The 72,089-nt window shown below is 47.8% G+C and overlaps 2 protein-coding genes and 1 long non-coding RNA gene across 3 annotated transcripts; 1 reads left to right on the top strand and 2 right to left on the bottom strand.

Moving 5' to 3' along the window:
* Positions 1-11,964: 11,964 nt before the first annotated feature.
* LOC139256314 (histone H3-like) lies at positions 11,965-12,423 on the bottom strand. The gene has a single exon (XM_070874193.1). It carries the CDS (start codon positions 12,421-12,423, stop codon positions 11,965-11,967), a length of 459 nt encoding a protein of 152 aa, XP_070730294.1.
* A 16,625-nt stretch (positions 12,424-29,048) lies between these two features.
* Positions 29,049-30,650, bottom strand: LOC139256309 (zinc finger protein 229-like). Its single transcript, XM_070874187.1, has one exon. The coding sequence runs from the start codon at positions 30,574-30,576 to the stop codon at positions 29,119-29,121; it is 1,458 nt and encodes a 485-aa protein (XP_070730288.1). The 5' UTR covers positions 30,577-30,650; the 3' UTR covers positions 29,049-29,118.
* An 18,042-nt stretch (positions 30,651-48,692) lies between these two features.
* Positions 48,693-67,836, top strand: LOC139256312 (uncharacterized). Its single transcript, XR_011592161.1, has 3 exons — positions 48,693-49,228; positions 54,933-55,098; positions 66,913-67,836. It is a non-coding gene; the product is annotated as an uncharacterized lncRNA (long non-coding RNA).
* The last annotated feature ends 4,253 nt before the right edge of the window (positions 67,837-72,089 follow it).

Here is a 72,089-nt window from a genome sequence, read left to right as displayed (position 1 = left end):
TCTTTTCCCAGTTCTGGTCTCACTCCCGCCTGTGCGGAGGATCGATCCGTGGTTTGTGATTCTCAACTTTTACAGTTTGAGCTGGAATGTGTCCCGTTACAGAATCAGTGGAGATTGATTGCCATCCATTACAGTTTGAAAGTGAACGCGAATTTAATCCTGATTATAACAGCCTGGAATTTGTAAGGGAAATATGGAATAAAATAAAAGGAAATAAAACCTATTTGTAAATCTTTGGCTAATGGTGAATTTATTAACATAATCCGCACTTTAAAAAATTATTGGTGGGGTTTTTGAAATTAAAAATTGTTCGAGGTGTGACTGTTGAGGACAGGAATTTCCGCCCTCGTTTCATTGGTGGTCTCAACAGACAATGGGTAAGGCGAGAGATTAACATTCAGCGGTGATTTCAGTAAAGAATGATCATGACTGGAAAAGGTAAAGGAGGCAAAGGACTGGCTAAAGGTGGAGCCAAGCGACACCGTAAAGTGCTCCGTGATAACATCCAGGGCATCACCAAACCAGCCATCCGCCGCCTGGCTTCCCGTGGCGGTGTCAAGCGGATCTCGGGCCTGATCTACGAGGAGACCCGCGGGGTGCTGAAGGTTTTCCTGGAGAATGTGATCAGGGATGCGGTCACCTACACTGAGCACGCCAATCGCAAGACGGTCACTGCCATGGATGTGGTGTACGCTCTGAAACGGCAGGGCCGCACACTCTATGGATTCGGCGGCTGAATAACGTGACCCTTTCCCCCAAGCACAACACAAAGGCTCTTCTCAGAGCCACCCACCGCCTCACAGAGAGAGCAGCGACCTGGGGAACGGGGGCGAGATAGTTGATTTACATTTTGTTCTGTATAGATATGTTTTTTGCCAAGATCTATGTCATGGCGTTAGGTGTTTTAAATCAGCATATACATAATGGACGGAATGTCCTTTTAGTGTTCGAATCATAGACATTTACGGGGCATTCCAGATGAAGGTAATACTGAAACACCTAATGTAGTTAGAACATAATAAATAGGAGCAGGTGTAGGCCATATGACAGTGCCGGGAAGCCACTTGGGACCTTGTCCATAATTTAATACAAATACAGGATCATTGATTTCAATCTCACGTGACACATTTGTGCCATCATGGTATGCACTTTGTTGAAGCCGCCTGCTCTCTACCTGTTCCTGTAGATCAGGATGAACTGACGAGAGCCTTGTCTTAAGTGCTCTTTTCATGAGCAGTTCAGCAGGTGGAATCCCAGTGAGTGAGTGTGGTCTCGTGCAGTAGGTAAGTAGGACTCGGGATAGGTGAGTTGGCAGTGAGCCTTCAGTTACCCTCTTCAAATCTTGCTTGATGGTTTGCACTGCTTCTCTACCTGACCATTGGACGCTGGTTTAAACGGGGCAAATGTGACATGTTTGATCCCGTTACGGGTAATGAATTCTTTGAACTCAGCGCTGGTAAAACATGGCCCGTTTTCGCGCACCAGGACATCAGGTAGGCCGTGTGTGGCAAACATGGCCCGCAGGCTTTCAGTAGTGGCAGTGAACGTGCTAGCCAACATTATCTCACATTCAATCCACTTGGAATACGCGTCTACAACCACAAGGAACATTTTACCCAAGAACGGGCCTGCATAGTCGATGTGTACCCTACACCACGGTTTGGAGGGCCAAGACCATAAACTTAGCAGCGCCTCCCTGGGTGCATTGCTTAACTGCGAGCATGTATTACATCTGTGAATACAGGACTCTAAGTCCGCATCAATACCGGGCCACCACACATCGGATCTGGCTATCATTACGATGCCGAGGTGGGTACTATGGAGGTCATTGATGAAGGTATCTCTGTCCTTCTTGGGGACCACTACTCATTTGTCCCTGCCTGTATAGACATTTCATCTTTGCACTGCTGGAATGGCTTTATCTCTTCCTGCATTTCAACTGGGGCACTGGACCAGCTCCCATGAAGCACAAAGCTTTTGACTAGAGATAATAAGGGGTCCTTGCTTGTCCAGGTTTTGATCTGCTGGGCAGTGACGGGTGATTGCTCACTCTCAAATGCTTTCATAACCATGGCTAGATCTGTGGGCTGCGCCATTTCCACCCCCGTGGTGGGCAATGGCAGCCTACTGAAACCATCGGCGCAGTTTTCTGTGTCTGGCCTGTGGCGGATGGCTTAGTTGTATGCGGACAACGTGAGCGCCCATCTCTGGATGCGGGCTGATGTGTCAGTATTTATCCCTTTACTCTCGGAGAATAAGGATATAAGTGGCTTATGGTCAGTTTCCAATTCGAATTTTAGCCCAAACAGATATTGATTCATTTTCTTTACCTCATTGACACACCCTAACGCTTCTTTCTCAATCAAGCTGTAGGCTCTCTCAGCCTTAGACAGACTCCTGGATGCATAAGCAACCAGTTGCAGTTTCCCGAAATCATTAGCTTGTTGCAATATATGCCCGACACCATATGACGACGCATCACATGCTAGTACCAAACGCTTACATGGATCATACAACACAAGCAATTTGTTTGAGCATAACAATTTTCTCGCTTTTACAAAGGCATTTTCTTAGCTTTTACCCCAAACCCATTTGTCCCCTTTTCATAGTAAGACATGCAGTGGTTCTAACAGTGCTGAGACCCGGTAAGAAGTTACAAAAGTAGTTCAGGAGTCCCAGAAACGACCACAGCTCTATCACGTTCTGTGGCCTCGGTGCATTATCGATTGCCTCCGTCTTCGCATTGGTGGGCCTGATGCCATCGGCCGCAATCCTCCTTCCCAGGAACTCGACTTCAGGTGCCAGGAAAACACACTTCGACCATTTTAACCTGAGCCCCACGCGGTTGAGTCGACTGAGAAGCTCCTCCAGGTTCTGCAGATGCTCGACTGTGTTCCACCCGGTGACCAAGATGTCGTCCTGGAAGACCACGGTGTGTGGGACCAACTTCAGTAAACTTTCCATGTTTCTCTGGAATATCGCCACCGCTGATTGGATTCCAAACGGGCATCTGTTATAAACAAAAAGACCTTTGTGTGTGTTGATGCAGGTGAGGGCGTTTGATGATTCCTTCAGTTCCTGCGTCATGTAGGCTGAAGTCAGATCCAGCTTTGTGAACGTCTTTCCTCCTGCCAGCGTTGCAAAAAGGTCATCGGCCTTTGGTAGTGGGTATTGGTCCTGCAGGGAGAAACGATTGTTAGTTACTTTGTAGTCGCCTCAGATTTTGACTGTGCCATCTCCCTTGAGGACTGAGACGATAGGACTGGCCCATTCATTAAACTCGATCGGTGAAATGATGCCCTCTCCTTGCAGCTGATCTAGCTTGATCTCTACCCTTACTCTCATCATGTACGGTACTGCTATCGCCTTGTGGTGGATGGATCATGCCCCCGGAATTAGATGGATCTGCACTTTTGCTCCTTGGAATTTCCTGATGCCTGATTCGAACAGCAAAGGAAATTTGTTTAAGACCAGAGCACACGAAGTGTCATCAGCGGGCGATAGCGCTCAGACGTCATCCCAGTTCCAGTGTATCTTTCCCAGCCAGCTCCTGCCGAGCAGCGTGGGACCATCGCTCGGTACCACCCAGAGTGGTAGTTTGTGCACCGCTCCATCGTAGGAGACCTTTATGGTAGCACTGCCGATTACAGGGATCAGTTCTTTCGTGTAAGTTCTTAGTTTCTTATGAACTGGAGTTAAGACTGGCCTTGAGGCCTTGTTGCACCACAACATTTCGAAAGTATTTTTGCCCATGATGGACTGGCTTGCACCTGTGTCCAGCTCCATTAACACCGGGTGTCCATTTAATTCAACATTCAGCATTATCGGGAGACAATTCGTGGTGAATGTCTGCACTCCATGTACCTCTGTCTCCTCGATCTGAGGCTCTGGTTCGTCGTGATCCTCTGTGGATCTGTCCTCTTCTGCAACATGGTGGTTTTAGGTTTAATATTCTTTGCAGCTCACCTGCACAGTCGTTGGAGGTGTCCCATTGTTCCACAACCCTTGCAAATGTACTCTTTGAATCGGCATGAATGGAAACAATGATCACCCCCGCAGCGTCAACAAGGTGTTAATGGCCTTGCATTCATCACCCTTGATGGCAGACTCTGAGACATCTGCAGGTATGTGTGACCTGCCCTTTGCATTATGATTCAAAAACAACATCACTTTGTTCACAGTACTTGTAGCAGCACTTGTGTGCTGAGAGATTTGCTTCATATTGTCACTGGTGGCAATGAATGCCTGGGCTATCGCTATGGCCTTACTCAAGGTTGGGGTCTCTACAGTCAAAAGTTTGCGAAGTATGGTTTCGTGGCCAATGCCAAGTACGAAAAAGTCTCTGAGCATGTGCTCCAAATGTTCTTCAAATTCGCGATATCCTGTAAGGCATCTTAGCTTGGCGACATAACTCGCCACTTACTGACCGTCAGACCTTTTGTAGGTGCAGAACCGGTACCTCGCCATCAGAATGCTTTCCTTCGGGTTCAAATGCTCTCAGACAAGTGTGCACAAATCATGGTATGATTTCTCTGTGGGTTTTGCTGGAGTGAGCAGTTTCTTCATGAGGACATACGTTGGTGCCCCACAGACAGTGAGGAGGATCGCCCTTCATTTGGCAATGTTTTCTTCCCCATCTAACTCATTGGCCACAAAGTATTGGTCGAGTCGTTCCACAAAAGTTTCCCAATCATCTCCCTCCGAGAATTTCTCCAGGATGCACACTGTTCTCTACATATTTGGGTTCGCTATCTGTATCTCATTGCCAGTTGTAGTAGATGGAGAACGAGTCAGACTGAACACTGAGCTCAAAGTAAAGTGTGACCGTAGTCTTTTGTTGCAAATCTCCAGAGTGCCTCTCCAACCTGTGAAGCCTCCTTAAATATCTGTGCTCCCTTGGGACTCCAGGGGATGAGCCCTTTGGTGGGTGTACAGAGTAAATACAAGTATACATAAATAACAGTAAAGAGTTGGGGTCCCAGCACTGATCCCTGCGGCACCCCACTGGTTACTGATTGCCAACCTGAGAATGAACCATTTATCCCGACTCTCTGGTTTCTGTTCGTTAACCAATCCCCTATCCATGCTAATATATTACCCCCAACCCTGTGAACTTTTGTCTTGTGCAGTAACCTTTTAGGTGGCGCCTTGTCAAATGCCTTCTGGAAGTCCAAATACACTACATCCACTGGTTCCTCTTTATCCACCCTGTTCATTACATCCTCAAAGAATTCCAGCAAATTTGTCAAACATGACTTCCCCTTCATAAATCCATGCTGTTACATTCATGTTGCAGCAGTGACAGATAAGAAAGGTGTTGAATTAATCGATGGGTGGAAGCTAGCATCAGGGCGGAAGGACAGTGAGGGGCTCTTGCCTTCACAGAAGGACTCCCATGTCCTGATCAGAAGTGACCCTCAGGCAATCTCGGTTACAAACCGGTCAATGACTCGAACATGTAGAAATGTAGATCGACAAACACAGCTGTTCAGATTATTGAATATATACAGGAAAAAACGTGAGTGAGCCTTCCTCATAAGTCCGGCCATCATTAACCATTTTTGCCTGAGAGCAGAATAGAAACATAAAGAACAGATTATAAATCGGGAGGGGATGTCATTGATGACCTTATTCAAGAATTTGAGAATTTGGCGAGCAATAAATCTGATTGGATGTTTAAAGATACCAATCAGAGAGATACAGAACAATGGAAATTGACAACGCGGCCAATGAACCAATCACAGTCATTGCCTTCACCCATCCCTCATTAGCTGTGGGCGGAGTGTGGGGCTGCCTATATAATGCGAGCCCGGAGCAGAATTTCCTTCATATCTGTACCTGACTGAACAAGACGATGCCTGAGGAAAAGAAACCAGCTTCGAAAAAGGGTGCCAAGAAAGTAATCAAGAAAACATCACCGAAGGGTGGTAAGAAGCGCCGAAAGTCGAGGAAGGAGAGTTACTCCATTTACATCTACAAAGTGATGAAGCAGGTTCACCCCGACACCGGCATCTCCTCCAAGGCCATGGGCATCATGAACTCGTTTGTGAACGATATTTTCGAGCGCATCGCGGGTGAGGCTTCCCGCCTGGCCCATTACAACAAGCGTCGCACCATCAGCTCCCGGGAGATCCAGACCGCCGTGCGCCTGCTGCTGCCCGGGGAGCTGGCCAAGCACGCCGTATCGGAAGGGACAAAGGCGGTGACCAAGTACACCAGCTCCAAGTAAAACTCCACGCTGTCCTGACGGAACAAAATCCCAAACACAACGGCTCTTTTAAGAGCCACCCACAACATCATTGAAAGAGCTGCACAAACACATCACCCTTTAGACTGAATTTACTGTAATTATTTCCCGAACAATTGTGTTTGAGAACCTTTACAATTCCAGCTGTAGATTTAGTTTTGAATTCTCATAAGCAGCTTCACTGATGGATTCGACCTTGGCGTCGCTGGAATTTCCCGCAGTGAGTAAACTACAAACACGGTCCCTGGTCGCTTTCCCTTTGCTCTCAGACCCGTTCATTCACAGAGCCTGCCGACGAATTTATTTTGGGAGGGCGGAGAAACTCCGATTTCAGTCACACGTTTTCACTCAAGCCCTTTTCACGTTTTGTTTTTATTTCGTTGCGGCTCAGTCCGTTTATTAACCCGAGACTCCCCGCAGTGTAACAACCCAGAATGGGAGTTCTTAGAGACGAAAACAGGGCAGTTTGAACACTCTGTCCCTCTTCTATTTTTACAGAATGACTCTCAGTTCAAGTCTCACTCCTACAGCAGCTCCTATGAAAAAAAGTTCACTTTTACAACGATGGAGCTGGAATGTGTCCCGTTACAGAATCAGTGGGGACTGAGTCCCGCCCGTTACAGACAGTTTGAACCTGAAGCCGAATTTAATACTGATTGTAAGAGGCTGAAATTTGCAAGGGAAACATTGAATCAGACAAAAGGAAACAAAAAGTGTTTTGAAGTATTTGACTAACGCTTAAGTTACTAACATAATTATTGGCGGGATTTTTGAATTTAAAAAATCGTTCGGTTCTGACTTTGAGAACCAATAATTTTCGCCCTACTTTCATTGGTGGACTAAAGAGGCTGTGATTGGTCATCGGAAACGACCAATGAAATTCACCACAGAGTGACCAATCACAAGTTCGCTCCCTGCATCGCTCCAGAATGTATAAGAAGGGCAGATGTAGGAGGAGTTTCTCATTCTTTCTCTGAGCTTGTGGATTGTGGAAATGTCTGGAAGAGGAAAAACCAGCGGTAAAGCTCGGGCCAAGGCCAAGTCTCGCTCCTCCCGGGCCGGACTGCAGTTTCCTGTGGGCCGTGTTCACAGGCTCCTGCGTAAGGGGAACTACGCTGAGCGTGTGGGTGCCGGAGCCCCGGTCTACATGGCTGCTGTGCTCGAGTATCTGACCGCTGAAATCCTGGAGCTGGCTGGCAACGCGGCCCGTGACAACAAGAAGACCCGCATCATCCCCAGACACCTGCAGCTGGCCATCCGCAACGACGAGGAGCTCAACAAGCTGCTGGGAAAGGTGACCATCGCTCAGGGCGGGGTGCTGCCTAATATCCAGGCTGTGCTGCTGCCCAAGAAAACCACCACTTCGTCCAAGACCAAGTAAAGCGGACAAGATTTAAACTAATAACCCAAAGGCTCTTTTCAGAGCCACTCACAGTATCTGAAAGGGCATCTTACTGTCTTAATGGAGACCTTGAGTTCAGGTACCAATAAATTGGCCTATTTCAGACCTGTATGCGGGAATTTTCAGTTCCTGGTATCTGCATTATGGTTTTCTGCTCACACAAACTGTTTTGTTAGTAGCTAATAATTAAACTACAGTTGTCAGAGACTCAAAAATTGTATAAATACCGCAACTGGTTCCCTAAATATTATTTAGTCTATCAATGAAAACTGTATGAAGAGAATCGGCGGTTATTAAAAGGGCCTAGTTTAATTCTGGTCTGGTGTCAGAGTTTGATGCTGGTTCTGTTCCCGGGATCTCCGGGCTGTTTATTTTTCTCCTTAGCCGGTCAGTTTAGGCCTACACTGAGCAGCCAAGTGCAAGACGGTCACTGCCATGGATGTGGTGTACACTCTGAAACGGCAGGGTCGCACTTTCTATGGATTCAACGCGACCCTCTTCCCCCAAGCACAAAGCAAAGGCTCTTCGAAGTGCCACCCACCGCCTCACAGGGAGTGGAGATGGGGGGAGGAGGGAGGTATAGTTGATTTACATTTTGTTCTGTTTCGATAGATATTTTTCGCCAAGGTCTCTATGTTTTAAATCAGCAAATGCACGATGGACGGAATGTCCTTTGTTTCAGAATTATAGACATCTATCATCGAAGCTTACAGCACGGAAGGAGGCCACTTCGGCCCATCGTGTCCGTGCCGGCCAACAAAAGGCTATCCAGCCGAATCCCACTTTCCAGCTCTAGGTCCGTAACCCTGCAGGTTACGGCACTTCAAGTGCACGTCCAAGTAGTTGTAAATATGGTAAGGTTTTCTGCCTCTACCACCCTTTCAGGCAGTGAGTTCCAGACCCCCACCACCCTCTGAGTGAAGAAATTTCCCCTCTAAACCTTTTGCCAATTACTTTAAATTTATGTCCCCTGTGCTAAGGGAAATAGGCGGTTTACGGCACAGAAGGTACGACATATTCCAGGTGAAGGTAACACTGAAACAACTAATATAGTTACAGCAGTGACAGATAAGAAAGGTGTTGAATTAAATGGTGGGAGGAAGGCAGCATCAGGGCGGATGGACAGTGAGGGTCTTTTGCCCTCACAGAAGGACTTCCAAGTCCTGACCAGAAGTGACCCTCAGGCAATCTCGGTTACAAACCGGTCAATGTCTGTCGAACATGTAGACATCTAGATCGATAAAGAACAGAATATGGCTCGGGAGGGGATGTAACTGATGACCTCATTTAAGAATTTGAGATTGTGGCGAGCAGTAAATCTGATTGGTCTCTTTAAACATCCAATCGGAGAATTACAGAACAATGGCAATTGACAACGCAGCGAATGAACCAATCACAATCGTTGCCTTCACCCATCCCTCATTAGCATAGGGCTGTGGGCGGAGTGTGGGGCTGCCGATATAATGTGAGCTCCGAGCTGAGTTTATGTCATGTCTGGGTTGGATTGAACAAGACGATGCCTGAAGAGAAGAAATCCGTTACTGCCAAGAAAGGCGCCAAGAAAGTGATCAAGAAAACGGCACCGAAGGGCGGCAAGAAGCGCAGAAAGTCGAGGAAGGAGAGTTACTCCATCTACATCTACAAAGTGATGAAGCAGGTTCACCCCGACACCGGCATCTCCTCCAAGGCCATGGGCATCATGAACTCGTTTGTGAACGATATTTTCGAGCGCATCGCGGGTGAGGCTTCCCGCCTGGCCCATTACAACAAGCGCTGCACCATCAGCTCCCGGGAGATTCAGACCGCCGTGCGCCTGCTGTTGCCTGGGGAGCTGGCCAAGCACGCTGTGTCGGAAGGGACAAAGGCGGTCACCAAGTACACCAGCTCCAAGTAAAGCTCCACGCTGTTCTGACGGAACAAACCCCAAACACAACGGCTCTTTTAAGAGCCACCCACAACTTCTCTGAAAGAGCTGCACAAACGCGTCATCCTTTAACCTCAATTTACTGCAGTTATTTCCTGAGTAAGTGTTTTTGACAACATTTAAAGATCCAGGGTAGATTTAGATACGAATTTTCAGATAATCGGTTTTACTGTCCGGTTCAGCCTTAGCTTCGTTGATGAATTTCCCTCCCATTAAACTATAAACACTCCCTGGTCGCCTGCCGACGAATTATGGTCTTGTTTTAAGGGGGGAGACTCAGACTTTATTCACCTCATTCTCTCAAGCCCTTTTCAATAAAAAAAATTCTAGTTAGTCAACCCGCTTATTACCCGGGGCCTGCGTGTGCAACAACCCAGAATAGGAGTTCTTACAGAGACCAGAACGGGGCAGTTTGAACACTCTGTCCCTCTTCTCTTTTCACAGAAGGACTTCCAGTTCTAGTCTCACTCCCGCCTGTGCGGAGGATCGATCCATGATCTGTGATTCCCAAATTGTACAAAGATTGAGCTGGAATGTGTCCCGTTACAGAATGTTTGAAAGTGAACCATAATTTAATCCTGATTGTAACATCCTGGAATTTGGAAGACAATATGGAATAAAAAGTGTTTGGAAATCTTTGGCTAATGATGAATTTATTAACATAATCCGCATTGTAAAAATTATTGGCGGGGTTTTTGAAATTGAAGATTCGTTGGATGTCGAACAATAATTTTCGCCGCCTTTTCATTGGCGGGCTAAACAGATGGTGATTGGTCATCGGAAAAGACCAATGAAATGTACCGCAGAGCGACCAATCACAAGTTCACTCCCTGCATCCGTCCAGAATGTATAAGAAGAGCAGATGAGGGAGGAGTTTCGCATTCTTTCTCTGAACCTGTGGATTGTCTGGAAGAGGAAAAACCGACGGTAAAGCTCGGGCCAAGGCCAAGTCTCGTTCCTCCCGGGCCGGACTGCAGTTCCCTGTGGGCCGTGTTCATAGACTCCTGTGAAATGGGAACTATGCTGAGCGTGTGGGTGCCGGAGTCCCGGTCTTACATGGCTGCTGTGCTCGAGTATCTGACCGCTGAAATCCTGGAGCTGGCCGGCAACGCGGCCCGCGACAACAAGAAGATCCGCAACATCCCCAGGCACCTGCAGCTGGCCATCCGCAACGACGAGGAGCTCAATAAGCTGCTGGGAAAGGTGACCATTGCTCAAGGCGGGGTGCTGCCTAATATTCAGGCTGTGTTGCTGCCCAAGAAAACCACCACTTCGTCCAAGACCAAGTAAAGCGGACAAGATTTAATTTAATAACCAAAGGCTCTTTTCAGAGACATTCACAGTATCTGTAGAAGGGCTGCTTACTGACTTAATGGAGTGAGAGCCCTTGAATTCATGTACCGATAGATTGGCTTATTTCAGACATGTAAACGTAGAAAATAGGTGCAGGAGTAGACCATTCGGCCCTTAGAGCCTGCACCACCATTCAATAAGATCATGGCTGATCTTTCACCTCAGTACCCCTTTCTCTCCATACCCCTTGATCTCCTTTAGCCATAAGGGCCACATCTAACTCCCTCTTGAATATATCCAACGAACTGGCATCAACAACTCTCTGCGGTAGGGAATTCCACAGGTTCACAACTCTGAGTGAAGAAGTTTCTCCTCATCTCAGTCCTAAATGGCTTACCCCTTATCCGTATGCGGGAGTTTTCAGTTACGGTTCTCTACTCACACATACACTCTTCCAGTTAACAGCGAATAACTGAACTACAGTTGTCACTCAACAATTGTATGAATACCGCCACCGGTTCCTTAAATATTATTTAATGTGTCTGAAAACTAGAGAGTCGGCGATGATGAATTAATATAGTAATGAAAGGGCCTAGTTTAATTCTTGTCTGGTTTGAGATAGTTTGAATGCTGTTTTTGTTCTCGGGAGCTCCGGCCGTTCCGGCTGTGTATTTCTCTGCTAAGCCAGTCAGTTTACACCGCACTGCATCAGCGAGCGATATACACATACAGGACCCGGATCCATTGCAGTGCTTCCCAGATCTGCCTGCCCCCATTCTCCGGCAACACCGAATGGGGAAATCTGTGCTCTGCCCCGGGGAACTCGAGGTCAGAGTGACGCAAAGCCGATGTCAGTTTCTGAAAATATTAAAGGGCTCATTAGTTTATATTAGTCAAAGCTCATGTGAACCGAGCTGGTATATGAACACACGATCAGTAATCAATACCACACCCTCTGCCCGTCCCTACAATGGGTTAATGAACAACACGAAGCTCTGGTTACAGGAGATCGCAGCTCTTTCCTTTGTTGATTTGGTGGCTCTGAAAAGAGTTGTTGTTTCACTTGGTGCTGAAGCTCCGAGCCGAGGCAGAGGGAGTCTAGGCGCACTCCCCGCGGATGCGGCGGGCCAGCTGGATGTCTTTGGGCATGATGGTGACTCGCTTGGCGTGGATGGCGCACAGGTTGGTGTCCTCAAAGAGCCCCACCAGGTAAGCCTCGCTGGCCTCCTGCAGGGCCATGACGGCCGAGCTCTGGAAGCGCAGGTTGGTCTTGACGTCCTGAGCGATCTCCCGCACCAGGCGCTGGAAGGGCAGTTTGCAGATCAGCAGCTCGGTGGATTTCTGGTAGCGGCGGATCTCCCTCAAAGCCACGGTGCCGGGTCGGTAGCGATGAGGCTTCTTCACTCCGCCCGTGGCTGGAGCACTCTTCCAGGCCGCTTTGGTCGCCAGCTGTTTACGAGGTAACCTGTGGGACGCCCACATCCCATGAACGAATGCAAAAGAGGAAAGAGCAAAGGCCTTGACCATCATTTTCCAGTCCTCTTTGGATCTGGGCATGGTGCCGGAGGATTGGAGGACTGCTAATGTAGTACCCTTGTTTAAGAAGGGAGAAAGGGATCGGCCGAATAATTACAGGCCTGTCAGCCTAACCTGCATTTGGAAAGGCAAGGATTAATTAGGGTCAGTCAGCAAGGATTTGTTAAGGGAAGGTCGTTTCTGACTAACCTGATTGAATTTTTTGAGGAGGTAACCGAGACGGTCGATGAGGGTTGTGTGTACAATGTAGTATATATGAACTTCAGCAAGGTTTTTGATAAGGTTCCACATGATGGACTGATCATGAAGGTTAAAGCCCATGGGATCCAGGGCAAAGTGGCAAATTGATTCCAAAATTGGCTTGGAGTAAGAAGTAAAGGGTAATGATTGATGGATGTTTTTGTAACTGGAAGAATATTTCCAGTGTGATTCTGCAGGGCTCAGTACTGGGTCCTTTTCTTTTCGTGGTATATATCAACGATTTAGATTTGAATATAGGGAGTATGATTCAGAAGTTTGCAGACGAGACTAAAATTGGCTGTGTGGTTGATAATGAAGAGAAACGTAATGGGCTGCAGGAGGATATCAATCTACTGGTCAGGTGGGCAAAGCAGTGGCAAATGGAATTTAATTCAGAGAAGTGTGAGGTAATGCACTTTGGGAGGGCTAATACGGATAGGGCATACACATTAAGCGATAGGCCACTTAATAGTGTAGATGAACAAAGGGACCTTGGAGTGCTTGTACACAGATCCCTGAAAGTGGCAGGCCAGGAGGATAAGGTGGTTAAGAAGGCATATCGAATGCTTGCCTTTATTGGCTGAGGCATTGAATAAAAGAGCAGGGAGGTTATGCTTAAATTGTATAATACTTTGGTTAGGCCACAGCTCGAGTATTGCTTGCAGTTCTGGTCGACGTATTATAGAAGGACGTCATTGCACTAGAGAGGGTGCAGAGGAGATTTACTAGGATGCTGCCTGGAATGGAGAATCTTAGTTATGAGGACAGATTGGATAGGCTGGGTTTGTTCTCATTGGAACAGACGGTTGAGAGGAGACCTCATTGAGATGTACAAAATATTGAGGGGCCTGGACATAGTGGATAATAAGGGTCTATTTCCATTGGTGGAGGGGTCTATTGCGAGGGGGCATAGTTTTAAGGTGGTTAGTGGAAGTTTTAGAGGGGATTTGTTGTGGGGGGGGGGGTTGGTTTCTTAACGCAGAGGGTTGTGGGGATCTGGAACTCACTGCCTGGAAGAGTGGTGGATGCAGAAACCCTCACTACTTTTAAGAGATGGATGGATGGGCACTTAAAGTGCCGTAACCTGCACAGTTACAGACCTAGAGCTGTAATTGGGATTAGACTGGATGACCTTTTGGTGGATGGAGCAGATATAATGGTGAGTGCTGCAGGGAATAAAATACAACCAGGATGATCTCCTGGACTATTTTCGATCACCTGGATGGGTCGGAGAGGAATTTTCCCATATTTTGTCTCTCTAAATTGGCCTGGGTTTTTACCTGGTTTTTGCCTCTTCCAGGAGATCAGATGGGTCTGGTTGGGGTGGCGTGTAGAATGTTTCAGTATAAGGGGTGTCACAGTTGTGGTGAGGCAGACTGGTTGGGCTGGGTGCTCTTTGCCTTTCCGTCATTGTTCATAGGTTTATATTTAGCCATTAGGGCTGCTGACCAAGGGCCGTGTGGCTCTTTGGTGGCCGGCGCGAACATAATGGGCTGAAATGGCCTCCTACTGCGATGTAAATTTCTATGTTTCTATGTTTCTAAATACATGGTATGTGACACCTTCTGCACAAAATAAAGTTCACGGGATTGGGGAAATATATTAGCATGGATAGAGGTTTGGCTAACTAACAGAGAACAGAGAGTCGGGATAAATGGTTTGTTCTCTGTTTGGCAATTAGTAACTACTGGGATGCTGCAAGGATCAGTGCTGGGACCATTAATACAATCTATATTCATGACTTGGAAGAAGGGACCGAGTGTAATGTAACCACGTTTGCTGATGATACAAACATGGGAGGAAAAGCAATGTGTGAGGACGACACAAGAAATCTGCAAAAGGACATAGACAGGCTAAGTGAATGGGCGAAAATCTGGCAGATGGAGTATAATGTTGGAAAGTGTGAGGTCATGTACTTTGGCAGAAAAAAAATCAAAGAGCAAATTATTATTTAAATGGAGGAAGATTGCAAAGTGCTTCAGTACAGCGGGACCAGGGCGTACTTGTACATGAAACACAAAAGGATAGAATGCAAGTACAGCAAGTGATCAGGAAGGCCAATGGTACCTTGGCTGTTATTGCAAAGGGGATGGAGTATAAAAGCAGGGAAGTTTTGCTACAGTTATAAAGGGTATTGGTGAGGCCATACCTGGAATACTGCGTGAAGTTTTGGTTTCCATACTTACGAAAGGATATATTTGCTTTGGAGGCAGTTCAGAGGTGGCTCACTAGGTTGATTCCAGAAATGAGGGGGTTGACTTATGAGGAAAGGTTGAGTAGGTTGGGCCTCTACTCATTGGAATTCAGAAGAATGAGAGGTGATCTTATCAAAACATTTAAGATTATGAGGGCGTTTTACAAGGTGGATGCAGAGAGAATGTTTCCACTGATGGGGGAGACTAGAACTAGAGGGCATGATCTTAGAATAAGGGATCGCCCTTTCAAAACAGACAAAGATCAATTTATTTTCTCAGAGGGTTGTAAATCTGTGGAATTCGCTGCTTTGGAGAGCTGTGGAAGCTGGGACATTGAATAAATTTAAGATAGAAATAGATAGTTTCTTAAATGATAAGGGAATAAGGGGTTATGGCGAGCAAGCGGGGAAGTGGAGCTGAGTCCATGATCGGATCAGCCAAGATTGGAGGGGGAGAGAGAGGTGGAGGGGTGAGAGGGGGAGGGGGTTGAGAGGGGGAGGGGGTTGAGATGGGAATGGGGGTTGAGAGGGGGAGGAGGTTGAGAGGGGGAGGGGGAGATTGTATTGAATGGTGGAGCAGGCTCGAGGGACCATATGGCCTACTCCTGCCCCTATTTCTTCTGTTCTTATGACAGAGAGACAGAGAGGGAGAGACAGAGAGGGAGAGATTTTGAGAGAGAGTGCAAGATATACTCTCTCGCTCTCCCCCCTCTCTCACCCTCCCCCTCTCCCCTCTCCTTCCCTCTCCCCCTCTCCTGTCCACCTCCCTCTCTCTCCCCCCTCTCTCTCTCCCTCCCACACTCTCAGCACCTTACCCGCACTCACCCTACCTCCCTCTCCCCTCTCCCCACCTCCCTCTCCCCTCTCCCCCTCTCCCTCTCCCCCTCCCCTCTTCACCCTCCCTATTCACCCTCGCCCCTTCCCCTCCTCCCGCCCCCTCTCTCTCCCCCTCCTCACCCCCTCCCTCCCCCTCTCTCTCCCCCCCTCACCCTCTCCCCCTCCTCTCTCTCCCTCTCCCCCCCGCCGCTTGCACATGGTTACCCCCCTCCCCCGTCCTCCTCCCCTCCACAGGCCCCCTCCACCCCCCGTACATACCCACCCCCCACCCGAACATGGTTACCTTTCCTCCACTGTACACGATTATCCCCCTCCCTCCCTCCCGGTGGGCCTGTTAGATCAGCATCAGGGGCAGCGGAGGACGATGAAGATGAGGGAGGCCAGCGATTGTATTTCCTGTACTGGGTCTGCACAGAGTCAGTAACCTCTCCCAGCCCCATTCCCCCTCACACATGCTCACACCCAGCATTGTATTTCAACAGCACCATTCACAGCCTCAGGACCCCTGCAAGTCCCTCACAGCACATTCCCATGTGGTAGCTGTTGTAATGTGGGAAACGCCGCAGCTAATTCATGCACAGCAAGCTCCCACACACAGCAAAGTGATAAGTATTGGCCCCAGGACGGTGGTCGTGGGTGTTATGTATTTAACCCCTTGCAATCTGCATTACACTACCACCAGAGGGCCCACCTGTTGGAGTCCCAAGGGATCCCAGCATCCCTTAGGACTCCAACAGGTATATAAGCAGGTCACCCATGAGGTACCTACACTCTGAAGTCTCATTAATGGAGCTAAGGTCACACTTGCTCATTGTACACAGTACTCAGTTTCATCCTTTATTATGAGCTATCAATTGGCGATGAGGTAACGAACAACCGCGCAAAAATGCAAAGAACTGTTGGTATCCTGGAGAAGTTCTTAGAAGGGAATGATTGGGAGGCCTTCGTGGAGAGACTTGACCAATACTTCGTGGCCAATGAGTTGGAAGAGGATGAGAACGCTGCCACATGAAGGGCGATCCTCCTAACTGTCTGTGGGGCAACAACCTATGACCTCATGAAGAATCTCCTAGCTCCGGCAAAACCAACAGCTAAATTTTATGAGTTATTGTGTACGCTGGTCCAGGAGCAAATAAATCGTAAGGAAAGTGTTCTTATGGCGAGATATCAATTCTACACATGTCAACGGTCAGAGTGCCAGTAATTGGCGAGCTATGTCGCCGAACTAAGGCGCCTCACAGGATATTGTGAATTGAGGGATTCCTAGAACAAATGCTTAGAGACTTTTTTGTACTGGGCATTGGCCATGAGCTAATCCTTCGCAAACTATTGACTGTTGAAACTCCGAATCTAAGTAAAGCCATAACAATAGCCCAGGCACTTATGTCTACCAGCGACAACACCAAACAGATTTCGCAGAGTAAAGACGTTTCGACCAGTACTGTGCACAAAGTAATGCTGTTTTCGAGCAGAAATATACATGGCAGAACGTACACGCCGGCTGTTGCTGCCCGACCTCAGATGACCCAGAGTTTACCATCAATGGTTAATGCGAGGCAGTTAACACCTTGTTGGTGCTGTGGAGATGATCATTGGCCCCATCAATGGCACTTCAAACACTATGCATGCAATGGTTGCAGAACAATGGGACACCTCCAGTGAATGTGCAGGTGAACTGCAAACCCTGCAAACCACCACGTTGCAGAGGAAGATCGATCCGCTGTGGATCAGGCTGAATTGGAAACTCATACCGAGGAGGCAGAAGTGTACGGGGTGCACACATTCACCACGAAATATCCACCAATAATGTTGAAAGTTGAACTGAACGGAATTCCAGTATCTATGGAACTGGACACGGGTGCGAGTCAGTCGATAATGAGTAAAAAGGCTATCGACAGGCAGTGGGGCAAAAAGACACACAGGCCCAAGCTCGGCCCCATTCACACCAAACTAAGGACTTACACCAAGCAAATAATCCCTGTAATTGGCAGTGCAGAAGTCAAAGTCTCCTATGATGGAGCAGAACACGAACTCCTACTGTGGATTGTGCCAGGGGATGGCCCCACAATGTTTGGCAGAAGCTAGCTGGGAAAATTCCGCTGGAACTGGGAAGACATCCGAGCGCTTTCGTCCGTCAACGACGCCTCATGTGCCCAGGTTTTGAGCAGGTTCCCATCGTTGTTCAAGCCAGGCATTGGAAGCTTCTCAGGGGTGAAAGTGCAAATCCATTTCATCCCCGGTACACGACCCATCCACCACAAGGCATGGGCAGTACCATATATGATGCATAAGAAAGTGGAAATTGAGCTGGACAGGCTGCAGCGAGAAGGCATCATCGTGCCAGTGGAATTCACTGAGTGGGCTAATCTGATTGTCCCAGTACTTAAAGAAGACAGCACGGTCAGAATTTGTGGGGAATATAAAGTAACGATTAACCGGTTTTCGCTACAGGACCAGTACCCGCTACCCAAGGCATCCAACCTATTTGTGACTCTGGCTGGAGGAAAGACATTCACCAAGCTGGACCTGACCTCGGCCTACATGACACAGGAGCTGGAGAAGTCTTCGAAAGGCCTCAACTGCATGAACAAAGGTCTGTTCATCTATAACAGATACCCGTTCAGGATTCGGTCGGCTGCGTCAATCTTCCAATGGAACATGGAGAGCCTGCTAAAGTCAGTTCCTCACACTGTGGTTTTCCAGGACAATATCCTGGTTACAGGTCAGGACACCATCGAGCACTTGAAGAATCTGGAAGAGGTTCTTAGTCAGTTGGGACTCAGGTTGAAATGCTCGATATATTTTCCTGGCACAGGAGGTTGAGTTCCTGGGAAGAAGAATTGCAGCAGATGGCATCAGACCCACCGATGCCAAGACGGAGGCCATCAAGAACGCGCTGAGATCACAGAATGTGATGGAGCTGCGATCGTTCCTGGGACTCCTTAACTATTTCAGTAATTTCCTGCCTGGGTTAAGCACCCTGCTAGAACCCCTACATGTGCTACTGCGCAAGGGAGACGACTGGGTATGGGGGAATTCACAAGAGGCTGCCTTTCCGAAAGCCAGAAATCTGTTGTGTTGAAACAAACTGCTTGTCCTGTATAACCCTTGTAAAAGATTAGTGCTAGCTTGTGATGTGTCGTCATACGGGGTCGGGTGTGTGTTACAACAGGCTAACGAATCGGGGATTTTGCAACCGGTCGCTTATGCATCCAGGAGGTTTTCCAAGGCCGAAAGGGCCTACAGCATGATTGAAAAAGCGTGCGTTTACTGGGTAAAGAAAATGGACCAGTACTTATTTGGCCTCAAGTTTGAACTTGAAACTGACCACAAGCCACTCATATCACTGTTCTCTGAGAGTAAAGGGATTAACACCAATGCCTCTGCCCGCATCCAAAGATGGGCGCTCACGCTGTCAGCATACAACTAAGTAATCCACCACAGACCGGGCACACAGAACTGCGCTGATGCTCTCAGTCGGCTGTCATTGCCCACCACCGGTGGAAATGGCACAGCCAGCGGACTTGCTCACGGTAATGGATGCATTCGAAAATGAAAAGTCCCCCATTACAGCCCGCTGGATCAGGACCTGGACCAGCCACGATCCTTTACTGTCCTTGGTAAAAAAAACTATCCTCCAGGAAGCTGGTCCGGTGCCCAGCGGAGATGCAGGAGGCGATTAAGCCATTCCACAGGCACAAAGACGAAATGTCCCTGCAGGCGGACTGTCTGTTGTGAGACAATCGTGTGGTCTTGCCCAAGAAAGGCAGAGATATGTTCATTTGTGAACTGCACAGCACACACCCAGGCATTGTAATGATGAAAGCCATAGACAGATCCCATCTGTGGTGGCCCGGCATTGACTCAGATTTAGAGTCATGCGTGCGCCAGTGCAATACTTGCTCTCAGCTGAGCAATGCACCCAGAGAGGCAGCGCTAAGTTTGTGGTCGTGGCCCTCCAAACCGTGGTTGAGGATCCATGTGGGCTACGCGGGCCCATTTCTAGGCAAAATGTTTTTGGTTGTCGTGGATGCTTACTCAAAATGGATTTAATGTGCAATAATGTCTGTAAGCACATCCACGGCCACTATTGAAAGCCTACGAGCCATGTTTGCCATGCCCAGCTTTCCTGATGTCCTGATCAGCGACAATGGATCGTGTTTCACCAGTTCTGAATTCAAGGAATTCATGACCTGCAATGGGATCAAGCACGTCACATCTGCCCCATTCAAGCCCACATCCAACAGCCAGGCAAAGTGGGTAGTTCAGACCATCACGCAAAGCCTGAAATGCGTGTCGAAAGGCTCCCTGCAGTTCTGCCTATCCCGAGTGCTGCTCAGCTACCGCACCAGACCCCACTCACTCACCGGCGTTCCCCCAGCCAAGCTGCTCATGAAAAGCGTGCTCAAAACAAGGCTCTCTCTTGTCCACCCTGATCTCTATGATCACGTGGAGGGCAGGCGGCATCAACAAAGTATGTACCATGACCGCACAAATTTGTCATGCGATATTGAGATCAATGATCCTGTGTTTGTACTCAAATATGGACAGGGTCCCAGATGGCTTGCTGGCACGGTCATAGCCAAGGAGGGGAGTAGGGTGTTCCAGGTCAAATTGGCCAATGGACTAACATGCAGAAAACATTTGGACCAAATCAAATTACAGTTCACCAACAGCTACGAACAACCCAAAGAAGACACCACCAACTTTGACCCTCCAACACACACACAAGTGGCAACTGACATCATGGTTGACCATGAAGCTGAACTCACCATCCCCAACAGCCCAGTGAAGAACTAACCACCTCATCCACATTCGCATTTGTACCGAGACAATCGACAAGGGAGTGAAAAGCCCCAGATCATCTCACCTTGTAAATAAGTGTACTATTGACTTCACGGGGGAGTGATGTTATGTATTTAACCCCTTGTAACCTGTATTACACTACTACCAGAGGGCCTACCTGTTGGAGTCCCAAGGGATCCCAGCATCTCTTGGGAGCACAGTATATAAGCAGGCCACCCACACGGTACCTGCACTCTGGAATCTTATTAAAGGAGCTAAGGTCACACTTGCTCATTGTACACAGTATTCAGTTTATTACGAACGTATCAGAGGGAGTGCAACGAGTTCAGAAGAATGAGAGGGGACCTCATAGAAACATTTAAAATTCTGACGGGGTTAGACAGGTTAGATGCAGGAAGAATGTTCCCAATGTTGGGGAAGTCCAGAACCAGAGGTCACAGTCTAAGGATAAGGGGTAAGCCATTTAGGACCGAGATGCGGAGGAACTTCTTCACCCAGAGAGTGGTGACCCTGTGGAATTCTCTACCACAGAAAGTTGTTGAGGCCAATTCACTAAATATATTCAAAAAGGAGTTAGATGAGGTCCTTACTACTAGGAGAATCAAGGGGTATGGCAAGAAAGCAGGAATGGGGTACTGAAGTTGAATGTTCAGCCATGAACTCATTGAATGGCGGTGCAGGCTAGAAGGGCCGAATGGCCTACTCCTGCACCTATTTTCTATGTTTCTATGTTTCTATGAAGGTTCACCAGACTGATTCCTGGGATTGGGGGGTTGTCCTATGAGAGATTGAGTAGACCAGGCCTATATTCTCTAGCGTTTAGAAGAATGAGAGGTGAGAGGCGACACCCACATCGCATGAAGGAATTTAAAAAAGTGATGAGTGAGGTGTTTAAATTTGATTAAGGACACCAGCCAAATTATTAGAGACACTCCCAGTCCTTCAGGACCTGTGCCCAGGGGAGAAGCTGATGGGTTAATCTGATCATCTTTGGGTTAAATGTTGTGTTCATTGAGCTAAGCACCTCGTGCCAGCATCAACCACTTTCCAGTCGGGAACTGCACGGGCTAGATACAGAGTGAATCCATCGGTCGCTCCCCGACACAGATACTGAGGGACAGGGAGTGTCCGGGACACTGACATTTCTCACTCAATAAGGTATAAATTGATCCTGTACCTCTCCCCATTAATCCTGGGTTCCAGACGGGCCAAATCCTGTTCCTGTTTCCCTTCCTGTAACAGCACTGAGCTCAACCCAGCCCAAGAAAGATTGGATCAACTGGGCTTGTATTCACTGGAGTTCAGAAGAATGAGAGGGGATCTCATAGAAACGTTTAAAATTCTGACGAGTTTAGACAGGTTAGATGCAGGAAGAATGTTCCCAATGTTGGGGAAGTCCAGAACCAGGGGTCACAGTCTAAAGATAAGGAGTAAGCCATTTAGGACCGAGATGAGGAGAAACTTCTTCACCCAGAGAGTGGTGAACCTGTGGAATTCTCTACCACAGAAAGTTGTTGAGGCCAATTCACTAAATTTATTCAAAAAGGAGTTAGATGTAGTCCTTACTACTAGGGGGATCAAGGGATATGGCGAGAAAGCAGGAATGGAGTACTGAAGTTGCATGTTCAGCCATGAACTCATTGAATGGCGGTGCAGGCTCGAAGTGCCGAATGGCGTACTCCTGCACCTATTTTCTATGTTTCTATGTTTCTATAATGAGCAAGGCTCAGGGAGGGTGGTTGCTAGGCACTGCAGTGATGTCATAAAGCAGGGCCATTCAGCCCAGCGGGTCCTCTCCATGTCCCTTTAAAGGTGGAGAGGTGGGACATCCTGTCTCAACACACATCCCCCTGTTCATACTGAGAATCCCTGGGGAAGGCCAAGGCCCAGAGTGTAGAACACAACCAAGGGGGAAAGAGGAGGAGAGAAGGGGAGGTAAATAACGGAGTAGGGACTGAGGGCCACCAAGCTTCAGTTTTAGAGCCTGTAGACTTCAGGAGAGGAAGAGTTAGTTCTGCAGTTTCAGGATCCAGGGAGAGAACAAGGAGCAGATGGGAAGACTGGTGTGGGTTCCAGCACAGTGAGGATGTAGGGGGAGGGAGATTGTGTAGGGCCGTGTATTAGGGGTGTAGGAGGGACAAGAGAGGAAAGGTCAGAGGAGCAATTGCTGCAGCACAACCAATAGTGAGAGAGAGAAGGTGGGGTCTGAGTGGGCCCTGGACAGGCCGGTAAACTGTTTGTTTGCTGTGACCAGCTTTCCTTATGTCACAAATAGCCTCCTGTAGCCCAGTGACACAAACAGCCTGTTAAACGCCACCAATGTCCTTTGGTCTGGCGAGGTCTCCCTTTGTGAAACATCAGCTTCTCATTCTGACTTACTCACAGAGAGAAATGAGCTTCAGAACTGCCGACACTGTCCCTTTGAAGATCAATTGCCCATTGAGTTTGATTAAATTGATGTTAAACTAAAAATACTGCTTTGCCCTGTGACAATAACAGATTATCAGAATATTTCCCATAGGTTAAAAAACAATATTACAGGGACTCACTGCCCTGGATAGTTGGACTGGACCTGTGATATAATAGAAATGTATTTCCTGTCAGACTTGGACACCTGGTAGATCCATCTTTAAAAAAGTTGTGAGAACTCAGTTCTCAGATGTATTCCACACAATTTGTAACAAGTGTGCAATCAGTTTGGCTTATTGTCGAGAAATCAAGGACCTGACACACTGTGTGTGTGGGACACAAACCTGATTTATTGGACATTGATACAGATTAAACTCCAGCCCAGTTATTGGGGTTATTAACATCAGTTTTACCAAACCCCAACTGCCTGAATGAACATGGTTCAGTCCTGGATATGATTAACAGCAGAATCCAATCCCTGTACTCACTTGTGAACTTGCTGGTGCCTCAGCAGGTTGGATAAATTAGTGAGTCCCTTTGCACACTCGGGGTAGGTGAACAGCACCTCCGCAGTGTGAATTCGCTGGTGTGTCAGCAGAACCTTTGTGCTTTTAAAGCTCTTCTCACTGTCAGAACATTTCAAAGATCTATTATCAGTGTGAACAAGCTGGTGTGTCCAGAGGTTGCATGACGGAGTGAATCTCATCCCATACATGCAGCAGGAGAATGGCCTCTTCCCAGTGTGAACTCACTTGTGGGTCAGCAGTTTAGATGAACGAGTGACTCCCTTCCCACATACGGAGCAGGTGAACAACCTTTACCTGATGTGAACTCACTGGTGTTTCAGTAGGTTGGACGAGTGAGCAAATGTCTTTGCACAGTGACAGCACCTAAATGATCCCTCGTCAGTGAACATTTGTTGGTATTTCAGCAGGTTTGATGATTCTTTGAAAGTCTTCAGACAGCAAGAGCAACTGAACGGCTTCCCCGGTGTGACTGCGTTGATGAGTGTCCAGCTGGGAGGGGGAATTGAATCTCTTCCCACAGTCCCCACATTTACACAGTTTCTCCATGGTGTGTGTCCTTGTGACTCTCCATAGTTGGACGATCAGTTGAAGCCTCGTTCACGCACACAACATGTGTACGGTTTCTCCCCGCTGTGAATGGTGCGATGTTTTTTCAGGTTGTGTAACTGGTAAAAGCCCTTTCCACAGTCGGTGCACTGGAATACTCTCACTCGAGTTGGTGCTTTTCCAGTCACACTGATGTTTGAATGTTTGAAATCTTTGCCCACACACAGAACAGACAAACATTTGCCCTTCCACACTCAGAGCCCGATGATATTGGGGCTCTGATGAATGCAGTGATTGTGTCTGACCTGGGTGTGATGTGGACTGGGACTTTGCTCTGTAAATGCTGCTCCCCTTCTCTCACAGCCTGGAATACCAGTTGAAAAAAGCCCTCACTGAGTCCCTCATCGAAACTCTCAACAATTCGAGTGTGTGAGGGGCGGGGCTTGTGGCCCCCCCAGTGGGCGGGGCTGAGCCAGGGTGGGAGGGGCTTGGGCCCCCAGTGGGCGGCGCTGAGCCAGGGTGGGAGGGGCTTGGGCCCCCAGTGGGCGGGGCTGAGCCCAGGTGGGAGGGGCTAGGGCCCCCAGTGGGCGGGGCTGAGCCCAGGTGGAAGGGGCTTGGGCCCCAAGTGGGTGGGGCTTGGGCTCCCCAGTGGGCGGGGCTGAGCCCGGGTGGGAGGGGCTTGTGGTTCCCCACAGTGGGCGGGGCTGAGCCTGGGTGGGAGGGGCTTGGGCTCCCCAGTGGGTGGGGCTTCAGGGTCTCTGTTCCTCACTGGGTCCCAGTGCCTGGGAGATGCAGCGTCCTGGACAAGAGCTTTATCATCACCTTTACAATCAGAGAGTGGTTACAACATGGAAGGAGGCCATTTGGTCCATCGAGCCCGTGCCGGCTCTGGTTAGCTGGTCCCACTCCCCCACCCTTTCCCGTAGCCCCACAAACTTCTCTCCTTCTTGTACTTTCCCAACTCCCTTTTGGAAGCTTTGATTGAGTTTGCCTCTATCTCCCTTTCCGGCAGTGCATTCCAGATCCTGACCACTCGCTGCGTAAAAAGGGCTTTTCTGACGTCGCCCTTGGTTCTTCTGCCCATCACCTTAAATCTGTGTCATCTGCTTCTTGACCCATCCGCCAATGGGAACAGGTTCTATCAACTCTGTCCAGACTCCTCATGATTTTAAAAACCAACAAATCTCCTCTCAATCTCTGCTCTCAGGAGAACAATCCCAGCTTCTCCAGTCTATCCAAGTAACTGAAGTCCCTCATCCCTGGAATCAATCTTGTAAATTTTTTCTGCACCCTCTCCAAGGCCTCCACATACTTTCGAAAATGCGGTGCCCAGAATTGGACACAATACTCCAGTTGCAGATAGTGCAGATGACACGAAGCTGGGTGGCAGTGCGAGCTGTGAGGAGGATGTTAAGAGGCTGCAGGCGGACTTGGACAGGTTAGGTAAATGGGCAAATGCATGGCAGATGCAGTATAATGTGGATAAATGTGAGGTTATCCACTTTGGTGGCAAAAACATGAAGGCAGATTATTATCTGAATGGTGACAGATTATGAAAAGGGAAGGTGCAAAGAGACCTGGGTTTCATGGTACATCAGTCATTGAAGATAGGCATGCAGGTACAGCAGGCAGTAAAGAAAGCAAATGGCATGCTGGCCTTCATAGCGAGGAGATTTGAGTATAAGAGCAGAGAAGTCTTATTGCAGTTGTACAAGGCCTTGGTGAGACCACACCTTGAGTATTGTGTGCAGTTTTGGTCTCCTAATCTGAGGAAGGACGTGCTTGCTATTGAGGGAGTACAGCGAAGGTTCACCAGACCGATCACGGGACGGCAGGACTGACATACAAGGAAAGACTGGATCGGCTAGGCTTATACTCACTGGAATTTAGAAGAATGAGAAGGGATATCTTAGAAATTTATAAAATTCTGACGGGACTGGACATGTTAGATGCAGGTAGAATGTTCCTGATGTTGGGGAAGTCCAGAACCAGAGGTTATGGTCTAAAGATAAGGGGTAAGCCATGTAGGACCGAGATGAGGAGAAACTTTTTCACCCAGAGAGTTGAGAACCTGTGGAATTCTCTACCACAGAAAGTTGTTCAGTCCAGTTCATTAGATTATATTCAAAAGGGAGTTAGATGTGGCCTTTATGGCTAAAGGGATCAGGGGGTATGGAGAGAAGGCAGGGGTGGAGCACTGAGGTTGCATGATCAGCCATGATCATATTGAATGGTGGTGCAGGCTCGAAGGGCCGAATGGCCTGCTCCTGCACCTATTTTCTGTGTTTCTATGTTTGAGGCCGAACCTGTATTTTATAGAGGTCCATCATAATATCCATGTTTTGTAATCTATGCCTCTATGATGCCCAGGATCCTGTAAGCATTTTTAAACTGCTTTCTCAACCTGCCTTGTCCCCTTCAACGATTTGTGCACATAGACCCCTAGGTCTCTCTGTTCATGTACCCCCTTTAAAAATGTACCCTTTAGTTTATATTGCCGCTCCTCGTTCTTCCTACAAAAATGTATCACTTCAAACCTTTGTGTTAAATTTCATCTGCCACGTGTCTGTCCAATTCACCAACCTGTCTGTGTCCTCCTGAAGTCTATCACCATCCCCTCACCATTCACTGTACTGTGTCCACCCATTTCACCAACATGTCTGTGTCCTCCTGTAGTCTATCACCATCCCCTCACCATTCACTGTACTGTGTCCACCCATTTCACCAACCTGTCTGTGTCCTCCTGAAGTCTATCACCATCCTCTTCACCATTCACTGTACTGTGTCCACCCATTTCACCAACATGTCTGTGTCCTCCAGAAGTCTATCACCATCCCCTCACCATTCATTATACTTCCAAGTTTTGATCCATCTACAGATTTGGAAATTGTGCCCTGTACACCCAGGTCTGTGTCATTAATATTGATCAGGAAAAGCAGTGGCCCCAGTACCGAGCCCTGGGGAACACCACCGTGTACCTTCCTACAGTCTGAAAAACAACCTTTCCCCACAATGCTCTGTTTCCTCTCACTTAACCAACTGAGTATCCATGCTGCCACTGTCCCTTTTATTCCATGGGCTTCGATTTTGCTGGTATTGGTAACACGCCTGGGATCATAGCAAGGGGATTTGAGTACAGGGGCAGGGAGGTGTTACTGCAGTTGTACAGGGCCTTGGTGAGGCCACACCTGGAGTACTGTGTACAGTTTTGGTCTCCTAACTTGAGGAAGGACATTCTTGTTATTGAGAGAGTGCAGCGAAGGTTCACCAGACTGATTCCCGGGATGGCGGGAATGACATATGAAGAAAGACTGGATCAACTGGACTTGTATTCACTGGAGTTCAGAAGAATGAGAGGGGATCTCATAGAAACGTTTAAAATTCTGACTGGTTTAGAGAGGTTAGATGCAGGAAGAACGTTCCCAATGTTGGGGAAGTCCAGAACCAGGGGTCACGGTCTAAGGATAAGGGGAAAGCCATTTAGGACCGAGATGAGGAGAAACTTCTTCACCCAGAGAGTGATGAACCTGTGGAAATCTCTACCACAGAAAGTTGTTGAGGTCAATTCACTAAATATATTCAAAAAGGAGTTAGATGTAGTCCTTACTACTAGGGTGATCAAGGGGTATGGCGAGAAAGCAGGAATGGGGTACTGAAGTTGCATGTTCAGCCATGAACTCATTGAATGGCGGTGCAGGCTCGAAGGGCCGAATGGCCTACTCCTGCACCTATTTTCTATGTTTCTATGACTAAACACAAAACCCAGTCTGTTGATCACTTTCAGCTACTGGACTTAGCTTGTGCCCCAGAGCATCTCTTCCACCTTCAATGTGTGAATAGAGCATCATGCCTGCAAAGCTGGTTTAAGTTTATATCCACGCAGCAAATATATTTAAGAAAAGTCTGTTGGCCGATGAGAAACTGTTCAGGTGCCAGCGTGCTGCTGGTTTGCCTGGCATTTTGCCTGTAATGGGAAATAACTGAACATTTCTCCCAGTGTAACTTTTGCTGTAATGAAATGTGTTTTTAATAAGCCTCACGTCCTTGCTCATGTCTGCTGCAATTGTGTAGAAAGGGAATGTGTGAAGTGATGGTGTTTGTATGGAGATGTGAAACAAGGAAACAGTATCTGTGTGTGACAGTGACGCAGCCTTGTGGTCACAGGGAGAACCAGGCACCGATATCCTTGTGGTTATGGTTTGAGCAGGTCAGTTCACCAATGCTCGAGCTAAGGGGTGCCAGGGATCGGCAGCAGCAGCAGTAAATACAATCTAAATGTAAATTCTGATGTAGTTTATCTTCATTTATTCCTATTTTAATAGCTTTTGCTGAATGTGGCCCATGCCAAGTGTCAGGATATTGGATCAGGCCCACCATAGAAAATGAGTTTGACACCCCTGAGGTAGACAATGTCAACCGGATTCCCCCATCCACCAACCTAACAACTTCTTTACAAACTCAAGCTAGTTTGTAAGACATGACCTTTTTTACTGGAATCCGTGTTCAGTATCTCCAATGGCTTCTTCCCTTACCCCATGATCGAAAACAGCATCTCTCGGGATCCCTTCACGTATCTTCCCGGTGATCGAGGTCACATTGATGGGCCTTCAGTTCCCGAGCTCTGATTTGTGCCTAATTTGCAAAATGGAAACTACGTGTGCTGCCTTCCATCTCAGGGAACAACCCATGACTCTACTGAGCTGTTGGAGATATGGGCTGACAGAGCACCCGTCCCATCTCTTTAAACACCCTTGGGTGGATAACATCCGCACCTTACACCCGTCAAGATTAACCCGCACGGTGACTTTGCTGTCAGTGAAGAGAGATGAAAAAGACCAAAGTGCCGTTTGCCCCTCTCAGTGTGGCCCTGAAGGACTGTGTCCAGGCTGAAGTCCTCTCCCCATACAATCCTCCCCCAGATTGTCCTCTCTGAGCTCCAGCCAGGTGATGCTAAATACTCGGGCGGGAAAGTCAAAAATCTACAGAAATGTTTTGAAAGCAACTCTAATTTATTTATATATATCCTAAATATCAAATTCCAATCCAGTTACAGGAGTTATTAATTTCAGCGGAAACAAACCCCAACTTTCAGAATAAACACGATTCAGCCGGGATGTGATTAACAGCAGCAATAACAGCAGAATCCCACCCCTGCAGTCACTTGTGAGCTCGCTTGTGTGTCAGCAGATGGGATAATCGAGTGAATCCCTCCCCACACTCTGAGCAGGTGAATGGCCTCTCCACAGTGTGAACTCGCTGGTGTGAGAGTAGGCTGGATGTCTCAGTGAATTCCTTCCCACAATCGGAGCAGGTGCACAGCCTCTCCCCAGTGTGAACTCGCTGGTGTTTCAGCAGGTTGGATGACTGAGTGAATCCCTTCCCACACTCAGAGCAGGTGAACGGCCTCTCCCCAGTATGACCTCGCTGGTGTATCAGCAGGTTGGATGACTCAGTGAATCCCTTCCCACACTCAGGGCAGGTGAACGGCCTCGCCCCAGTGTGAACTCGCTGGTGTGTCAGCAGGTGGGATGATGTAGTGAATCCCTTCCCACACTCAGAGCAGGTGAACGGCCTCGCCCCAGTGTGAACTCGCTGGTGTGTCAGCAGGTGGGATGATGTAGTGAATCCCTTCCCACACTCAGAGCAGGTGAATGGCCTCTCCCCAGTGTGAACTCGCTGGTGTGTCAGCAGGTGGGATGATGCAGTGAATCTCTTCCCACACTCAGAGCAGGTGAACGGCCTCTCTCCAGTGTGAACTCGCTGATGTGTCAGCAGGTGGGATGATGCAGTGAATCCCTTCCCACACTCAGAGCAGGTGAACGGCCTCTCCCCAGTGTGAACTCGCTGGTGTTCCAGCAGGCTGGATGACCGAGTGAATCCCTTCCCGCAGTCGGAACAGGTGAACGGCCTCTCCCCAGTGTGAACTCGCTGGTGTATCAGCAGGTTGGATGACTGAGTGAATCTCTTCCCACATTCAGAGCAGGTGAACGGCCTCTCCCCAGTGTGAACTCGCTGGTGTCTCAGCAGGTCGGATGATGTAGTGAATCCCTTCTCGCAGTCGGAGCAGGTGAACGGCCTCTCCCCAGTGTGAACTCGCTGGTGTATCAGCAGGTTGGATGACTGAGTGAATCTCTTCCCACATTCAGAGCAGGTGAATGGCCTCTCCCCAGTGTGAACTCGCTGGTGTCTCAGCAGGTTGGATGATGTATTGAATCCCTTCTCGCAGTCGGAGCAGCTGAACGGCCTCTCCCCAGTGTGAACGCGCTGGTGTTCCAGCAGGCTGGATGACCGAGTGAATCCCTTCCCGCAGTCGGAGCAGGTGAACGGCCTCTCCCCAGTGTGAACTCGCTGGTGTCTCAGCAGGTCGGATGATGTAGTGAATCCCTTCCTGCAGTCGGAGCAGCTGAACGGCCTCTCCCCAGTGTGACCCCGCCGATGTGTTTCCAGCTGGGACGGGCATTTGAAACGTTTCCCACAATCCGCACATTTACACAGTTTCTCCCCAGTGTGACTGCACTTGTGTCTCTCCAGGTTGGATGATCGACTGAAGCCTTGTTCACACACAGAGCACGTGCATCCTTTCTCCCCGCTGTGAACAGTGCTTTTTGCTTCCATGGTCAAAGGCCGATGATATTCAGGTCCCGACGATTCGAGTGGCCGTCAGATCTTAATGTGATGTTTGGTTTGAGCCTCCGTTCGACAAATCCTCCCCGTTTAATACCCTGTAAAATGAATTTCAAACAGGAAAAAGGTTGGGTGAGAGAAAACCCACAAAAACACTAAGGCAGGTTGTGAAATTGAGCTGAATGAACCTGGCTATTTGTGCGGCCATCAGCAGAAAAAAAGTGACCATGACAGCTGTCGGATTGTCATAAAAACCCAACTGGTCACTGATGTACTTCAGGGACGGGAACCCACCACCTGGTCTGGGCCTACACAAGACTCTGGCCTCGATGGGTAGAGGGAGAGGTGGGTGGGGTGAAGGGGAGGGACTTTATACATCTGCAACTCGACCAGAACTTTGACAGAACCTCCCAAACCCACAATCTCTCCCACTTAGATAGACCAAGGCACCAGGTGCTTGGGAAATCCATCACCTCCAAGTTCCCCTCCAAGTCTCCCACCATCCTGACTTGGGCATATATCACCGTTCCTACATTGTCACTAGGTGAAAATCCTGGAACTCCTCACCTAACAGCATTGTGGGAGGACCGTCACCACACGGACTGCAGCGGTTCGAGAAGAAGGCGCACCATCACCTTGTCAAGGGGCAAATGGAAATTGGAAATATATTCTGGCCTTACTAGCGACACCCACATCCCAAGAATAGATTAAAACAAATCTGTACATTGAAAGCCTCTACAGATGTACTTGTTCCTAAACCAATACTCTTCCACATTGTGCGGAACCTAGTGTCTGTTTCGCAACCTAATCTCCCCTAGAATCCAACGCCGTTGACAGTCTCTCATCGGAAATTGTTGGGTACCCGACTGGGCTCAGAGGTACTGGGGATTAAACCCAGCAGCTTCTAACCCCCCTCCCCCGCCCTCACCCCTCCCTCTCCACTCCAGCTCAAACTGATGCAACAAACAGACCCACACAGGAGGCCAGGGAGCGACTTCTGCATCCAGCGCCCACCCTGATACAGAGCGGCTCTGGATTGGTCGCTCTGTGTTTCCAGTATCGATGCACTTAAGATCAGCAAATGAGGGAGAAGGGAAGAGGCTTATTCTAATAGAGTTAGAACCATAGAATCAGATAATGGTTACAGCATGGAAGTAGACCATTTGGCCCATCGAGCTCGTGCCAGCTCTCTGCAAGAGCACCTCAGCCAGTTCCACTCCCCCGCTCTTACCCCACAGCCCTGCAACTGTTTTTCTTTCAGGCACTTATCCAACTCCCTTTTGAAAGCCGTGATTGAGTCTGCCTCCACCACCCTTTCAGGCCGTGCATTCCAGATATTAACCACTCACTATGCAAAAAGGTTTTTTCTTGTGTCGCCTTTGGTTCTTTTGCCCATCACCTTAAATCTGTGTCCTCTGGTCCTCAACCATTCAATAAGATCATGGCTGATCCGATCATGGCCTCAGTTCCACTTCCCTGCCCACTCCACATAAACCTTTACTCCCATATCGCTCAAAAATCTGTCTATCTCCACCTTAAATATATTCAATGACCCAGCCTCCACAGCTCTCCGGGGCAGAGAATTCCACAGATTTACAACACTCAAGAGAAGAAATTCCCCCTCATCTAAGTTTTAAATGGGCAACCCCTTATTCTGAAACTATGCCCCCTGGTTCAAGATTCCCCTATGAGTGGAAACATCCTCTCTGCATCTACCTTGTCAAGCCCCCTCAGTATCTTTTATGTTTCAATAAGATCACTTCTCATTCTTCTGAACTCCAATGTGTATAGGCCCAAACTACTCAACCTTTCTTCATAGGTCAACCACCTCAACTCAGGAATCAACCTAGTGAACCTTCTCTGAACTGCCTCCAATGAAAGTATATCCTTCCTTAAACACTGAGACCAAAACTGAATGCAGTACTCCAGGTGTGGCCTCATCAATACCCTGTACAGTTGTAGCAGGACTTCTCTGCTTTTATACTCTAACCCCCTTGCAACCCCAGCTTCTTCAGTCTGTCCAGGTAACTGAAGTCCCTCATCCCTGGAATCATTCTCGTAAATCTTTTCTGCATCCTCTCTAAGGCCTTCACATTATTCCTAAAGTGTGTTGCCCACAATTGGGCACAATACTCCAGTTGAGGCCGAACCAGTGCTTTGTACAAGTTCATCATAATATCCACACTTTCGTACTCTATACTTCTATTTATAAACAGAGATACTGTCTAATGTAATATAAACAGGGACAGGGTCTGGTGTAATATAAACAGGGACAGGGTCTAATGTAATATAAACAGGGACAGAGTCTAGTGGAATATAAACAAAACAGGGTCTAGTGTAATATAAACAGAGACAGGGTCAAATGTAATATAAACCGAGACAAGGTCTTGTGTAATTATAAACAGTGACAGGGTCTAGTGTAATATTTAAAATTATTCCCGGTGACATGAGCTAATGAGTACAGAAATAGGAAGATAGAGCAGATGACTGCGTGACTGGAGAGATGGTGCAGGAGGGAGGGCTTTAGATTCCTGACGCATTGGGACCGCTTCTAGGGGAGGTGGGACATGTCCAAACCGGACGAGTTGCATCTCAACAGAGCCAGGACTAACATCCTCGCGGGGGCATTTGCTAGTGCTGTTGGGGAGGGATGAAACCAGCTTGGCAGGGGGATGGGCACCTGAAAATCGATTCATTAGGGAGGGAAGTAAAGCTGGAATTAGAAAGCAAAAATGTAGAAAGTGAGTTTGAAGGACAGAGGAAAAAAGCAGGAAAAAAGGGTAAAAAAACAAATTTAAAAGCTCTCTGTCTAAATGCACATAACATTCATAACAAAATAGATGAGTTGACGGCACAAATAGATACAAATGGGTATGATCTGATAGCCGTTACAGAGATGTGGTTGCAAGGTGACCAGGATTGGGAACTGAATATTCAGGGGTATTTGACAATTCGGAAGAACAGACAGAAAGGAAAAGGAGGTGGGGTAGCTCTGTTAATAAAGGATGGGATCAGTGCGTTAGTGAGAAATGATATTTGCTCAGAGGATCAAGATATTGAATCAGTTTGGGTGGAGATAAGGAATAATAAAGGGAAAAAGTCACTGGTGGGTGTAGTCTATAGGCCCCCTAACAGTAGCTACACTGTTGGACGGAGTATAAATCAAGAAATAAAGGAGGCTTGCAATAAAGGAACGGCAATAATTATGGGTGATTTAAAACTTCATGTTGATTGGACAAGGCAAATTGGTCAGGGTAGTCTTGAGGAGGTGTTCATAGAGTGTATCCGGGATAGTTTCCTTGAACAGTACATTGCTGAACCTACTTTCCTGCACCAAGATGGCCGCCGTTAGCCTGGGTTTGCGAGCGGGAGAAAGCCCCGAAGATGCAACCGCCGATATTGCGGTTATTATTCCGGGATGGCGGCGGGCACCGGTTGTTTATGAAGCCTCCTCAGCTCCCCGCTGATCCATTGCTCCCCTCCAACCCGCTGAAAATGACAATTCTGAGCAGCCAATGCGAAACGTGTCTCTTCCGCCATTACACGAATAGCGCATGCTCCAAACCCAGCCTCGATCCGCGCCTGCGCACTGACTTCCTGTGTCTCGGTGCGGCACATTCTCCCCGCGGGGCATGCTGGCCAAAAGCGCCGCCATTGCCAGTCTGAATTTGTGACTGGAGCAGGATTTACTGTGATTGCATTGGACACTGAACCATGTTCATTCTGGCAGTTATTGCTTGTTTTTGATGATCTTAATAACCCCTATATATGAGCTAGGGATTAATATTGTGTATAAATATGAAATAAATCAGCGTTGTTTCAAACAGTGTGTCGAATATTTGAAGCAAAAGAGAGAAAAAAGAAAAGTAAAAGTGGAGGGCAGAGAAACCCAAGGCAAAAATCAAAAAAGGCCACATTGCAGCATAATTCTAAAGGGGCAAAGTGTGTTAAAAAGACAAGCCTGAAGGCTCTGCGCCTCAATGCAAGGAGTATTCGTAATAAAGTGGACTAATTAACTGCGAAGGCAGCAATGAACGAATATGATATAATTGGCATCACAGAGTCATGGCTCCAGGGTGACCAAAGCTGGGAACTCAACATCCAGGGATATTCAGCATTCAGGAAGGATAGACAGAAAGGAAATGGAGGTGGGGTAGCGTTGCTGGTTGAAGAGGAAATTAACGCAATAGTAAGGAAGGACATTAGTTTGGATGATGTCGAATCTGTATGGGTGAAGCTGCGGAATACCAAAGGGCAGAACATGCTAGTGGGAGTTGTGAACAGACCACCAAACAGTAGGAGTGAGGTCGGGGACAGCATCAAACAAGAAATTAGGGATGCATGCAATAAAGGTACAGCAGTTATCATGGGCGACTTTAATCTACATATAGATTGGACTAACCAAACTGGTAGCAATACGGTGGAGGAGGATTTCCTGGAGTGTATTACAGATGGTTTTCTCGACCAATATATTGAGGAACCAACTAAAGGGCTGGACTTCCTCGACTGGGTGATGTGTAATGAGAAAGGATTAATTAGCAATCCTGTTGTGCGAGGACCCTTGGGGAAGGGTGACCATAATATGGTAGAATTCTTTATCAAGATGGAGAGTGACACAGTTAATTCAGAGACGAGGGTCCTGAACTTAAGAAAAGGTAACTTCGATGGTATGAGACGTAAATTGGCTAGAATAGACTGGCTAATGATACTTAAAGGGTTGACGGTGGATAGGCAATGGCAAACATTTAAAGATCATATGGATGAACTTCAACAATTGTACATCCCTGTCTGGTGTAAAAATAAAACGGAGAAGGTGGCTCAACCGTGGCTAACAAGGGAAATTAAGGATAGTGTTAAATCCAAGAAAGAGACATATAAATTGGCCAGAAAAAGAAACAAACCTGAGGACTGGGAGAACTTTAGAATCCAGCAGAGGAGGACAAAGTGTTAAATTAGGAGGGGGAAAATAGAGTAGAAGTGGAAACTTGCTGGGAACATAAACACTGACTGCAAAAGCTTCTATAGATATGTGAGGAGAAAAAGATTAGTGAAGACAAACGTAGGTTCCCTAGCAGTCAGCTTCAGGTGAATTTATAATGGGGAACAAAGAAATGGCAGACCAATTGAACAAATACTTTGGTTCTGTCTTCACGAAGGAAAACACAAATAACCTTCCGGAAATACCAGCTGACAGAGGATCTAGTGAGAAGGAAGAACTGAAGGAAATCTTTATTAGGTGGGCAATTATGTTAGGGAAATTGATAGGTTTGAAGGCCGATAAATCCCTGGGGCCTGATAGTCTGCATACCAGAGTAATTAAGGAAGTGCACTAGAAATAGTGGATGCATTGGTGATCATTTTCCAACAGTCTATCGACACTGGATCAGTTCCTATGGACTGGAGGGTAGCTAATGTAACACCACGTTAAAAAAAAAAAGAATGGGGAGAGAAACAGGGAATTATAGACCGGTTAGCCTGACATCAGTAGTGGGGAAAATGTTGTAATCAATTATTAAAGAAATAATAGCAGCGCATTTGGAAAGCAGGGACAGGATTGGTCCAAGTCAGCATGGATTTATGAAAGGGAAATCATGCTTGAGAAATCTTCTAGAATTTTTTGAGGATGTAACTCGTAGAGTGGACAAGGGAGAACCAGTGGATGTGGTGTATTTGGACTTTCAAAAGGCTTTTGACAAGGTCCCACACAAGACATTTGTGTGCAAAATTAAATCACATGGTATTGGGGGTAATGTACTGACGTGGATAGAGAACTAGTTGGCAGACAGGAAGCAGAGAGTCGGGATTAATGGGTCCTTTCCAGAATGGCAGGCAGTGACTAGTGGGGTGCTGCAAGGCTCATTGCTGGGATCCCAGGGGACATAATCTAAGGATAAGGGGTAAGCCATTTAGGACTGAGCTGAGGAGAAACTTCTTCATTCAGAGAGTTGTTAACCTGTGGAATTATTTGCCGCAGAGAGTTGTTGATGCTAGTTCATTGGATATAGTCAAGAAGGAGTTAGATATGGCCCTTGCGGCTAAAGGGATCAAGGGGTATGGAGAGAAAGCAGGAAAGGGGTACTGAGGTGAAGGATCACCCATGATCTTATTGAATGGTGGTGCAGGCTCAAAGGACCGAATGGACTACTCCTGCATCTATTTTCTATGTTTCCATATTTCTCCGTGATCAGAGGAGAGTAGTTGATTTTCTGTTACCGACTGTTCAATTTTAGTGCTTTTTCTTACTCTAACTTATATCACTTCTCACCTAGTTCGCCTTCTATCATATCAAACCTCAAACTTGTTCCGTTTGAGTACATGACTTGTGGTTGTAGTGGACTTAACTGCAGTGCCTCACTGTAAACTCAGCGGAAATCCTTTGAACCAACCCTTTATTGGACTGTCTTGCATAATATTTGAAATCCGTTACTTTCTGTATCAGTTAACCTATTTTTGGAACCAATTTCATTTTAAAAACTCGTCCACACATTTTGCACGTGATAGCCTGTGAAATATTTTAATATTTGTAATTGTCATTGTCACAAACTCCGTTCCTGAGCCACCGACTCCATCTTCTGTCTGATGCTCAACCAGACTATTCGCAACCTTGGTGTCATACTTGACCCCGAAATTAGTTTTTGACCACATATCCTATGCGCAGCATAACTAAGATTGCTTAATCCACCTCTGAAACATCGCCCGTCTACACTCTTGCCTCAGGTCATCCACGCCTTTGTCACCTCTGGACATGACGATTCTAACGCACTCCTCCCACATTCTACCCGACATAAACTAGAGTTGATCCAAAACTCGGCAGCCCATGCCCTAACTCGCAACAAGTCAAGCTCACCCATCACCCCTGTGCTCGCTGACCTGCATTGCCTTCTGGTTAAGCAGTCAGTGGGTGTGGTCTAGTCATGGGTGGAGATTTCTCTGTATCTGACCCGTGTTGTACATGTCCTGGGAGTACTTGAGGCAGAGTAGAGGAAGATATACTCTGTGTCTAACCTGTACTGTACCTGCCTGGGGAGTGTTTGATGGGACTGTGTAGACGGAGCTTTACTCTGTATCTAACCCATGCTGTACGTGCCCTGGGAGTATTTGGGATATTGTAGACTGTGATTTACTCTATCAACCCTGGTGTTGTTTGGGATAGGATGGAGTGAGATTTACTCTGTATCTAAGCCGTGCAGTACCAGTAGCCATGAAATCAGTAGTAGAGAAAATGCTGGAATCTATTATTAAACACGTGGTAACAGGGCACTTCGGAAGTAATAACAGGATTGGGCAGAATCAACACGGATTTATGAAGGGGAAATTGTACTTGACAAATCCGATAGTGTTTTTTTGAGGTTGTTGTTGGTGTTTCGGGCAGCGGGTAAAGCCCCTTTGGAATTTTGCATTCCTTACTGCCACTTTTGATCGGCTCACGCTTTTCCCACAGACAAGAGACAAACATTTATCTTTCCACATTCAAAGGCCGATGATATTCATGTTGCGGTGGATTGAGTGACTGTCAGATCTTGGTGATGTTTGGTGTGAGTTTCCCATCTACAAATCTTCCCTTTCTAATCCCCTGTAAAAGGAGTTTACAAAAATCATCACTGAGGACAGGATAGAAATTCAGAACAGTCAATTCTAGTTCCTATGGTACACACATTCCTCTCTGGTGTCCCCACAGCTGTAAATCCCTATCACACACATTATCCCTACTCCCCATGCTAAAATCCAAACCCATTACATCATCTCCAACATTTTTTTCTTCTTGATGGGGGAGATAGGGAGAATAAAGGGAAATCCAAACCAGATAGTCCGTACATCCGGGTCCCGAGACCAGTTTCCACCAGTTTGACGGAGCGCGCTCGAAGGACACGTGTCATGGGACAACGGCCTGATTGACGGGAGCTTCCGACCAATGGGGAGCGAGTGGAGCGGCCTGGAGCAGCGAGCCAGCGGGTCCTCCAACCAACAATCGGGCAGCCCGAGGGGCGGGACTTGAGCCGCAGCGCACGACTTTGTGCAGTCCCTTGTTCAGCGCCTGGGGCCAGGGAAGGCTGGGGGCCTTTATTGCCCTTAGTGGACACAAGGCTCTGGGGCTCACAACCCACTGGCTCACATTTTAATATAGACATTTTAAATTCATCAATAAAAGGGACAGGGTCTCTAATTAAGAACATAACATAAGAAATAGGAGCAGGAGTCGGCCACCTGGCCCCTCGAGCTTGCTCCGCCATTCAATAAGATCATGGCTGATCTGATCATGGACTCAGCTCCACTTCCCTGCCCACTCCCCATAATCTTTTACTCCCTTATCACTCAAAAATCTGTCTATCTCCACCTTAAATATATTCAATGACCTCGTCTCCACAGCTCTCTGGGATGGAGAATTCCACAGATTTACAACCATCAGAAGAAATTCCTTCTAATCTCAGTTTTAAATGGGTGGCCCCTTATTCGAAGACTATGTCCCCCAATTTTAGTTTCCCCTATGAATGGAAATATCCTCTCTGCATCCACCTTGTCGAGCCCCCTTCATATCATATGTTTCGATAAGATCACCTCTCATTCTTCTAAACTCCAATGGGTATAGGCCCAACCTACCTTCATAAATCAACCCTCTCATCTCCAGAATCAACCTAGTGAGCCTTCACTGAACAGCCTCCAATGTAAGTATAATCCTTAAATACGAAGCCCAAAACTGTACGCAGTACTCCAGGTGTGGCCTCACCAATACCCTGTACAGTTGTAGCAGGACTTCTCTGCTTTTCTACTCTATCCCCCTTGCAATAAAGACCAACATTCCATTTGCCTGCCTGATCACTTGCTGTACCTGCATACTAACTTTGCGTTTCATGCACAAGGACCCCAGGTCCCTCTGTACTGCAGCACTCTACAATTTAAATGGAGAAAAATTGCAATGACCTTTTCTATTTTTTCTGCCAAAGTGGACAACCTCACATTGTATCACATTGTATTCCACCTGCCAAATGTTTGCCCACTCACTCAGCCTGTCTATATCTCTTTGCAGATTTCATGTGTCTCCTCTCCTCACAATTTGCTCTCCCATCCTTTTTGTATCATCAGCAAATTGGCTACATTACATTCGGTCCCTTCATCCAAGTCATTAATATAGATTGTAAATAGTTGAGGCCCCAGCACCGATCCCTGCAGCACCCCACGAGTTACCATTTGCCAACCGGAAAATAATCCATTTATTTCGACTCTCTGTTTTCTGTTCGTTAGCCAATCCTCAATCCATGATAACCCCGGGAACTTCTATCTTGTGCAGTAACCTTTTACGTGGCACGTTATCAAATGCCTTCTGGAAATCCAAATACACTGGTTCCCCCTTATCCACCCTGCTCGTTACATCCTCAAAGAACACCAGCACATTTGTCAAACATGATTTCCCCTTCATAAACCCATGCTGACTCTGCTTGATTGAATTATGCTTTTCCAAATGTCCTGCTACTGCTTGCTTAATAATGGACTCCCAACATTTTCCGAACGACAGATGTTAGGCTAACTGGTCTATATTTCCTGCTTTTTGTCTGCCTCCTTTTTTAAATAGGGCGTTACATTTGTGGTTTTCCAATCCGTTGGGACCTCCCCAGAATCCAGGGAATTTTGGTAGATTACAACCAATGCCGCCACTATCTCTGCAGCCACTTCTTTTAGGACCCTACAATGCAAGCCATCAGGTCCAAGAGACTTGTCCGCCTTTAGTCCCATTATTTTACCGAGTACTACTACTTTAGTGATAGTTCCTCCCTCCCAGTGCGAAAGTGGTGAAGGGAGTGAATGATGAAGGTGGTGGGTGGGGTGCCAATCAAGCGGCTGCTTTATCCTGAATGGTGTCGAGCATCTTGAGTGGTGCTGCAGCTGCACTCATCCAGGTACGTGGAGAGTATTCCATCACATTTCTGACTTGTACCTTGTAGATGGTGGAAATGATTTGGGGCATCAGGTGATTGAAAGTGATTTGACCAATTGAGGGTAAAGAAAGAAGCATACATTAAGTAGATAAACAACAGGGTAGGGCATGATAAGGGAGAATACAAAGGAGATCAGGAGAGAAGTAAAAAAAAAAATTAGGAAGGCAAAGAGGAAATATGAAGTGAAATTATCAAGGAACATAAAACAAAATTAAATATTTTACAGGAAGGTAATAGAAAAGGAAGGTTGGGTGAGAATAGGGCCACTAAAGGATAGACAGGCAAGGCCACAAGTAACGATAGCGAGATGGCAGAAATATTAAATCATTATTTTGCTTCGGTATTTAGATAGAACAAGTGGACATGACATGAGTAATGAGAAATGCATTTAAAATAAAGAAAGGGATACATTAAATAAACTAATCAAACTCAGGATAAAACCCCTGGCATCCACGTATTTTAAAAGAATCTAAGGAAGAGATATCAGAGACATTACTGCACATATTTAATAATTCTTCAGAAAAAGGTGTATTGCCAGAGGACTGGCAAACAGCTAACGGAGTATCTATATTTAAGGAGGAGAATAGAACATGTCTAGATAATTACAGACTAGTCAGCTTAACATCGGTGGTTGGAAAAATAATGGAATCCCTACTAAAGGAGAAAATAGAACGTCTAGAAATAAAAAGTATAATAATGAATAGTCAGCATGGATTTCAAAAAAGGGAAAACTCTGCTTGACTAAACTTATTGAATGTTTTAAAGTAGTAACAGAGAGAGTAGACAATGGTAATGGAGTAGGTTTAATTTATCTAGATTTTTGAAAGGCCTTCGATAAGGTACCCCATAATAGACTAATGAATAAGGTCAGACAATAGAGTGTCACGTGACAAGTGGCAAAATGGGATGCAAGCTGGCTGCAAGACAGAATGCAGAGAGTGGCAGTAAAGGGTAGCTATTCACAGTGGCAGATGGTGGGTAATGGTCTTCCACAAGGATCAGGGCTGGGACCACTGCTGTTCATATTAACTATTTAGACTTTGAAATCAAAAACACAATTTCTAAATTTGCGGATGGTACCAAATTTGCGGGGGGGGGGGGGGGGGGGGGGGGGGAAAGAGTGAATACTGAGAAATGCGACAAATTACAGGAGGACATTAATTAACTTGCAGAATGGGCAAATAATTGGCAAATGAAGTTCAACACATAAATGCGAGGCAGTACATTTTGGTAGGAAGAATAGGAAGGTCACTTATTACTTGGAAGGTGCAAGTCTGGGTGGGGTAGAGGAACAAAGGGATCTTGGAGTACAGATACACCAATCACTAAAAGTTGTGCCACAGGTTAGCAAGGCCATAAAAAAGCAAACCAAGCACTAGGCTTTATTTCTAGAGGGATAGAATTGAAAAGTAGGGCCGTTATGCTGAACCTGTATCAAACCTTGGTTAGACCATATTTGCAGAGTACTGCGTGCAGTTCTGGTCACCAGATTATAAAAAGGATATAGAGGCACTGGAGAGGGCGCAGAGAAGATTTACAAGGACGATACAAGAAATGCGATATTAATATCAGGACAAGCATAAGAGGGAGAAGGGAGCAGAGGATTATGTTGTTAGATTTAGATGAGGAAAGACAGGAGGAGGTGCGAGTGGAGCATAAACGCTAGCACGGACTAGTTGTGCCGAAAGGCCTGTTTCTGTGCCGTACATCCTGTGTAAAGTCAGTTGTGAATAACCTTGTGCATTAATTTTCCAGTTTTATGCCATGAAAGAATCCACAGGTTAACAGGTTAATTATTTACATCAGTTTTTCTTACTAATGAATTGAATAGATTGGTCGATTGGTTTTACAATAGTCGTGATTATTATTTGATAATTGCATTAAGTCCTGCATCAGACATTACATGCTTTCATTTCATTTATCTTCTTATTTGAAGTCCATATGAATAATATTTACGTGTACTCTTGTCTGGTATAACATAAGAAATAGGAGCAGGAGTAGGCCATACGGCCCCTTGAGCCTGCTCCACCATTCAATATGATCATGGCTGATCTGATCATGGACTCGGGTCCACCTCCCTGCCCGTTCCCCATAACCCCTTATTCCCTTATCGTTTAAGGAACTGTCTATTTCTGTCTTAAATGTATTCAATATCCCAGCTTCCACAGCTCTCTGAGGCAGTGAGTTCAGGGTGTAAATGAGGGGATACATTTTTGCACAGCGAGTTATGGTGATCTGGAGTGCCCTGCCTGAAAGGGTGGTGGAAGCAGATTCAATAGAGAATTGGATAAATTGTTGACTAGGAGACATTCACAGGGCTCTGGAGTAAGAGCAGGGGAGTGAGACTAATGGGACAGCTCTTTCAAAGAGCCAGCACATGCACGATGGACCGAATGGCCTCCTCGTGTGCTGTGTTTTTCTACGATTCTAGGTGCTGACAGCAGAGTCGGGGCTCTGTTAAAATTAGAAGGATTAAAATGTGAATTTTAAAATAAATTCTTAGCTGGACCAACTGTTTTAACCTCACTTCATAATGGTGCAGTTGATACAAAGCTGAAGTGGAGTCAAACTCTCTCCTGGCCCATGGTCAATGGAAACTATTGATCTTCAACGTAACTCTGCACATCTCCCCTCGCCATCAATCTCAAACTGCTTTGCATCAACACAGTATGTGGCATGACTGTCCCAATCACACTGAGCCAGGACATACTGAGTTAAGTCATGCAGAATCAGCTGAACTATGAACAGAAGTACTGAGCTTTCTATACTTCAACAACATTAGATTCACAGTAAGATTCCTGCCCTCCTCCAGCTCACAAGATATCCTGAAATTTAAATAAAATGCAAAGTCAGGCAACACCAAGTTTCCTACTGGGAAGGAGAGCAGGGGAGTTCTCCCCAGTATCCTGGGTCAATATTTATCCTTCAACCAACATCACTAAAACAGATGAGCTGGTCATTGTCACATTGCTGTTTGTGGGATCCTGCTGTGCGCAAATTGGCTGCTGCCATTCCTACTTTACAACACTGACTACGCTTCAAAAGTACTTCATTGGCTGTAAAGCACTTTGGGATGTCCTGAGCTTGTGAAAAACACGATATAGTCTTTCTTTCTACGGGATTAACACACACCATTATTGCAGCATGACATGTCCTCTGTTAGAAACTGTCAGACACAAGTCAGCGACAGTGTGTGACTGAGATAGTCCTGATACAGCATCATTTCCTGTTGTTGCTGACTCCATCATTTCTTACCCATACTCCAGCTACGAGCAGATTCTTCACACTACAAGTCTAATTTAAGCACACACATACACACCTTACAATAGATGACAGCCCTCCTCACAAAAACAGAAGATCCCATGCACAGATTGTCTTTAACCCATGACTAAGATTACCCTCCATTATATTATGGGGATTATTTGCATCCCTCCTCCACCTCACCATTTCCCCTCCTCATCCCATCCCCCTTCCCCAATGTACATTGGGCCCATACGCTCCGGAGTTAAGAAGAAAGAGAGGTGTTCTCATTGAAACACAAGATTCTGAGGGAGATTGACAGGGTAGATGCTGAGAGGTTGTTTCCCCTGTCTGGAGAGTCTAGAACCAGGGGACATAGTCTCAGGATAAGCGGTCGGTCATTTAAGACCGAAATGAGGAGAAATTTCTTCGCTGAGAGGGATTTGAATCTTTGGAATTCTCTAACCCAAAGGGCTATGGATGCCGAGTCTCTGAGTATATTTAAGGCTGAGATTGATAGATTTTTGGACTCTGGGGGAAATCAAGGGATATGGGGATTGGGCGGGAAAGTAGAGTTAAGGTCAAAGATTAACCATGATCTTATTGAACGGGGGAGCAGGCTCGAATGGTAAAGGGGGGGGGCGGGGGTGACCCTGATATTAAAGGATGACAATAAAGAATAATAAAGAACCTAGTTTCCCCTTAATTGCATCTATGCTATTCTCCTCAACAACTCCATGCGGCAGCGAATTCCACATTCTCAACACTCTCTGGGTAAAGAAGTTATCCTCTTAAAACTGTGCCTTCATAGAGTGTGACAGGAGAGAGGTAATTGCACCAAGACTTGCCCCCAACTACTCCTGTCTATGTTTCCGTATTACCAATTTGTTTTTTTTAAGACTCCGAAGGTAATGGGTTTAAGTCCTGCTCCAGAACCTTGAGCACAAAATCTAAGCTGACACACCAATGCAGTGCTGAGGGAGCACTGCACTGTCGGAGGTGCCGTCTTTCGGATAAACTCTTAAACCGAGCGCCCGTCTACCCCCTCAGGTGGATGTAAAAGATCTCATGGCACTATTTTGAAAAGCAGGGGAAGTTATCCACAATGCCCTGGCCAATATTTATCTCTCAACCAACATCAACAAATACATATTATTTGGTCGCTGTTTGTGGGAGCTTGCCGTGTGCAGATTGACGGCCATGTTTCCCACATTACAACCACAAGTACACTTCAAAAGTAGTTCCAGATCACAACAACTCGCTGTGTTTAAAAAAAAGTTTCATTTCACCCCACTTCTTTATTGAATTGGTGTCAACACTGAGCCACATGAGGAGATATTAAGACAGGTGACCAAAAGCTGCGAAAAGTGGTAGGTTTTAAGGAGCGCTTTAAAGGAGAGGGGTAGAGAGGCAGAGAGGCTTAGGGAGAGAATCCAGAGCTCAGGGTACAGGCAGCTGAAGGCACGGCTGCGTTTTGTTAATTTAAAAATTATACGTTATATCGTGCCCATTCCAAATAACAGACTTGGCAGGTACGTAATTAGGTGCATTTCCTTCCAATAGATTAAACATTCGATCTGTCCCCTCTGCAGCACATCCTGTACCCACTAGCCAGGACTGTGGCTCACTCACTAGGCAGCAGACCCTGTCATTGCAAACACAATTTCAATGAGTTTCCCCTCTGTAACGATCCACAACAAAATTAAACACGTTTTATATATAGTACAGACTGGAGCAAACACATAACCCTCCCCTCCTCTTCAATCTCCCCTCCCCTCATCCCAGCCCTCACCTCCCAACGCCTCCCTCATCCCAGCCCTCACCTCCCATCCCCCCCTTACCCCAGCTCTCACCTCCCATCCCCCCCCTTACCCCAGCCCTCACCTCCCATCCCCCCCTTACCCCAGCCCTCACCTCCCATCCACCACTCATCCACCCCTTATCCCAGCCCCCACCTCCCATCCACCCCTGACCCCAGCCCCCACCTCCCATCCACCCCTTACCCCAGCCCTCACCCACCATCCCCCCCTTACCCCAGCCCTCATCCACCATCCCTCCCTTACCCCAGCCCTCACTCCAACCCTCATCCCCCATCCTAACCCTCCCATTCCCCCCAGTCCTCACACCCACCCCCCCTTACCCCAGCCCTCACTCCAACCCTCATCCCCCCATCCTAACCCTCCAATTTCCCCCTCCTCCTCATCCCCCATTCCTCACCACCATCCCCCAGCCCTCGCCCCCCATCCCCCCTTACCCCAACCCTCACCTTCATCCCCCTTACCCCGGCCCTCACCCCCCATAGAAACATAGAAAATAGGTGCAGGAGTAGGCCATTCGGCCCTTCGAGCCTGCACCGCCATTCAATGAGTTCATGGCTGAACATGCAACTTCAGTACCCCATTCCTGCTTGCTCGCCATACCCCTTGATCCCCCCAGTAGTAAGGACTACATCTAACTCCTTTTTGAATATATTTAGTGAATTTGCCTCAACTACTTTCTGTGGTAGAGAATTCCACAGGTTCACCACTCTCTGGGTGAAGAAGTTTCTCCTCATCTCGGTCCTAAATGGCTTACCCCTTATCCTTAGACTGTGACCCCTGGACTTCCCCAACATTGGAAACATTCTTCCTGCATCTAACCTCTCTAAACCAGTCAGAATTTTAAACGTTTCTATGAGATCCCCTCTCATTCTTCTGAACTCCAGTAATACAAGCCCAGTTGATACAGTCTTTCTTGATATGTCAGTCCCGCCATCCCGGGAATCAGTCTGGTGAACCTTCGCTGCACTCCCTCAATAGCAAGAATGTCCTTCCTCAGATTAGGAGACCAAAACTGTTCACAATACTCCAGGTGTGGTCTCACCAAGGCCCTGTACAACTGTAGCAACACCTCCCTGCCCCTGTACTCAAATCCCCTTGCTATGAAGGCCAACATGCCATTTACTTTCTTAACCACCTGCTTTATCTGCATGCCAACCTTCAATGACTGATGTACCATGACACCCAGGTCTCATTGCACCTCCCCTTTTACTAATCTGTCACCATTCAGATAATAGTCTGTCTCTGTTTTTACCACCAAAGTGGATAACCTCACATTTATCCACATTATACTTTATCTGCCATACATTTGCCCACTCACCTAACCTATCCAAGTCATTCTGCAACCTCATAGCATCCTCCTCACAGCTCACACTGCCACCCAACTCAGTGTCATCTGCAAATTTGGAGAGACTACATTTAATCCCCTCATCTAAATCATTAATGTACAATGTAAACAGCTGGGGCCCCAGCACAGAACCTTGTGGTACCCCACTAGTCACTGCCTGCCATTCTGAAAAGTACCCATTTACTCCTACTCTTTGCTTCCTGTCTGCCAACCAGTTGTCAATCCATATCAGCACACTACCCCCAATCCCATGTGCTTTAACTTTGTACATTAATCTCTTGTGTGGGACCTTGTCGAAAGCCTTCTGAAAGACCAAATACATCACATCAACTGGTTCTCCCTTGTCCACTCTACTGGAAACATCCTCAAAAAATTCCAGATTTGTCAAGCATGATTTCCCTTTCATAAATCCATGCTGACTTGGACATATGTCACCTCTTTCCAAATGCGCTGCTATGACATCCTTAATAATTGATTCCATCATTTTACCCACTACTGAGGTCAGGCTGACCGGTCTATAATTCCCTGTTTTCTCTCTCCCTCCTTTTTTAAAAAGTGAGGTTACATTGGCTACCCTCCACTCCATAGGAACTGATCCAGAGTCTATGGAATGTTGGAAATTGACTGTCAATGCATCCGCTATTTCCACCTCCTTAAGTACTCTGGGATGCAGTACATCAGGCCCTGAGGATTTATCGGCCTTCAATCCCATCAATTTTCCCAACACAATTTCCCGACTAATAAGGAATTCCCTCAGTTCCTCCTTCTTACTCGACCTTCTGACCCCTTTTATATCCGGAAGGTTTTTTGTGTCCTCCTTCGTGAATACCGAACCAAAGTACTTGTTCAATTGGTCTGCCATTTCTTTGTTCCCAGTTATGACTTCCCCTGATTCTGACTGCAGGGTACCTACGTTTGTCTTTACTAACCTTTTTCTCTTCACATATCTATATCCCCCCACCCCCCCGGAGCATAAAACCAGGCGACCGCTCTCAGCCGCTCCCACCGGCTCCAGCGCAGCGTCACTGGCGCCCGGCTCAAACACACTGCTCGACCTCCGAGTCCCACTGAGGCCCGGGCCCGCCCCGGAAACCCGCCTCCCTCACTCTGAGTGACAGGCACTCGGGCCAATCACCTTCCCCCGGGAGAGCCCAGCCCCGACAACCCACCTCCCTCACTCTAAGTGACAGGCGCTCTGGCCAATCCCCTTCTCCAGGACTGCCCCGCTCCGGAAACCCGCCTCCCACACTCTGAGTGACAGGCGCTCCTACCAATCCGCATCCCCGGAGAGCCCCGCACGGGGCCGCCCCTGAGGCGCTGAAGTGGGTTGAGCGAGGCTCGCGCTCGGAGCTTGGTGGTTGGGTTTAAATGTTGAATGTTTAACGGGCGGTGACCTTTGCCCCTGGGTCCCACTCCAGGACATTGTGACGTATTTACTGAGGCTCCCAGAGCTCGGGCCTTACACTAAACCTCCATCAGATAAAGGTCCTCCAGCAGTCTGTTCCCGCTGGGCCGGGCCGCGCAGCACTGCCCCCCAGTCAGCAAGGTCCACGGCGTGGGCCCTGGACACCGGCCGGGGACCATTTCCCAAAACACGGGAGCCTCTTATCAACAAGGGCCGGCATTGACCACCAGATCCAACACCGCCCCCAGTGCGCCAGTGCAGCCTTCGGCCGCCTGAGGAAAAGAGTGTTCAAAGACCAGGCCCTCAAACCTACCCGCCCTCCTGTATGGCTCAGAGACATGGACCATATACAGCAGACACCTCAAGTCGCTGGAGAATTACCACCAATGATGTCTCCGCAAGATCCTACAAATCCCCTGGGAGGACAGATGCACCAACGTTAGCGTCCTCGACCAGGCCAACATCCCCAGCATCAAAGAACTGACCACACTCGATCAGCTCCGCTGGGCAGGCCACATTGTCCGCATGCCCCAGACATGAGACTCCTAAAGCAAGCGCTCTACTCGGAACTCCGTCACGGCAAACAAGCCGAAGGAGGGCAGAGGAAACATTACAAGGACACCCTTGAAGCCTCCCTGATAAAGTGCAACATCTCCACCGACACCTGGGAGACCCTGGCCGAAGACCACTCGAGGTGGAGAAAGTGCATCCGGGAGGGCGTTGAGCTCTTCGAATCTCAACGCCGCGAGTGTGAAGAGGTCAGGCGCAAGCAGCGGAAGGAACATGTGGTAAATCAGTGCCACCCACCCCTTCCTCCGACGAATATCTGTCACACCTGTGACAGGGTCTGTGGCTCTCGTATTGGACTGTTCAACCACTAAAGAACTCATATTTTAGGAGGGTAAGTAAGTCTCCCTTGATTCCGAGGGACTGCCTATGAAAAAAAAGAGGGATTGGCGGGACAATAACAACAACTTGTCTTTATATTGCGCCTTTATCACAGTAAAAGGTCCACAGGCACTTCACAGGAGGGTCACAGATTGTTTTGTCTATTCCGGGGTGGATCTGCGATTGTCACCGAATCGGCCTCCCACAATATCTACAGAATCCCGGGAATACCCGCAATCTCCCCAACAATGGTCTTTATCATCATCGGCGGTCCCTGGAACCAGGATGACTTGCTTCCACATGGGTTTGCAGTTGTTTCAATGAAGGAGCTGATATTCCAGTCCTGAACTCCAATTGAAGGGTGGAAGATGCCTGTGCCTGGTTTGTTTTAATTTGTGATTGACAGAGCTCGGCCTTTATCCAGCGGCAAGGGTTAACCAGGACAGCAGGAGACCTGCTCTGCTGCAAGGATCTAGTGCGCACACAGTGTGGGCAGGCCCGTGCTGCCCCTGGGCCCTCGGCTCTTCTGGGCCCCGTACCCTCATTCACCGCACCCCCGCCACGATTTCTCACCGTTCCTCCTCCACGATCTCTCACCGCTCATCCGCCCCGACCTTCCCGCTTCTCCGCTGTACCTGCACCCCGCCGATGTTCCTGCCCACGCACCAAACTGCGACCTGGGTTTTGATGATGTCATCCAGTCGCCCACCTTGAAGCTGTCGCACACTTGTAGCAGTTCACTCTGGAAGCTGCAGTGGTATGCTCTTTTATCCTCCTGACCCATGGTGGCTTTTTTTTCTTCAAAAATATACTTTATTCATATAAAATTTTCACAATACATTGGAAAATAGTTCAATACCTTGCGGTCAGCAATTCCATACAATTCATTTAGATGCTGACAGCAATTCCATACGATGCACTACCGTGCATTTCATTTCAGGGTACAGTTTAGTACAATCCGTAAATCACGTTACATGTAGTACTGTGCAAATAAGGGTATTACATGGAGCAGATAATAACAGGTTTACATTACATTCCAGGATACATTTCAATACCGATCACGAATCATGTTACATGTAGCACTATGCAGACGAAAGCAGTACACGGAACGGATGAGAATATGTCCTCTCGCAGGTCGGGATGACCCACAATGTTCCAGGACCCTCGCTGCTCTTTTATCCTCCCGACCTGTGGTGGTGTCCTCTCGCAGGTCAGGGTGGCCCACGATGAATGAATGCCCCGGTAATAGGTTGCCCTGATGGCGACGCTCAGATGTAATTATTTCTGTGGTGCCAACTTTAATATTCTCCTGAAAGTCCCACTGCAATCCAGTTCCAGTTCCATTGAGGGTGTAAAAGAAAAAATAGTCACCCGTGGCTAACTAAAGAAGTAAAGGACGGTATCCAATTAAAAACAAGGGCATACAACGTGGCCAAAACAAGTGGGAGGACAGAAGATTGGGAAGCTTTTATAAACTAGCAAAGAATGTCTAAAAAATCATGAAGAAAGGGAAGATAGACTATGAAAGTAAACTAGCACAAAATATAAAAACGGATAGCAAGAGTTTCTATAGGTATATAAAAAGGAAAAGATGGCTAAAGTAAATGTTGGTCTCTCAGAGGATGAGAACGGGAATTAATAATGGGGAACATGGAGATGGCAGAAACTCTAAACAAATATTTTGTATTAGTTTTTATGGTAGAGGACACAAACAATATTCCAACAGTGGACAGTCGAGGGAATATAGGGGGGGAGGAACTGATCACAATCACTAAGAAGTAAGATAATGGGACTAAAGGCGGGTAAATCCCCTGGACCTGATGGCTTGCATCCTATGGTCTTAAGAGAAGTAACAGCAGGGATAGTAGATGCATTGGTTATAATTTCACAAAATTCCCTGGATTCTGGGAGGTCCCAGCCGATTGGAAAATGGTAAATGTAATGCCCCTATTTAAAAAGGAGACAGACAAAAAGCAGGAAACTAGACCAGTTAGCCTAACATCTGTGGTTGGGAGTCCATTATTAAAGAAGAAGTAGCAGGATATTTGGAAAAGTATAATTCGGTCAGGCAGAGTCAGCATGGATTTATGAAGGGGAAGTCATGTTTGACAAATTTGCTGGAATTCTTTGAGGATGTAACGAACATGGTGGAAAAAAGGGAACCAGTGGATGTGGTGTATTTGGACTTCCAGAAGGCATTTGACAAGGTGCCATATAAAAGATTACTGTGCAAGATAAAAGTTCACGGGGTTGAGGGTAATAGATTAGCACGGATAAAGGATTGGCTAACTAACAGAAAACAGAGTTGGGATAAATGGGTGTCGCTGGGACCCAAACTATTTACAATCTATATTAACAACTTGGAAGAAAGGACCGAGTGTAACATAGCCAAGTTTGCTGATGATGCAAAGATGGGATAAAAAGCAATGTGTGGTGAGGAGGACACAAAATACCTGCAAAACGACATAGATAGGCTAAGTGAGTGGGCAAAAATTTGGCAGATGGAGTATAATGTTGGAAAGTGTGAGGTCATGCACTTTGGCAAAAAAAATCAAAGAGCAAGTTAAAATTTTAATGGAGGAAAATTGCAAAGTGCTGCAGTACAGCAGGACCTGGGGTTATTTGTGCATGAAGCACAAAAGTTTAATATTCAGGTACAGCAAGTGATCAGGAAGGCCAATGGTATCATGGTCTTTATTGCAAAGGGGATGGAGTATAAAAGCAGGGAAGTCTTGCTACAGTTTTACAGGGTATTGGTGAGACCACACCTGGAATACTGCCTTGATTTCCGTATTTACAAAAGGATATACTTGCTTTGGAGGCAGTTCGGAGAAGGTTCACTAGGTTGATTCCGGAGATGAGGTTGTTGACTTACGAGGAAAGGTTGAGTAGAATGGGCCTATACTCATTGGAATTCAGAAGAATGAGAGGTGATCTTATCGAAACGTATATGATTATGAGGGGGCTTGACAAGGTGGATGCAGAGAGGATGTTTCCACTGATAGGGGAGACTAGAACTTGGGGGCATAATCTTAGAATAAGGGGGCGCCCATTTAAAGCTGAGATGAGGAGAAATTTCTTCTCTCAGGGTTGTAAATCTGTGGAATTCGCTGCCTCAGAGAATTGTGGAAGCTGGGACATTGAATAAATTTAAGACAGCGGTAGACAGTTTCTTAACCGATAAGGGATTAAAGGGTTACGGGGAGCGGGCAGGAAAGTGGACCTGAGTCTATAATCAGATCAGCCATGATTGTATTAAATGGTGGAGCAGGCTCCAGGGGCCGTATGGCCTACTCATGCTCCTATTTCTTATGTTCTTATGTAAAAGGACGATGATAATCAGCTCTTGATGAATCAACTGACTCTGGCAGATATGGATGTGATCTTTAGGTTTGAGCTTCCCGTGTGCTAATCTTCTTCTTCTAATACCCTGTAAAAGGAGTTTACAAAAGTCATCACTGTAAGTACAGGATAGAACTTCAGAACATTCTCTCCTTCTTGTTCCTGTCCTGTGGGCCATGCAGCGCTGATACACCTGGGTAATCTGGGCCTGTCACTGATGATAAATCCCACAGCTCCCGTCCCACTGGACACACACATGACAACCAATGGGCCCATGGTTTTCCTGCTGCCAGGCTCGGAACTCAGCCATCCTGTGAGGTTTGTGCCCTGCCCTGGTGCCATGCTCAATACGCGGCCATCCTGTGGGGTTTGTGTCCTCCCCTTGTGCCAGGCTCAATATACGGCCATCCTGTGGGGTCGGTGCCCTTCCCTGGTGCCAGGCTCAGTACACGGCCATCCTGTGGGGTGGGTGCCCTCCCCTGGTGCCAGGCTCGGTATACACCATCCTGTAGGGTGGGTGCCCTCCCCTGGTGCCAGACTCGGTACACGGCTATCCTGTGGGGTGGGTGCCCTCCACTGGTGCCAGGCTTGGTATACACCATCCTGTGGGGTGGGTGCCCTCCCCTGGTGCCAGACTCGGTGCACGGCCAATCTGTGGGGTCTGTGTCCTCCCCGCCAGGCTACATGACGTCACACAGACTGCGTTGCCAGGTTACTGATGTCACACAGCTCACGTTGCTGGGGTTCTGATGTCACACACCCCTTCTTGCTGGGTTGATGACGTCACGCAGCTTGCGCTGCCGGATTGGTGATGTCACTGGCGCTGAGTGAGCGGCACCGCCTCCGACTGTGGGAGTGGGCGGGGGAAAAGGAAGATACTGGGCTGCGATTGGTGGACGGCCTGTCAATCAAGTCAATCAGCCAATTGCAGGGGCGGACAACGCCTCCCTGAGCGCGCCGTGAGGCGGCACTGCGCATGTCCAGGGAGCCCGGAGGCCGGCCGTTGGTGAAGTTAAACAAGATAGCGGAAAGTGAGCGGAGCTGAGTGTCCCGGGGGGAGAGGGGGCCGAGGGAGAGTGTCCCGGGGGGAGAGGGAGTCGAGGGAGAGTGTCCCGGGGGGTGAGGGAGAGTGTCCCGGGTTGTAGAGGGGGCCGAAGGAGAGTGTCCTGGGGGGAGAGGGGGCCCAGGGAAAGTGTCTCGGGGGGGAGCGGGGGCCGAGGGAGAGTGTCCCGGGGGGGAGAGAGGGCCGAGGGAGAGTGTCCCGGGGTAGAGAGGGGGCTGAGGGCGAGTGTCCTTGGAGACAGAGGGAGGGGGAGGCATGTGACACGGAATGGGGGGGGGGGAGAGAGACACTGGGTGGGAGAGAGAGAGAGATGGGGGAAGAGAGACAACGGAGGGTACGGGAGAGAGAGCGAGAGAACGGGGGCGGGTGGGTGGCAGATGTGAAGAGAGACATGGGGGGGGCGGGGGTAAGAGATATGGACACGCTCACACAGGCACACCCCCAGAATGACAGGGGAGGGAGGAGACTGACGTTTGCGGGGAGTGGGGAGGTCCGACAGGCGAGGGGGACAGAGTTGTGAGGGGGAGGGGGGAAGCGTTCCTGGGAAAGCTGAGGGACTTCGATAACCGTCCCCCTATCCCTCTCTTCTCCCTCTCCTCTCCCTCACCCCCATTCTTTTTCCCCTCCCCTGCTCCTACCCACCTCCTTGTCCCTACGCCCCCCGTCCCCGGGGGCCCAGTGAGATCAGACAATGTGTAACCCGGGGGGCCCAGTGAGATCAGACATTGTGTAACCCGGGGGCCCAGTGAGATCAGACAGTGTGTAACCCGGGGGCCCAGTGAGATCAGACAGTGTGTAACCCGGGGGCCCAGTGAGATCAGACAGTGTGTAACTCCGGGGCCCAGTGAGATCAGACAGTGTGTAACCCGGGGGCCCAGTGAGATCAGACAGTGTGTAACCCGGAGGCCCGGTGAGATCAGACAGTGTGTAACCCGGGGGCCCAGTGAGATCAGACAATGTGTAACCCGGAGGCCCAGTGAGATCAGACAGTGTGTAACCCGGGGGCCCAGTGAGATCAGACAGTGTGTAACCCGGGGGCCCGGTGAGATCAGACCGTGTGTAACCCGGGGGCCTGGTGAGATCAGACAGTGTGTAACCTGGGAGCCCAGTGAGATCAGTTAGTGTGTAACTTGGGGAGAATTCTGGTGATTTTCTCTAAGTCCAGACGGGTCGGACAGGGATCTGAGGAAAAGGATAAAATCAAACAGAAATACTGAACAGATATGTTTCTGAAACATTGGAAAAACACTTTACACTACATTCCACTTCACAACATTAATATTCTTCTAATTTTCTGCCCTGCCATAATTAGATCTCCCGGTGAATGGCGGAGTGATTGAGAAAGTTCCACAGCTGGAAGGAAACAGGGATTGTGGACTGAGAAACAACAGCAGGTGAACCAGCGCACGATTGTGAGAGCACCAACCAGTGAACCCCTTCCAATTGAAAGTGCTTCAATAGATCGACTGGGGAGAAAGGTAAGAGAAAGTGCCATTTACTCAGATACACACCGGTCCTGTAGACAGTACACACAGGTTACAAGGTAAGGCAGGAAATGAGACTTGGAGAGTCTGACCACCGAGCACAATTATCCAGCATGAGGCCGTGAAGTGAGATCACTTTCTGTCTCTAAACACAGTCTCAGTGAATCTTGTGTGTGTTTTAGAGTAAAGGGCTTTGATCTAAGTGGTGACTCCAGTTTGAGGCAGAGCCCAGCAGATGGACCGGTCTCTGTACATTAGGTGCGGCTACACTCACACCGACACCATCAGATCTCAATGTTCAAATATTTCCCATCTGGTGAGAAAGCCAATGGAAAGATTGAAGCGGAAGCACAGAGACAGTTCACTGATCACGATGCACAGACCCATCTGAAAGGCCAGCACGGCCTATCGTCCATAGAATCATTTATTCGTTCATGAACATTTAGAATTATAGGAACATATATTGATAACTACTAATATCGAAGCATTTCTGATTAATTGATCACTAGAGATATGTAGCATTCTAATATACTGAAACACAGATATGGAGAGTTGCAGTTTATTGATTGGCGTCGTACTTGTTCCCGAGATGAGCTTCTGAACCCATATTCCCTCAATCACCGAGTACACTTACTTCCACCTCCATAATATCGCCGGTCTCTACTTCTTCCTCAGCTCATCTGTTCAAACTCTCATCCATGCCTCTGTTACCGCTACATTGGATTATTCCAATGCTCTTCTGATCGGCCTCACACTCTCCGCAAACTTAAGCTCATCAAAAACACTCCTGCTCGTAATCCTTACTCAAGAACACAAGAAATAGCAGCAGGCGTAGGCCATACAACCCCTCCCGTCTACTCCACAATTCAGTAAGATCTCTATTCGACAGAGAATTTCAAAGATTCACAACTTTAGTGAAGAAATATCTCCTCATCTCAGTCTTAAATGGGCGATCTCTTCTAATACTAGGATCCCTACTTCGAGACTATCCAGACCTTGAATATTCGATGAAGAATTTTAAGTTTCAATGATATCACCTTCCATTCTAATAAACTCCAGAGAATATAGGCCTATTCTAATCAATCTGTCCTCAGCCCTCGCATCCCAACTTGTACCAATTTCCGTTCATCCATCACCCCTGAGCTCGCTGAACTACATTGGCTCCTGCTCCATCAATGCCTCAATTTCAAAATTCTTATCATTGTTTTGAAATCAGTCCAGGATCTTGCCCCTCCCTATTGCTGTAATCTCCTCCAGCCCTACAACCCTCAGAGATCTTTGCATTCCTTCAATTCTGGCCTCTTGAGCAGCCCCAATTTTCATCCCTCCAATATTGGTGGCCGTACCTTCAGCTGCCGAGGCTATAAGCTCTGGAATTTACTCCCTAAATCTCTCGATCTTTATAATATTCCTTAATACCTACTCTTTTGAACAAGCTTTTAGTCACCTGTGCTAATATTTCCTTATGTGACTGGGTGTCAAATTTTGTTTGATAAAGTTCCTGTGAAGTGCCTTGGGACATTTTACTATGTTTAAGGCACGTTATAAATACAATTTGTTGCTGATAACTGAAGATATTTTGAATTGTAATGACTCTGGGGTACAGTTTCCTCTGGCACTGACTCTCACTGGGGTACAGTTTCCTCTGGCACTGACTCTCACTGGGGTACAGTTTCCTCTGGCACTGACTTTCACTGGGATACAGTTACCTCTGGCACTGACTCTCACTGGGATACAGTTCCCTCTGGCACTGACTCTCTCTGGGGTACAGTTTCCACTGGCACTCTGGGGTACCGTTTCCTCTGACACTGTCTGACTGGGGTACAGTTTCTTCTGGGACTGATTCTCACTGGTGTACAGTTTGCTCTGGCACTGATTCTCACTGGGGTACAGTTTCCTCTAGCACTAGCTCTCACTGGGTTACAGGTTCCTCTGGCACTGACTCTCACTGGGGTACAGTTTCCTCTGGCACTAGCTCTCACTGGGGTACAGTTTCCTCTGACACTAGCTCTCACTGGGTTACAGCTTCCTCTGGCATTGGCTCTCACTGGGGTACAGTTTCCTTTGGCACTAGCTCTCACTGGGTTACAGTTTCCTCTGGCACTGTCTCAATGGGGCACAGTTTGATCTGGCACTGATTCTCACTGGGGTACAGTTTCCTTTGGCACTAGCTCTCACTGGGTTACAGTTTCCTCTGGCACTGTCTCAATGGGGCACAGTTTGATCTGGCACTGATTCTCACTGTGGTACAGTTTTCTCTGGCACTAGCTCTCACTGGGGTACAGTTTGCTCTGACACTGACTCTCACTGGGGTACAGTTTGCTCTGACACTGACTCTCACTGGGGTACAGTTTCCTCTTGCACTGATTCTCATGGGTAAAATTTCCTCTGGCACTAGCTCTCACTAGGGTACAGTTTCCTTTGGCACTGACTCTCACTAGGGTACAGTTTCCTTTGGCACTGACCCTCACTGGGGTACAGTTTCCTCTGGCATTGACTCTCACTGGGGTACAGTTTCCTCTGACACAGATTTACTGTGTATCTAATTCGTGCTGCCCCTGCCCCGGGAGTGCTTGATGGGACAGTTTAGAGGGAGCTTTAACCTGAAACTGATCAGGAGCTGCGGGTGGAAAGTTTTCAGTGCAGTGACAGATCGTACTGCTGCTGAATTTTAATTGATAAGCTGCCAGCAGCGCAGTTGGGAAGGACACTGAAGTTTGCCCTGCAGCAGTGTGGAGGGAACTTTACTCTGTATCAAATCATACTCTACCTAGTCTGTGGGAATTTAGTGTGAATTTGAAAGCAATTGCTAGGGTAGATAGAGAGAAATTGATTCTGCTGTGGTGGTTGTCTAGGACGAGGGGACATAATCATAAAATCAGAGCCAGGTCATTCAGGAGAGATGTTCGGAAACACTTCTTCACTCAATGGATGGTTGAAGTGTAGAACTTCCCACAATAAACAATCGATGCTCGCCCATTGAATAATTCTGGGCCAGTTGTGATTTCTGCCCAATGACCCGTTGCTTGTTCCCTTGGATTGGATCTTTATTTATTCCCTATGGGTTCATTTCAGTTTCACTACTGGACCCACCACTCAAAGCACTTTGTCTAATCTGCCCCTTGGAATGAGCAGACTCCTCCCTCATCTTCCACACTGCACCAGCTCTCCTCCTCTTTCTCCCTTGGTTGTGTTCCACACTCTGGGCCTTGGGGCTTTCCCTGGAGATTCTCAGTATGAACAGGGAAAGTGTGTTGAGACAGGATGTCCCAGCTCTCCACCTTTAAAGGGACAAGGAGAGGATCTGCTGGGCTGAATGGCCCTGCTTTATGACATCACTGCAGTGCCTAGCAACCAACCTCCCTGAGCCCTGCTCGTTATGGGCTGGCAGTGTCTGATGGGACAGTGTAGAGAGAGAAAGACTTGGATTTATTTGCCGCATTTCACGACCACCGGACCTCTCAAAGCACTTTACAGCCAATGAAGTACTTGGGATTGTCGTCACTGTTGTAATAAGGGAGATTTACTCTGTATCTAACCCCGTGCTCTACCTGCCCTGGAGTGTTTGATGGGATAATGTAGAGGGAGCTTTACTCTGTATCTAACCCCGTGCTGTACCTGCCCTCGGAGTGTTTGATGGGACAGTGTAGAGGGAGCTTTACTCTGCATCTAACCCCGTGCTGTACCTGCCCTGGGAGTGTTTGATGGGACAGTGTAGAGGGAGCTTTACTCTGTATCTAACCCATGCTGCACCTGCCCCGGGAGTGTTTGATGGGACAGTGTAGAGTGAGCTTTACGCTGTATCTAACCCCGTGCTGTTCCTGCCCTGGGAGTGTTTGATGGGATAATGTCGACTGAGATTTACTGTGTACAGAACCTGTGCTCACCTAGCAAGTTGAGAAGAGGATGCAAATAATCTACAAAGGGATATAGATAGGCTAAGTGAGTGGGCAAAACTTTGGCAGATGGAGTATAATGTGGGAAAATGTGAGCTTATCCACTTTGGTAGGAGAAATAAAAAAGCAAATTACTATTTAAATGGGGAGAGATTACAAAATGCCATGTACAGCGGGATCTGGGGGTCCTTGTACAGGACACACAAAAATTTAGCATGCAGTTACTGCAATTAGTTAGGAAGGCAAATGGAATGTTGGCCTTTATTGCAAGGGAGATGGAGTATAAAAGTAGGGAAATCCTGCTGCAACTGTATATAGCATTGGTAAGACCACACCTGGAGTACTGCGCACAGTTTTGGTCTCCTTATTTAAGGAAGGATACACTTGCACTGGAGGCAGTTCAGAGTAGGTTCATGAGGTTGATTGCTGAGATGAAAGTTTGAGCAGGTTGGGCCTATACTCCTTGGGGTTTAGAAGACTTGGAGGTGATCTTTTTGAAAGGTATAAGATTCTGAGGGGGCTTGATGGGTAGATGCAGGGAGGATGTTTCCCTCCATGGGGGAATTTAGAACTAGGGGGCGTAGTTTCAGAATAAGGGATCGCTCATTTAAAACCAAAATCAGTAGGCATTTCTTCTGAGGGTTCTGAATCTTTGGAATTTGCTACCTCAGAGCTGTGGCGGCTGGGTCATTGAATATATTTACGGTGGAGATCGACAGATTTTTCAATGATAAGGGAGTCAAGGATTATGGGGCGCAGGCGGGGAAGTGGAGTTGAGGCCTGGATCCGATCAGCCGTGATCTTATTGAATGGCGGAGCAGGTTCGAGGGACCAAATGATCTACTCCTGCTCCTATTTCTTATGTTCCATATGCTGCCCTGGGAGTGTTTGATGGGACAGTGTAGAGGGAGATTTGATCTGTATCTAACCCATGCTGTACCTGCCCTGGGAGTGTTTGATGGGACAATGTACAGGGAGCTTTATGCTGCATCCAACCCATGCTGTACCTGACCTTGGAGTCTCTGATAGGACAGTGTAGGTGGAGGTTTACTCTGTATCTAATCCATGCTGCACTTGTCCTGGGAGTGTTTCCTTAGACAGTGTACATAGGAACATACGGCCCCTGGAGCCTGCTCCGCCATTCAATAAGATCATGGCTGATCTGATCATGGACTCCGCTCCACTTCCAGGCTCGCCCCCCATAACCCCTTATCATTTAAAAAATTGTCTATTTCTGTCTTAAATTTACTCAATGTGCTAGCTTCCACAGCTCTCTGAGGCAGCTAATTCCACAGATTTACAACCCTCTGAGAAAATAAATTTCTCCTCATCTCTGTTTTAAATGGGCGGCCCCTTATTCTAAGATCATGACCTCTAGTTCTAGTCTCCCCCATCAGTGCAAACATTCTCTCTGCATCCACCTTGTCGAGTCCCATCATAATCTTATACGTTTCGATAAGATCGCCTCTCATTCTTCTGAATTCCAATGCGTAGAGGCCCAACCTACTCAACCTTTCCTCATAAGTAAGCCCCCTCATCCCCGGAATCCACCTAGTGAACTTCTCTGAACTGTCTCCAAAACAAGTATATCCTTTCGTAAATATGGAAACTAAAACTGCACACAGTATTCCAGGTGTGGCCTCATCAAAACCTTGAATAGCTGTAGCAAGACTTCCCTGCTTTTATACTCCATCCCCTTTGCAATAAAGGCCAAGATACCATTGGCCTTCCTGATCACTTGCTGTACCTGAATACTATCCTTTTGTGTTTCATGCACAAGTACCCCCAGGTCCCGCTGTACTGCGGCACTTAGCAATCTTTCTCCATTTAAATAATAACTTGCTCTTTGATTTTTTTTTTCTGCCAAAGTGCATGACCTCACACTTTCTAACATGATATCCATCTGCCAAATTTTTGCCCACTCACTTAGCCTGTCTATATCCTTCTGCAGATTTTTTGTGTCCTCCTCACACATTGCTTTTTCTCCCATCTTTGTATCGTCAGCAAACTTGGCTACGTTACACTCGATCCCTTCTTCCAAGTCATTGATAAAGATTGTAAATAGTTGGGGACCCAGCACTGATCCTTGCAGCATCCACTAGTTACTGGTTGCCAACCAGAGAATGAACCATTTATCTGGACACTCTGTTAGTTAGCCAATCCTTTATCCATGCTAATATATTACCCCCAATACTGTGAACTTTTATCTTGTGCAGTAACCTTTTATGTGGCACCTTGACAAATGCCTTCTTAAAGTCCAAATACCCCACATCCACTGGTTCCCCTTTATCCACCCTGTTCGTTACATCCTCAAAGAATTCCAGCAAATTTGTCAAAATGACTTCCCCTTCATAAATCCATGCTGATTCTACCTGGCTGAATTTTGCTTTTGCAAATGTCCTGCTACTGCTTCTTTAATAATGGACTCCAACATTTTCCCAACCACAGACGTTAGGCTAACTGGTCTATAGTTTCCTGATTTTTGTCTGCCTCCTTTTTTAAATAGGGGCGTTACATTTGCAGTTTTCCAATCTGCTGGGACCTCCCCAGAATCCAGGGCATTTTGGTAAATTACAACTAATGCATCCACTATCCCTGTTGATACTTCTCTTAAGACCCTAGGATGCAAGCCATCAGGTCCAGGGGATTTATCTGCCTTTCGTTCCATTAACCTCCTTAGTGATTGTGATTGTGTTAAGTTCCTCCCCCCCATATAGCCCTTGACTATCCACTGTTGGAATATTGTTAGTGTCCTCTAACGTAAAGACTGATACAAAATATTTGTTTAGAGTTTCTGCCGTCTCCATGTCCTCGTTACTAATTCCCCGGTCTCATCCTCTGAGACCAACATTTACTTTAGCCACTCTTGTTTCCTTTTTATATACCGATAGAAACTCTTGCTATTTGTTTTTATATTTCGTGCTAGTTTACTTTCATAGTCTATCTTCCCTCTCTTAATCATTGTTTTAGTCATTGTTTGCTGGCTTTTAAAAGCTTCCCAGTCTTCTGTCCTCCCAGTAGTTTTGGCCACTTTGTATGCCCTTGTTTTTAATTGGATACCATCCTTTATTTCTTTAGTTAGCAATGATGGCTATCTTTTCTCTCTCACCCTTTCCTCCTCACTGGAATATATTTTTCTTGAGAGCTGTGAAATATCTCCTTAAATGTACACCAGTGTTCATCAACCATCCTGCACTTTAATCTATTTTCCCAGTCCACTTTACCCAACTCTGCCCTCATACCTTCATAGTCTCCTTTATTTAAGCTTAGTACGCTGGTTAGTGATCCAACTTTCTCACCCTGCATCTGAATTTGAAATTCAATCATGCTGTGATCACTCATTCCGAGGGGATCCTTTACTAGGAGATTGTTTATTAATCCTGTCTCATTACACAGGACAAGATCTAAGATAGCCTTCCCCCTGGTTGGTTCCGTTACATATTTTTCAAGGAACCCGGCCCTTATGCACTCTATGAACTCTTCTTCAAGGCTACCCTGACCAATTTGATTTGTCCAATCAATATGGAGGTTAAAATCACCCATGATTATTGCTGTTCCCTTTTTACAAGCCCCCCCTATTTCCTGGTTTACGCTCCAACCAACAGAGTTGCTACTGTTAGGAAGCTTATAGACTACACCCACCAGTGACTTTTCCCCTTATTCCTTATCTCCACCCAAACTGTTTCAACATTCTTATCATTTGAGCCAATATCGTTTTTCACTATTGCAGTGATTCCATCCTTTATCAATAGAGTTACCTCACCTCCTTTTCCTTTCTGTCTGTCCTTTCAGATTGTCAAGTACCGCTGAATATTTAATTCCCAGTCCTGGTCTCTTTGCAACCACGTCTCTGTAATGGCTATCAGATCATACCCATTTGTATCTATTTCTGCCGTCAGCTCATCTATTTTGTTACAAATGCTACGTGCATTGAGACAAAGAGCCTTTAAGTTTGTTTTTTTACCCTTATTTCCTGCTTGTTTCCTCTCTCCTTCAAATTCACTTTCTTTATTTTTGCTTTCTAATTCCAGCTTTACTCCCCTCCCTACTGAATCTATTGTCAGGTTCCCATCCCCCTGCCAAGCTAGTTTAAACCCTCCCCAACAACACGAGCAAACCCCCCCGCCCCATGAGGATATTGGTCCCAGCTCTGTTGAGGTGCAACCCGTCTGGTTTGTACAGGTCCCACCTCTCCCAGAAGCGGTCTCAGTGTGTCAGGAATCTAAAGCCCTCCCGCACCATCTCTCCAGCCACACATTCATCTGCTCTATCCTCCTATTTCTCTACTCACTAGCTCGTGGCACCAGGAGTAATCCGGAGATTACTACCTTTTGAGGTCCTGCTTTTTAATCCCTCTCCTAGCTCCCTAAACTCTGCCTGCGGGAGAGGGGTGGGAGCAGAAACAGAGAGTATGGAATTGAACACAGCGAGAGTTAGCGCCTTAAGGGAAGGGGCAGATGGGAGGAAGGGGTACCAGTGAGTGTAGAACTGAACCCAGCCAGAGTCAGCACCTTCAGGGGAGGAGAGGGAGGGGAACCAGTGAGTGTGGAACTGAACCCAGCCAGAGTCAGCACCTTCACGGGAGAGGAACCAGTGAGTGTAGAACTGAACCCAGCCAGAGTCAGCACCTTCACGGGAGGGGAACCAGTGGGTGTCGAAGTGAACCCAGCCAGAGTCAGCACCTTCAGGGAGGAGAGGGAGGGGAACCAGTCAGTGTAGAACTGAACCCAGCCAGAGTCAGCACCTTCAGGGAGGAGAGGGAGGGGAACCAGTCAGTGTAGAACTGAACCCAGCCAGATTCAGCACCTTCAAGGGAGGAGAGGGAGGGGAACCAGTCAGTGTAGAACTGAACCCAGCCAGAGTCAGCACCTTCAGGGAGGAGAGGGAGGGGAACCAGTCAGTGTAGAACTGAACCCAGTCAGTGTCAGCTTCTTTTAGGAGAGGGAGGGAAACCAGTGAAAGCAGAACTGAAACCAGATAGAGTCAGCACCTTCAGGGGAGGAGAGGAGAGGAGAGGGGAGGCAGTTCATAGAAGATTCACGAGGTGGATTCCAGAGATGAGGGGGTTCTTATGAGGAAATGTTGAGGAGGTTGGCGGCAATATATTAGCATGGAAAGAGGATTGGCTAACTAACAGAAAACAGAGAGACGGGATAAATGGTTAATTCTCGGTTTGGCAATCAGTAACTAGTGGGTTGCCGCAGGGATCAGTGCTGGGACCCCAACTATTTACAATCTATATTAACGACTTGGAAGAAGGGACAGACTGTAACGTAGCCAAGTTTTCTGACGATACAAAGATGGGTGGAAAAGCAGTGTGAGAGAACACACGAAATCTGCACAAGGACAGACAGGCTAACTGAGTGACCAAAAATTTGTCAGATGGAGTATAATGTTGGAAAGTGCGAGGTCACGCACTTTGGTAGAAAAAAATCAAAGAGCAAGTTATTATTTAAATGGAGAAAGATTGCAAAGTGCCGCATTACAGTGGGACCTGGGGGTACTTGTGCATGAAACACAAAAGAATGGTATGCAGGTTCAGCAAGTGATCAGGAAGGCCAATGGAATCTTGCCCTTTATTGCAAAGGGGATGGAGTATAAAAGCTGGGAAGTTTTGCTACAGCTATATAGTGGTATTGGTGAGGCCACGCCTGGAATACTGCGTGCAGTTTTGGTTTCCATCTTTACGAAAGGATATACTTGCTTTGGAGGCAGTTCAGAGAAGATTCACTAAGTTGATTCCGGGGATTATGACGTGACTTATGAGGTAAGGTTGAGTAGGTTGGGCCTCCACTTTTTGGAATTCAGAAGAATGAGATGTTATCTTATCGAAACCTAAAAGATTACGAGAGGGCTTGACAAGGTGGATGCAGAGAGGATGTTTCCACTGATGGGGGAGACTAGAACTGGAGGCCATGATCTTAGAATAAGGGGCCGCCCATTTAAAACAGAGATGAGGAGGAATTTCTTCTCTCAGGGTTGTGAATCTGTGGAATTTGCTGCCTCAGAGAGCTGTGGAAGCTGGGACATTGAATAAATTTAAGACAGAAATAGACAGTTTTTTAAACGATAAGGGGTTATGGGAAGCGGGCGAGAAAGTAGAGCTGAGTCCATGATGGGATCAGCCATGATCTTATTGAATGGCAGAGCAGGCTCGAGGGGCCGTACGGCCTACTCCTGTTCCTATTTCTTATGTTCTTCCCTGCCCGCTCCCTATAATCCCTTATCCCCTTATCGTTTAGAAACTGAGCCATTGTGAGGAGGGCCCAGTGACCCTGCTGGAAAATGCACGTGTGAGGCCTCAGGTGAGGACAGTGGAATAGCCTGTGACATTCACTGTCGAGGTTCATACATGGATATTGGGCACATGGGTCACATATTGGAGAGAAACTGATGTGTACAACTGAACCCATCCAGAGTCGGCACCTTCAGGGGAGGGAGAGGGAGGGGAACCAGTGAGTGTAGAACTGAACCCAGCCAGAGTCCACTCCCTTAGAAGAAGGAAGTGTACCAGTGAGTGTATTTCTTAGCCCAGCCAGAATTGGTGGTGAAAACTGGGAGCGGAGGAGAAACAGTCTAGAAATGTGTGATAGGTTTGGATTTCAACAAAGCAGGAGGGAAAATGTGTTGGACAGGGATTTGCAGCTTTGGAAGAACAAGAGAGGAAAGAATGTTCCATGTAAACTAGGGGCCAAGTTTCGACTGACCCATAGAACGGCGCACCTCCGAGAGTTCCGCCGACTTTCTAGAAGGAAAAGCGCGCCTAGTACTTGCCTCGGGATTCTCCACGATGATCAGGCCTGCTTTGGACTGGGCGCAGCGCAGCAGAAGCAGTAGGGGGCGGAGCTACAGCCCTGTGCCGAAGAGTGCCGGCAGCTGCGCACGCAGTAGCTCCTGGCCCTCCCAGCGCGTCGTGGCTCCGGGCGACCCTACCCCCGGCCGAGTGGCCCAGCCCAGGCCAAGTGGCCTGCCTGCCTCACCGTCCCTCGCCTCGCCGCTGCCCAACCTCGGGCCTCGCCTCACCGCACCTCACCTCGCCTCACAGTCCCTCGCCTCGCTGCTGCTCGACCTCGGGCCTCGCCTCGCCGCCACTGCTCTTGCCTCAAGACCTACTCGACGGCCCGCCCAAACACCACCTCTGCGATGGGGCCACCCGACCAGCTCTTCGCTGGGCCCCCCCTCCCACCTCCTCGGCGGTGGGCACGTCCGAATCCTTCACCGGCGACGGGCCCCGCCCGAACTCTTCCCCTTGAAAATGTCATCAGTCAGGCAGGCACGGCTGAGTGTGTGGCTGTGTGCTGCTGGAGGGCTCCCGGTCCTCCCGAACAGATAGGTGTTGCAGTAGGTGAGGTAGGAACTTTAAATTTTTTATTTATTGCTTTTTTAATTTATTTTTTAATTTTTATTATTTATTGATTGATTTATTGATCATGTATTATTGATGATGGTTCTTTAATTTTAAGTGAAGTGTTTAATGCTTTGTAAAATCCTCCAACTTCCCTCAAACTTTCCTTGCCCCCCCTTCCCCCCCTCCAATTTCTTGCTACCTGCGCCTGATTTCTAAAGTGTCCACAAGGTTTTTCTGAGTGTACCAAAGTGGACACTTACTCAGGCCCAAATTAGTTTGGAGTAACTTTTCGATGTCTAAACTTGCTTAAATGGCCAAAACAGGCATAAGTGGCTGGTAACGCCCCTTTTGGGGAAAAAAACTGAACTAAAAAGAAACTGAACTAACTGACTGAAACTGGAGCAAACTAAATGTGGAGAATTGCAATTTCTAGGATACTCCAAAAAAAACTAGTTGCTCCAAGAAAATAGGAGCAACTCCTGTTGAAACTAGGCCCCTAGATGTGCCTATTCTGAATTTCTGTCTTGCACTGACAGTGATGAGTTTTATTATCTCCTTTTACAGCGTATTCGAAGGGGAGATTTTCAGACAGGAAACACAAACCAAACATCGCATCAAGATCTCACGGAGCAGGACTTGAATATCATCGGCCTTTGAAAGTGGAAGGAGAAATGTTTGTCTGTTCTGTCTGGGAAAAGATTTCAAATATCAGTGTGACTGGAAAAGCACCGAGACACACACCCGAGTGAGTGTTCCAGTGCACTGCCTGTGGAAAGAGTTACACAACCTAAAAAAACATCGCACCATTCACAGCGTGGAGAAACTGTAAATGTGTTGCGTGCGTGGGCGAGGCTTCAACTGATCATCCAACCATGGAGAGTCACAAGGATACCCCCACCATGGAGAAACTGTGGGAATGTGGTGACTGTAGGAAGGTATTCAGATCACCATCTGAGCTGGAAATTCATCGACGCAGTCACACTGGGGAGAGGCCGTTCACATGCCCCGTGTGTGGGAAGGGATTCACTCAGTCATCCAACCTGCTGACACACCAGCGAGTTCACACTGGGGAGAGGCCGTTCACCTGCTCTGAGTGGAGGAAGGGATTCACTACATCATCGCACCTGCTGACACCAGCGAGTTCACCCTCCTGACACACCAACGCGTTCACACGGGGGAGCAGCCATTCACCTGCTCTGAGTGTGGGAAGGGATTCGTTCGGTCATCCCACCTGCTGAGACACCAGCGAGTTCACAAGTGCCTGCAGAGGTTGGAATCTGCTGTTATTGCTGCTGTTAATCACATCCCGACTGAACCATGTTCATTCTGACAGTTGGGGTTTGTTTCTGCTGATGTTAATAACCCTATAACTGGACTGGACTTTAATATTCTGGATATATTGCTGATTGTGTTCTTGGGGCTGCAGTGTCCATGTGTGTTATCTTTCCCCTTAATTCAGCGACTCACAACAGAAATTCAGTTTGCAATAAAATTACGATCTTTTACTTTAATTCTAAAATGATCTTTGGTACAAAATCTAAAATAGTGTGTGAAAGTTTCCACTGAATACAATCTCCAATTAGAAAGAGCTTGCTGACAATTCTTACTGACTTGCACATTACACACAGTGGCCCCTCCATTATCCACCAGAAAGAAGGAGAATGGGAATTGGTGGGGAATCAGTGTCTCCAAATGTTGCCCCTCCCCTCTGGTGTAGCAATCCCCTCGGCACGGAACTGGAGATAACTCCAGACCAAAACTGTACGCAGTACTCCAGGTGTGGTCTTACCAACGTCCTGTACAGTTGTAGCAGGACTTCCCTACTTTTATACTCCATCCCCCTTGCCAGCATTCTATTTGCCTTCCTGATTATTTGCTGTATCTGCATGCTAACTTTTTGAGTTTCATGTACAAGAACCCCCAGATCCCTCTGTACTACAACATTTTGTAATCGATCACCATTTAAATAATAATTTGCTGTTTTATTTTTTCTGCCAAAGGGGATAACCTGATATTTTACTGCATTATAGTCCATCTGCCAGATTTTTGCCCGCTCATTGAGCCTATCTATATCCCTTTGTAGATTCTTTGCGTCCTCCTCACAACTTGTTTTCCCACCCATCTTTGTATCATCAGCAAATTTGGCTACGTTACACTTGGTCCCTTCATCAAGTCATTAATATCAATTGTAAATAGTTGAGGCCCCAGCACTGATCCCTGCGGCATCCTAAAAATTACAGTTTGTCAACCTGAAAATGACCCATTTGTCCCGACTCTCTGTTTTCTGTTCGTTAGCCAATCCTCTATCCATGCTAATATATTACCCCCAACCCCGTGAGCTCTTAGCTTGTGCAGTAACCTTTTGTATTAGCAACCCCCCAGGGAGGATAATGGTACAGGCCCTGTTGAGGTGTGACCTTATCCGGCTTGTACAGTCCCCACCCCCTCAGGAATCTGGCTGTTCACACACTTCCCTCAGAATGTCCTGCAGCCTCTCAGTGACATCCTTGACCCTGGCACCAGGAAGACAACCTACCATCTTGGAGTTATGTCAGCGGCCGCAGAAAGGCCTGTCTGGCCCCTTTCAATATTGCCTTCCTGACCTTGCACCAAGCCCACACCCCCCCTCCCCCTCCCCTATACAGTTGAGCCACCCATGTTGCCTTGGACTTGGCTCTGGCTGTACTGCCTGAGGAACCACAGTATAGAGAGTGAGATGCACTCGAGGTCTCCTGCACTACCTGCCTGGTCCTCCATGTCTGTCTGACAGTTTCCCATTCCTTCTCTGCCTGCACACTCTTATGCTGCGAGTTGCCGATCCCTTGAAAGGTGCTATCCACGTAGCTCTCAGCCTCGCGGTTGCGGTGACGCACTCTGCTGCTCAAGCTCTGAAACCCGGAGCTCGAGCTCCTCCAGATGACGACACTTGTTGCGCACGTGGTTGATCAGGACACGAGAAGCGTGGTTGCTCCACAACAGGGTTTCATCTGTTTAAACAGAAACAACTAAACTGTGTTATTTCCTGAAATAATCCCTGCTGTCTGTCCTGAATCAATTAATGTCACTACCAAATGCTGCAATGTTTCCTCCACCTCACAGGGTTCCATCTGTTTAAAGCCACAACAGAAAGGTCCAGTAGCCTCCTGCAGTTTGAGAGAAACCAGCTTTAACAGTGGGGCAGAGTTTTAACCAATGAGGCAGATCCGTGCTCAGCCCTGCCCACTGGGGGGGGGGGGGGTTGTGCAAGCCCCACCCCTCACACACTCTGATTGGTTGGATGACCAACCGCCTGCCCGGTCCTCCAGCCACGCTCCCGCTCTTCCTATTGGTTGGGAGCTGCCATCAATCAGCTGGGCAGTGTGAGCAGAGCATGCGCGGTGGGTGAGGCAGGGGATGAGAGATGAGCGGTGGGAGAGGTCTGGTTAATAAAGAACGCGCTTATTTGTACTGCAAAAATGGCCACCATGCGCCACCCTTTGTCTATGATTGGTCTCCATGGAGGATAAGCCACACCCTGAAGTTTCACTGGAATGTGTAACTGAACAGCCCATCCCAAGGTCGCAGTGATTTTGCAAATTGTAACTTGATCCACTTTGACTTCCTGAAGCAAAACAGGACAGAGCTCCCCAGAAGTCAGCAAGGACCAGCCAAAGTGTCTTTCCCCAGTCCCAGTGCATTCCTCCCCCAGCCGAACTGCCTTACCCAGTCCCAGTCTATGCCCCTCCCCCCAGCCGAGTGTCTTACCCCAGTCCCAGTGCATGCCTCCCCCAGCCAAATTGCCTTACTCCAGTCCCAGTGCAACCCTCCCCCAGCTAAAGTGCCTTACCCCAGTCACAGTGCATGCCTCCCCCAGCCGAAGTGCCTTACTCCAGTCCCAATGCAGGCCACCCCAGCCAAAGTGCCTTACGCCAGTCCCAGTATATGCCTCCCCCAACTGAAAGGCCTTACCCTAGTCCCAATATATGCCTCCGCAAGCCAAAGTGCCTTATCCCTGTCCATGCCTCCCCCAGCCAAAGTGCCTTACTCCAGTCCCAATGCATGCCTCCCCCAGCCACTGTGCCTTACCCCAGTCCCAGTACATCACTCTCCCAGCTGAAGTGCCTTACCCCAGTCCCAGTGCATGCCTCCCCCAGCCGAAGTGCCTTACCCCAGTCCAAGAGCATGCCTCCCCCAGCCCGAAGTGCCATACCCCAGTCACAGTGCATGCCTCCCCCAGCTGAAGTGCCGTACCCCAGTCCCAGTGCATGCCTCCCCCAGCCGAAGTGCCGTACCCCAGTCCCAGTACATCCCTCCCCCAGCTGAAGTTCCTTATCCCAGTCCCAGTGCATGCCTCCCCCAGCTGAAGTGCCTTACCCCAATCCAACAACATGCCTCCCCCAGCCAAAGTGCCTCACCTCAGTCCCAGTGCATGCCTCCCCCAGCCAAAGTGCCTTACCCCAGTCCAAGAGCATGCCTCCCCAGTCCTGCTTCTCGGCACCACCTGCAAGGAATGATTCGGTCTTGGAGGCGAGGGTGGGGGGACTTGACATAAAGATTATAAGAAATACGAGCAGGAGCAGGCCATACGGCCCCTCAAGCCTGCTCCATCATTTAATACGATCATGGCTGATTCGATCAGCGATTCAGGTCCACTTCCCTGCCCCCTCCCCATAACCCCTTATCGGTTAAGAAACTGTCTATGTCTGTCTTAAATTTATTCAATGACCCAGCTTCCACAGCTCTCTGGGGGGGTTTGTCGCCTGTCAGTCCGAAAAGTGTAGAACAAATAGTTCCCTGGGTTAATAAACCCTGGGGGAGGCAGGCTTCACACAGCCTGAGTGCGGGCCGAGGCCCGAGAGATAACACTCCGCACCATCCGCTTCACACACCCGGGCTCGGCCCCAGGCCCTGAAGCACAGCACGCAGGCTCTGTGTTTGCCCCCCGGTTCCAGGCCCGCTCAGTGAGCGCCCAGGGGAGCGGGCTCAGCGGTCGCCATCTTGGTCAGGGTGGAGGGGGAAGTGGACGCAGCGGCCGCCTTCTTGGTCAGGGCGGGGGAGCGGGCTCAGCGGCCGCCATCTTGGTCAGGGCAGGTCTCGCGGTGCATGCATAGCCCTTTGTGCAAAGACAAAGGGTGGGCGGGGCTTCAGGGTGTCTGTCAGTTTGATTGGTCACATGTTTGTGCCCAGGTCAGTGGCCCCAGAAAGGGAACCTTCTTGTGCTGATAGTCGTCTGGTGACCTGGGCCTGGGTTCACCCTATTAGGCTGGCCCAGGCTCACCCTATTGGACCAGCACAGGCTCAGCCTATCGGGCCAGTAAAAAAGGCCCAATGACCAGCAGAGAAAATCAGCAGCTGATTGATTTTATCCTCACTCTGCGCACAGAGGATGCAGAACTGAACCCAACCATGTAAGCTGGAAATGATGAACATCATCGGCCTTTGAATGTGGAAGGAGCAATGTTTGTCTATTCTGTCTGTGGGAAAATATTTCAAATATCAGTATGACTGGCAAAGCACCGAGACACACACACATCCGAGTGAGAGTGTTCCAGTGCACTGCCTGTGGAAAGAACTTTAATCAGTTACACAGCCTGATAAACATCGCACTATTCACAGCGGGGAAAAACTACATGTATTCTGTGTGTGGACGCAACTTCAACTGATCGTCCAACGTGGAGAAATACAAGGACGCCTGCACCATGGGGAAGCTGTGGGAATGTGGGGACTATGGGAAGGGATTCAGTTCCCAGTCTGATCTAGAA

Source organism: Pristiophorus japonicus, unplaced genomic scaffold, assembly GCF_044704955.1.
Source record: "Pristiophorus japonicus isolate sPriJap1 unplaced genomic scaffold, sPriJap1.hap1 HAP1_SCAFFOLD_709, whole genome shotgun sequence".
Taxonomy (NCBI): domain Eukaryota; kingdom Metazoa; phylum Chordata; class Chondrichthyes; family Pristiophoridae; genus Pristiophorus; species Pristiophorus japonicus.
The sequence above is the reverse complement of the archived record's forward strand: the minus strand, read 5'-3'. Positions and strand labels throughout refer to the sequence as shown.

What these genes read in the sequence shown, in the direction of transcription:
- LOC139256314 (XM_070874193.1), bottom strand. Translation starts at nt 12,423, where the DNA reads ATGCCCAGATCCAAAGAGGACTGGAAAATGATGGTCAAGGCCTTTGCT.
- LOC139256309 (XM_070874187.1), bottom strand. Translation starts at nt 30,576, where the DNA reads ATGGAAGCAAAAAGCACTGTTCACAGCGGGGAGAAAGGATGCACGTGC.